This window comes from Neovison vison, chromosome 9 (genome assembly GCF_020171115.1).
Source record: "Neovison vison isolate M4711 chromosome 9, ASM_NN_V1, whole genome shotgun sequence".
NCBI lineage: Eukaryota > Metazoa > Chordata > Mammalia > Carnivora > Mustelidae > Neogale > Neogale vison.
The window spans coordinates 12,094,796-12,166,884 of record NC_058099.1 but is presented as its reverse complement, the minus strand read 5'-3'; the positions used below and the strand labels follow the sequence as shown (position 1 = coordinate 12,166,884).

The following is a 72,089-nucleotide window of genomic DNA, read 5'->3' as shown; positions in this document are numbered from 1 at the left end:
CTGGAAGCTCCTAGTTATATCTGCCTGCAATGTTCACATATGGGCTTTGAGTCTCTCTTCAAAAGATACTGAGAATAATTCTAAGTACTTACAATAAATCTTTCCCTGAGAAGCAGACAGACTTCAGAGTGGTAGGAATGGTAGAAATTGAGGGATCTCTAAGGGGAGTTGAAGGTAAGAAAGGTCAGAAGGGTAGTGATTGCCTGTGAAGGATAAGCACCAGATGACCAGGGTAAGGACCCGGAAGCAACTCTGGCCCTTGCACACTGGCCTGTTCATAGGTTCAGTTGTGTGTTGATCTTCTAAGTTATTTAGCTAATCAGGTGTAAGGCTGGGCTTGTGTTCACTACAGACCCCAGAATATTTTCCTATCAGTGATAGAGAAGAAAGAAGAGGCATGATCTGTATAAACTGACAGGCCAGACATATTCTTTGCTTTTGTGGAAGTTTCATACAGGAAACTCTCAATCTCTGTCTCTCTGTATCTCTTTCTCTTCCTAAATTACTGTAATGACCTTGAAAAGGCTAGCAAAACTGATTAAAAAGTTCATCAAAGTAAGAAGGATACTAAGGGAATCAAAGTCATTGAATAGATATGAATTAGTTCCACCAATTTTTGTGGAAAACAGAGGTTTCAACAGCCCTTGGGGGAATGAAAAAGATGTGGTTTCCTGGAGAAGAAGAGAGAGGTAGAAATGTGGAAACTGGAACCCAGGAACTTGGCTGACCTTGAGCCATTTGCTGAATTATAATAGGCTCAGTGGTTGATGGTTGCAAATGTAAAGACATGGATACAACCCAACATTCATGACAGATATGATTATGCCTGCTGACCAGCAGAAACAGGGTCCAGGGGAGAAGAGACTCTCATGAACATGCTCCCAGAGGTTCTGGCTAGGACTTCCTCCTGGCCATCAGCTTCCTCAGGCCCCTTTCCATGTCTCTGTTTCTCAGAGTGTAGATAAAAGGATTTAGCATGGAGGACAAAACTGTGTAGGCAAGTGTTGCCACACGATCTCTAACAGCGTATGTGGACAAGGGTTGTAAATAAACATAGAAGATGCTTCCATAAAAGAGAGTTACCACAGTGAGGTGAGAGCCACAGGTGGAGAAAGCTTTGCGTTTTCCAGCAGCTGAGGGAATCTTGAGAACTGTGATGAAAATTCGTATGTAAGAGAAAGTAATGCACAGAAAGGGGGTCACCAAAACAATGGAACCTTCTGATGTTATCATGATTTCATTGACAAACGTGGAAGAGCAGGACAATTTTAGCAAAGGCTTGATGTCACAGAAGAAATGGTAGATAACATTGGAGTCACAGAAGATGAGGCGATTCAGTAGTAGGGTGTGTAAGAGTGAGTGAAAGTGAGGAAGTGAGAAGGAAAAGGCCACCAGCAGGACACAGCGACGGTGGTTCATGGTGGTGACATAGTGGAAGGGGTCACAGATGGCCACATAGCGGTCAAAGGCCATGACCACCAGAAGGCAGCTGTCAGTGTTGGCCAGAGCATAAATGAAATACATCTGTGTCAGACACCCAGCATAGGAGATGGTCTTCTCTGACAGGAAGTTCACTAGCATCCTAGGGACAACGGTTGTTGTAAAGCAAATGTCAGTGAAGGACAGGAAACTCAAGAAGAAATACATGGGGGTCTGGAGCTGGGGGTCAGAGTGGATGGCCACAATGATGAGTAGGTTCCCGATTATGGTGACCAGGTACATGGTGAGGAAGAGGATAAAGAGGGGTGTCTGGTCTTCAGGCCGGGAGGAGAGTCCCAGGAGAATGAACTCAGAGACACTGCTGGTTTGGTTGACTTTTTCCATGGTCACATCGCCAACTAAACAGAGAAGATCTTACCCCTTAACACACAAACATTTCTTTCACAACCGTAACCACAAAAAAGGCAGTAAGTATGTTTCTACCTACTATTACTTTCCACCCATAAAGCTTTCCTTTACTTTCCACCCATTAGCTACTATGTAGACAACTTGTTATATTTGTGGTCCTTGATGCTGCCCTGTCTCAGCTTGCTGACTTCACATGCTACTGGTGTTGGTAGCATGGACTTTCAGAAGAAGAATTTTCCTTCAGAAACAGAGCTTAACTATTTCAGCTTAGTATCAAATCTTAAAAATAATTGTTAACTGACTACCTACTTTGTGAAAAATACTCTCTGGGAGTAGGGGCACCACTGTGAAAAAGACAGAGACAAGCCTGGCATGGAGGATCTATATCTACCTACCTACCTATTGATCTACCTATCTATCATCCATCTATCATCAGATAGTTCTATGGTGTATAAGGAAATATAAACCCCATAAGAGGATAGAGACTTATAAAAGTAGGGTTGAGAATTTATTTTAGATTAGATGGTTTCATTTTTCTTTGTCTATATCATAACAAATTTTCAGTTATGTCATGCTGAGCTTTATCTTTGAATCTCCTTGCCAAAAAGAAGGATTTGATGAAATATTCAATGAGGAAATCAGAGGAATAATGAACCCAGGTCAGCAAAGTTTTACTGTCATGCTTGGTTTATCTTTAGAGGTACTTATTTAAAAGTTCATATTCCTTAGTGAATGTTAACCTATCAGTAACAGTCCATATAAATCCTTGTTTTAAATTTACTTTCTCTTTTTCCTCTCGTTTCCTAAGTCAGATCATGTTTTCACATCTTGGATATCCAACCACTAAGCAAGCATATGTTTTTCCATGCCAGCAGCCATTTGTTTATTTAGTTTATATATATTATTGAAAAATATATATTATTGCTTTGTTTAGGTATGTTTTTCTTCCATTTACTTCAATAATTACTTAAAAAATACTATGGCATATATTTCATTTTGTTTTTTTTTCTCTCTGTATATAATTTTTTGGATATCTATCAATGTTCTGGTTCTCTTTCCATTGTATCTTGTGGCTCACCTGACTTACTATGTCCTCTAACTCTTTGCTACCATGAACAACATATATTCAGATATCCTCGTGTCTACAGAGTGTTTTAAATTATTCATCCAGACCTTGAGAATGGGCACATTGGATAGACTTGTTTTGGTTTGCTTTGTTTGCTTGTTTGTTTTTTGGCTTCATTAATAGTAGGAGACTTCAACACTGTACTCATAGCAATGGACAGATCATCTAAGCAGAAGATCAACATGGATAGGCATGATTTTAATAGCAATTCAAAGAATGGCTATTTATTCATTTGTTCATACAACAATTAAATGTCTAGTTTCCAGCTGGCTAATAGCAGGCAAGTAATTGAATATCTTTAAATTTCAGTGTTCTTATCTGTGAATAGCTATATTAATATTTTCTCCATAATATTTTTATGAGATTTTCATGACATAATGTGCCCAAAGCACTTAGAATAGTTCCAGAGAGAGAGAGAAAGTAAGTATTTGATAACACTGTCTTCTCTTTCTCATCACCATTGGTGCCAATGACTTTTTCCCCAGCTAGGTATCTGTACATGTTCTCAAAAGTAATGAATCAGAATACTAAAATAATCCTAGCCCACACTTTAATGCTCTAATGGTCATACTGACCTTAATATGAATCTACAAAGCCTTTTTAGAAGGTGCATTTGTCTATGCTTTGACTAATCTGTGAGTAAATCAACAATTAAGCTCTTATCACATATTAGTGGAACTTTGTTCACTTATGATACATAAACTATTATTATTCCCACTTTTTTTTCTGATGAGGAAACAGATATAGAGAGTAACAATAATTTGCTAAACTCACATATCAAGTAAATAGCAGAAATATGTTTCAAACTCAGGACTAATTGTGGATTTCAAGATTTAACCACTGTGTGCCTTCTCATGTTTTTGTAAAGCTATAAAATATATCTGAAATAGCCATGCACAGGATCTAGTTTCTTTTTCAACTTGATCATTTTCTATTTTTTTAAATCATTTTCTATTTTTATTTTCTATTTTAAAACACACATATGTCCCACCATTTTGTCCTAAAATTTTTTTTGTCCCACATTAAAACAGACCTTTGCTTTTACAATGGGAAATCTAGTTTTTCTGTGTTCAACAGAATGCAGAGTTTGAAAATTCTAATACACGTGATTAATTGGCAACAGGAGGAATTTGGTCTTGGATGGCTGGTGCATTACATGTGTATTGAGTCGAGAGTGTGGTAGAAAGTGCACTGGACCTGGAAGCACAAGGTGGAGGTTTATACTAACACCTGTGCCCTGTGTGATTTTAGGTATTTTAAAGAGCTAATGAAACTTAACATATAAGTACAGCTTGTAAAATATTTACATAAAAATAAGTTATTTGTGAAGGGGATGACTGAGGAGTATGAGATAAGATTTAAAGTGGTTTAAAAGTTTTTTTCAGCTGAGGTCATCCCCCAAAGACTGCTTAAGGCTGAGGACTATCTTACAAGTCCCTGTGTCTTATCTGGGTTGAGTACTTGATAAAATGGAAGGAAGTTTTGGAAGTGAGAATCCTAGGGAATCATTCTAAAAACCTGGGATGTGTCAGGGAAGGGGACACGTGTGTGTGTGTGTGTGTGTGTGTGTGTGTGTGTGTGTGTATCTTTTCTACTAAACTCCTCTTCTGCACCTATTGAGAATCTGGTTCTGGTTCCTGGAAACCATGGGATAATGATACACACTGGAACACAGATCAAATAGGGTGGCCACAAAATACAAAGCCAGACTTAAATTATGAGGCTGAACTCTGATATATTGTGTCCATATGATTTTTGGAGCCAGAGGAGCCAAATAGAGGCCGAAATAAATATACAGGTGAGGTGGATGGTCAGTGAGTATGATGATGTTCACTTCGCATATCCAGATGTCTTCTCACTTTTCCCAGTTTTAAAAAAATATTTTCTCTCTCCTGAGCCACTTTTCAAAATTGGTTACATTTACCTCTCAGTCAAAGCTGCCCTTTTGATTTTTCTAGCCAGCAATGAGCAAGAGGGGTTGGGAAGAAGGAAGAGAGAGAAGATAGATTCCTCTGGATTCCAGAGGGAAAAAGTATTTTCCTGATTCTGGATCCCATCCCTGTCTATTCCTCATCCTCTGTCTCTCAGCATCATTCAGTTTTTTTCTGCTCCCCACTGTAGAAGGCTGAGATACCCAGACTCACTGTAGCAGGAACTCTCCTGGTTGGTGAAACCCTATGGTCTTCTCATGGGCTTGTCTCTGCTCTCCTGGACACCTTTGGGTCCTTCTTGTGCTGAGAGAGCTTTGGAGTGCTCATTCCAACCTGACTCCTCAAGAGAATTTGCTCTGTGAACTCTCTCTTGATACAGAAATCACAATGGCCACAGAATTGAGTGGAGTTGCCCTCAGGGGGACAATTAACTCCTGAGGCCACCTTCTAAAGATTGAGGCTATTTCCAGAGCCATTTAAACTTACCATAACATCTCCAGGGCATGCTTTAGTGTCCTCAGTGTAGGGTAATCAAAGGTGATAGGATCTGCACACCTCTGTGTGTGTGTGTGTGTGTGTGTTCAGTGAGTAGGGAGTGTTACCATTTGGGTTCTCCAGGAAGCAGTCTTTCGGATGGAGATTAGCCTGCAAGGTGTTCATTACAGAGTGCTCTAGGAATCCCCATCTGTGGGAGGGAGAGAAAGGAAGCAGAGCTGGACAAAGGGAAAAGGTGGGTTGTGATACAGTCCTCATGAAGGTCTCAGCTGACCTTACTGGAAGCTCTGGAGCTAGGATGTCAAAGAGGACAATTCTTTATATCCCCATGTTGATTCTTGGGAGTAGGGTGCTTCTGGAAGAAAGGATACTCAGATGTAGCAGTTTCTTTCAGCTGAGGTCATCCCCAAAGAGAGCTTAAAGCTGAGGACTATCTTACAAGGCCACCCTTGATGAGCTATAGTGCACTCATTATCCATTTTTGACCTGCATTTACACAGTGAGCTGACCCACTTGTGAACCATGCTCAAGCATTTCCCTCCTCTGTCAGCTGGTTATAAGGGAATATTCTATGCAGCCATTGCTTTCCAAACCCTCTTCTAGATCACTTGGATCTTTACAGTGCTTCTTTATATCCCCTGCATCTTTACAGTGCTTATCTTCTACCCTCAAGACTGGATCTTGTTAAAGTTCCAACTTGCTAGCAACTTCTTGGTTATCTGGTCCAATTACCATGGTATCTTTGATACAATGGAGTAGTGTGATGTCCTATGGGATATGCAAACAGTCTGCATGTTTTTGGACTCTACTATGACAAAATTCAGAAGAGTTAACAGAGTCCTGAGGAAAACATATACCATTTCCATTCCAAGTGCATGCAAACTGTTTCTGATCCTTTTATGTGTGAGGGGTGGACAATAACGCATCCACAAGATCAGTGGCTGCAAATCATGCACCTGAGGCCAAATACTAGTCTTTGATAGCAAATATACCACATCTGAAGGATGGCTAAGATTGCAGCTACTACTTGGTTGACTTTGCAATGGTCCACTGTCACCTTCCAGGCTCTGTTTTTCATAGGAACTCAAATGGTGAATCAAGGGAAGAAATAATGGACATTCATCCTGGCATGCTTTCTGTGCCATTTCCCTGGGATATATTATTTTTGATTTATTACCCTGACTTGGGGCTGGGCAGTTTCAGGAGCTTCTCACAGGCCAGGGATTGAATGTTGAGGATGTGCCAACTGCCATGCATATCTTTGTAGTTATATATTAGGAAACTAGTGAAATCACATAGTGGGTCTGTAGATTAAGCGGACCCACTATGTAGTATAAGCGATTTGGGTCAGTACTCCATTTAGTACCTTGTCCCCATACTCCTTCTCTCTAACAGTGAAATCTTGATGACATTTTCCCATTTAAAGTTGCCAAGTAAATGCTATATGTACCCTTGGGGAAGACATGGGTATACCCCTGTGTTGTTATATGGCTCTTCCTCCTTGGGATGTGGGCTCTCCATCAGTCAGTGGATTCCGGGACTAAAAAGTGACTCAGGTCTAAAAACCAAGCAAGGGACTAGAATGTTTTATTCAGTACACTCAGTCTCCTCATAATGGAGCAGTACCCCTTATTGGTTGCTGATCTAGCCACTCCATCTCCATAATTCTTCCCTGGTGTGGTTTCCTTGACAGACATTTTGACCTCACCACTTGTAAAGATTAATTTTCTGTGTCAAGATGGCTGGGTTATGGTGCCTACTTATTTAATTTATAATAATTTCTAATTTATATTTTGCTGTGGAGGTATTTTGTAGATATGACTGACATCTACAATCGGTTGACTTTAAGTAAAGGAATGTAATTTAAGTAAATAAAGTAAAATGTTTTACTTAAGGCCTTAAGAATATAAGCAAAAACCGAGGCTTCCTGGAGAAGAGACTCTGCCTCAAGACTTCCTGAGTTTCCAGCCTGCAGAGCTGTCTGCAGCTGTGGATTTTGGACTTCCCAGCTCCCACAATTGCATAAGTCAACTCTTTATTTTATTTATTTTATGTGTGTTTTTATTAGTTTTAGAGGTAGAATTTAGTGATTCATCAGTTGCATATAACACCCAATGCTCATTATATAAAGTGCCCTCCTTAATTCACATCATCCAATTATCCCTCCCCTGACCCCCCACTACCTCTCCAGCAACCCTCAGTTTGTTTCCTAGAGTTCAGCATCTCTTAAGGTTTGTCTCCCTCTCAGGGAGCCTGCTTTCCTTCCCCTCTCTGCCTACCTCTCTTGCCTACTTGTGATCTCTCTCTCTCTGTCAAATAAATAAATAAAATATTTAAAAAAAGAAGTAATAAGCTAGGATGGTAGCAGGGAAAGTAGTAAAAAATTGGTGAATACTGTTTTTTTGTTGTGATTTGGAACTGACAAGAGTTGCTGATGAATTGAGAGTGTGAGAAAAAGGTAGGAATCAAGGATTCCTACATTAAAAAAAAGTTTTTATCTAAATTCCAGTTAGTTAAAATACAGCATAATATTAGTTTCAGGTGTACAATATAGCGATTCAATGCATCCCTACAACATCTGGTTCTCATCACAACAAAGGTGCTCCTTAATCCCCATCACCTACGGAACCTGTCCCCCAACCCAGCTCTCCTCTGGTGGCTAACAGGTTCCTACATTTTGGTTTGAACAACATGGAGTTATCAGTAACTAAGATGTTAATGAAACAAATATGTGTACATGTGAGCAGCTGAAGGTAATGGGTCTGTAAACCATGGCAACAAAATAGTCAAAGTTTATTCAGGACTTACAGACAATGTTCTAAGTTCACCATGTGTTTTAACTCCTTTAATATCTTAGGGCAGGAATAAATTCTTACTATTAGATTGGAAGAATTAATTAATCAGTTAATTCAATTATTCATTTAATAGCAATCCCATGGCAATAACAAAGATTCTAGATATCCTTTTCTTTTTTGGGAAGATACAAAGATAATGATCACAAGAGCTGATATATGTTGTGCATTTATTATGTGTCTTAGCATGAAACATCTAATTTAATTTCAAGAATAACTTCTGCAGACAATATATTTTTATCTACAATTTACAGCTGATGTAACAGGTCTTGGGGGATTACCTTATGTGCTCAGGGCCAAAAATTAATGTGTGGTATAGACCAGACTCAATTCTTCTGAGAACTGAGCCCAAAGACTCAATCTCCCCGCTGTACACTCTCTTGGAAGAGGCGAACTTCCATGCCCTGAAGTCTCTCCCTAGGGGGAGAAGGGACCTGCAAGATGTGAAGTTAAAGCTAGATTTGAGTGCTCATGGTAGCAAGTGGTGTGGGAGTTCGCAGGAGCCAGACTTACTCTTCTTGGACCATAATGTGCTGTTTGGAGAGGCTGACCCAGTGCACCGGCAACTCTGGTGATCGAGGCTGAATAAGACTTTCCTACTTCCCCTCTGGAACTATGTATGAGCAAGGAGGAGCCAAGAGTGTCCCTGAGATCTGGGTCACCCTCTCAGGTGGCTCTAGCATCTCAGTCCCTCTAGCCCCTAAACATGTTCCTCCCCAAGGTCTGATAGGAATTGGTGGCCATTAGTCTGCTTTGATTCTTTCCTTAACCAGGAGCTTAGGGACTTCCCATGAGTCCTCTCTGAGGTTTGTAAAATGGTTATCTCCTGCCTGTTGCCCTGGAGCTCAAGGACAGTCACAGAGAGCTCTTGAGGTCATGGGCTCACAAAGGCTTTCTTCTTACTTTTTGTTCCTGGTGTTCTAAACAGAAGCTGAGGACTCAAGAAACTGTATTAGAAGGTACCTTAGCTCACTAAGAAGTGGCACAGGTCAGAGAGAGCTGGGAATTCTAGGTGGGTAAAGTGCGTCTCTGTGTCTAGAGTTCTACATATGTGCGGGTCTGTGTGGTGTTTCCTTGCTTGTACGATGCAGATATAGGTATGTTTTGTTCATGAATTGTGTGTGTGTGTGTGTGTGTGTGTGTGTGTGTGTGATTGACTGCTGGTCTTATCCTTTTCTTCTCTTAGACAAGGGCACAGAAGTCTAAATAAGTGTTGCTCCTTTAAACAAGTGCAGGGCATCTGTGTCTGTGATCTTGGGTCTCCTCAGTCCCTTTGAGATCAAGTATTTGCCCCCTCTCTTTCTATTACTCCCATATTTTCATCCTTGGACAGACATCATAGTTAAATGAGATTGTGTAGTCTGAAGAGAAATGCATGTGCTCCCCAACCTGGGGGAGAAGTTTCATGAATTTACTCATGACCAGCAATAGGTGAGAGGTCTTAAAATGTCACCTCAGTGTTCGATTATGTGTAATACCACATTTTGTTTATAAGTCATATTTTATATGGTTCCAAATGTTTAGAGTGTGTTATTGTTATTGTATGTTTCATGTACTTATCTTAGGGTCCTCTGGTTCTTTTCTATGAACTCAACTACTTTTTTAACTGTGTTTCAACAGTGGTCATATGTATATTACTGCATTAAGCGTGTGGGTTCACATGCATTTCCAGTCCTGGACACGTGTTATATACCAATGGGTATAAGCTCAGTGTCCTCAGTGCCTGAGGCCCAAACTTCAGTCTGGTTCTTCCATATTTTGTGATCTTAGGAAGTGACTTCATCTCTCTGAGCCTCAGATTCTTCGCTGGCAAGGGAAAGGTAACTATTCTTACTTCATTATGCTATTTTAAGGATAAATGAGGCAATGCACACAAATCATTCAGCACCATGCCTGTAACATAATAGGCAGAATGGAAGGAATTTTTATTAGCTTTCCCTGAATCTGATGTTTGTGTCACGAAGGTTCCTATTTCACTATTGTCTAGAGTAGAACACGTAGAATTCTGAGAAAACAGATCCATTTAAAGGCTCCCTCTCATACTTCAAGGTCACAGTATGACTTCCTTTCCATGGCTATAGGCCCAGCTGTCTCCATCTAAAGGTCCTGCCTGAATCAAAGTTCATGGTTGGTCCTAGCCCTCTTGTTTTCTTCTGATTTCTCAGTAAGGACTGACACAGGTTATGGCAGTGAACAGGCATGCCTCCACATAAAAGTCAAGTCACTTTTGGTAGCCCGAACCAAGATACCTGTGTCCCTGAGCAAGGTTGTGGTCCTTAAGGAGGACTCACTGTCTTGCTCCTACACTTGAGTGAGAATGCAGTCTTGATTCTTTCTTTGAGGTTATGTGTTTTATCCTAACCTTTAGTCTAATGTCCAAATAGATAATAAATCTAGAATCTACCACCAAAGAGTAGAGTCAATGTGAATAAGTCAGTAATCTTTTTGTTTCAGTTGTTATATCTATAAATTGAGGACATGAAGTTTGCCTTGTGTACTAAACAGTCCCTAAATATACACTTGTTGTTTTCAGAGAAATCAAAGCATGTGAAAATCCTTTGTAAATTATATAAACATGAGTGCTAAATTTTTCTTAGAGGGAGTTAAGGACATTTTGGACAAAGGTACTTGACACATAACTTCTCTGGACATTCTAATGAGAGTATGATTTCTATGCAGAGTGGTTAAAAGTATGCACTCTGTCAGACATATGTTGTGATTCTATCTATTGCACTTATTGTGTGTACTTTTGCACATTTAAATAATGTACATATTTGTTGTCTCATAGTTAAAATGACTATAATGACACCATTTGTAAGGACTATGGTGAGGTTCTGTTTGAAGGTATATGTAAAACACTTGAAATAGTGCTCAGTGCTGTTCTTAATGTTGCTTTGGAAAAACTGGATGGACATTTTTGGTAATAGGGAATTTAAAATAACTTAAAACAGGCAGAATCCAGCCAATTGTACTGAAAGACTATGATAAAGCTTCAGTAATTCTGTTCCAACTTAGGGATCTTTGCTTTTTTTTTTTTACTATTTTTATTTTATTTTTTTTTCAGTGTACCAGAATTCATTGTTTATGTACCACACCCAGTGCTCCATGCAATGCATGCCCTCCATAATACCCACCAACCTCCCACCCTCCGCCCCTTCAAAATCCTCAGTTTGTTTCTCAGAGTTCACATTCTCTCATGGTTCATCTCCCCTTCCAATTTCCCCTAACTCCCTTCTCCCCTCCATTTCCCCATGTCCTCCATGTTATTTATTATGCTCCACAAATAAGTGAAATCATATGATAATTGACTCTCTCTGCTTGACTGATTTCACTCAGCATAATCTCTTCCAGTCCCATCCATGTTGCTACAAAAGTTGGGTATTCATCCTTTCTGATGGGGGCATAATACTCCATAGTGTATATGGACCACATCTTCCGTATCCATTCATCCATTGAAGGGCATCTTGGTTCTTTCCACAGTTTGGTGACTGTGGCCATTGCTCTTCACATCCTTTTTTTTTTTTTTTAATTTTTTATTTATTTTCAGCGTAACAGTATTCATTGTTTTTGTACCACATCCAGTGCTCCATGCAATCCATGCCCTCTCTAATACCCACCACCTGGTTCCCCACCTCCCCATCCCCCTCCACTTCAAAATTCTGATTGTTTTTCAGAGTCCATAGTCTCTCATGGTTCACCTCCCTTTCCAATTTCCCTCAACTCCCTTCTCCTCTTCACATCCTTTTTTCCCCCCAATTTATTTATTTTCAGAAAAACATTATTCATTATTTTTTCAGCACACACAGTGCTCCATGCAAGCCGTGCGCTCTATAATACCCACCACCTGGTACCCCAACCTCCCACCCCCCCCGCCACTGCAAACCCCTCAGATTGTTTTTCAGAGTCCACAGTCTCTCATGGTTCACCTCCCCTTCCAATTTACCCAAATTCCCTACTCCTCTCTAACGCCCCTTGTCCTCCATGCTATTTGTTATGCTCCACAAATAAGTGAAACCATATGATAATGGACTCTCTCTGCTTGACTTATTTCACTCAGCATAATCTCTTCCAGTCCCATCCATGTTGCTACAAAAGTTGGGTATTCATCCTTTCTGATGGAGGCATAATACTCCATAGTGTATATGGACCACATCTTCCTTATCCATTCATCCGTTGAAGGGCATCTTGGTTCTTTCCATAGTTTGGTGACTGTGGCCATTGCTGCTATAAACATTGGGGTACAGATGGCCCTTCTTTTCACGACATCTGTGTCTTTGGGGTAAATACCCAGGAGTCTTCACATCCTTTTAAAAAGGAAATGACGCGTAATTTTTTTCCTGGTGCCCATTTCACATTTTGATCTTAGTAAATTATTGGGGTTTGAACCTGGCTTGATATAAAGATATAGACTTCTTGCACATAGGGGTTTCCTATTTCTTGTTCACTACTGTGTACTCAATATGGGACAAAGCTTTTTTTCAATAAATATTTGTTGAGTAAAGAACAATTGTCCTTTAGCTGTTTTCAAAAAAAAACTGGTAAATGTGCAATTTCATGTATCATTAGAGCTAGAGATGGACGAATTATCTCATGCACCAACAGTTGTGAAAAATAAACAGAAAGGTAGTTAAAATTAAGAATTTTCATAGAAGGGAACTAATTAAAACGTTATGACATGTTGACTGACGTTCCTTATTTTCCCCACTTGCCAGAAGAGATAAGAACAGCATGAGGAGGGAGAACAAGAGCAGCGTGTCTGAGTTCCTCCTCCTGGGGTTCCCCATCCAGCCAGAGCAGCAGGGAGTGTTCTTCACCCTGTTCCTGGGCATGTACCTGACTACGGTGCTGGGGAACCTGCTCATCATCCTGCTCATCAGGCTGGACTCCCGCCTCCACACCCCTATGTACTTCTTCCTCAGCCAGTTGGCCCTCTCTGATATTTCCCTTTCATCTATTATAGTTCCAAAGATGCTCATGAACATGCAGACTCAGCAACAATCCATTCACTATGTGGGATGCATTTCTCAGATGTATTTTTTCATACTTTTTGCTTGTCTTGACAACGTCCTTCTTGCAGTGATGGCATATGACAGATACGTGGCCATCTGTCAGCCACTCCACTACACCACTGTCATGAGGCAGGAACTGTGTATCTCATTAATAGCTGGATCCTGGTTCTTCTCTTGCATTCATGCCCTATTGCACACCCTGCTCTTGGTCCAATTATCCTTCTGTGCTGATAATACCATCCCCCACTTCTTCTGCGACATCACTGTGCTCCTGAAGATGAGCTGCTCAGACATCTCTCTCAATGAGCTGGTCATCTTTACTGAAGGAGGAGTTATTTTCATCCTGCCCTTGAGTAGTATCTTGGGCTCATATGTCCACATAGGGACAACTGTCCTGAGGATCCCCTCTACCAAGGGACTCTTTAAAGCCTTTTCTACCTGTGGCTCCCATCTTTTTGTGGTGTCTTTATATTATGGGACACTTGCAGGTGTTTACTTTTTCTCCACATCATGGGACTTCAGTGACAAAGATATAATTGCTTCAGTCATGTATACAGTAGTTACCCCTATGCTGAACCCCTTTATCTATAGCCTGAGGAACAAAGATATAAAACAGGCCCTAGAAATCTTTGTCAAGAGGGCTAACTTTTAAGTGACAATCACTAAATCTGGTTACTGCAGTCATGCAATGGAGATGTATCTCCTCAAACTATAGTATGATTGGCAACTCTATGTAACTTAAAACAAATATACATTCTGCTCATAGTGTTGTTAATATGTCCACCATGTCAAGTTTGTTACTTGGTTTGTTAAATATCCCTTATCCTTAATTTTTTCCTCCTTGTTCATCATCTCTTATATGTGCAAAATCTTATGTGAAACATTCTGCACAATTGTAATTGTGGATTTATTTTTCCCCTTTTAGATATGCCCAGTTATTGCTTGTGTATTTTATAAGCTGCCATTGAAGACATGCAGATTTAACATCATGATCTGCTTCTGTGTACTGGTTCTTTAATGCAGTGGTGTGCTGAAGCTGGCTTGCATTGGCTTCAAGCTGAATGTGAACATCTCTTTCAACTCCACATTTAATGACATCACTTTGGTAGATTGAAATCAGCCATACTGGAAATAATTACACTATGGTAATTGTCAAATGCTACAAAGCAAGGCTCCTCTGATTTTTATTCATTTAACATCACACTACTGCATTTATAAATAGGAGATATTTCTCTTTATCTCTAGCAGCAGCTTCTGGCTTAACATCTCATCTACTTCTTCTGATTTTTAGTATAGATGTGTCAGCTTTCTTTTGGTTAGCATTTACATGGTATATTTTTTTCTTGTTATGTTCAGTTAGCCATCATATAGTACATCATTAGTTTTTTTTTTACATCATTAGTTTTTGATATAGTGTTCAACACTTCATTAGTTGTGTATAATACCCAGTGCTCATCACAACATGAACCCTCCTTAATACCCTCACCTGGCTACTTATGTGGTATTTCTTTTCCATCAATTTCCTTTAAACTGTTCTATGTCCTTATATCTATGAGACATTCCTTGTTAGCACTGTGAAGTTAGGTTTCATTTCATTTCATTTCATTTTTTCAGTGTTCCAAGATTCATTGTTTATGCACCACACCCAGTGCTCCATGCAATACATGCCCTCCTTAATACCCACCACCAGACTCACCTAATGCCACACCCCTCCCCTCCAAAACCTTCAGTTTGTTTCTCAGACTCCACAGTAGATCATGGTTCATTTCCCCCTCCGATTTCCTCCAATTCACTTTTCCTTTCCTTCTCCTAATGTCCTCCATGTTATTCCTTATGATCCACAAGTAAGTGAAACCATATGATAATTGACTTTCTCTGCTTGACTTATTGTACTCAGCATAATCTCCTCTAGTCCCGTCCATGTTGATACAAAAGTTGGGTATTCATCCTTTCTGATGGAGGCATAATATTCCATTGAATATATGGACCATATCTTTTTTATCCAGTCATCTGTTGAAGGGCATCTTGGCTCATCTTGGCAATTGTGGCCATTGCGACTATGAACATTGGGGTACATATGGCCCTTCTTTTCACTACATCTGTATCTTTGGGGTAAATACCCAGTAGTGCAATTGCAGGGTCATAGGGAAGTTCTATTTTTAGTTTCTTAAGGAATCTCCACACTGTTTCCCAAAGTGGTTGCACCAACTTGCATTCCCATCAGCAGTATAAGAGGCTTCCCCTTTTTCCACATCCTCCCCAACACTTGTTGTTTCTTGTCTTGTCAATTTTGGCCATTCTAACTGGTGTAAGGTGGTATCTCAATGTGGTTTTGATTTGAATTTCTTTGATGGCTAATGATGATGAACATATTTCCACGTGTCTGTCAGCTATTTGTATGTCTTCTTTGGAGAAGTGTCTGTTGAAGTCTTCTGCCCACTTTTTGACTTGACTATCTGTTTTGTGTGTGTTGAATTTGAGGGGTTCTTTATAGATCCTGGATATCAGCCCTTTGTCTGTAGTATCATTTGTGAATATATTCTCCCATTCTGTGGGTTGCCTCTTTGTTTTCTTGACTGTTTCCTTTGTTTTGCAGAAGCTTTTGATCTTGATAAAGTCCCAAAAGTTCATTTTCTTTTATTTCCTTTGCCTTTGGAGACATGTTTTGAAAGAGGTTGCTGTGGCTGATGTTGAAAAGGTTACTCTTTATGTTCTCCTCTAGAATTTTGATAAATTCCTGCCTCACATTGAGGTCTTTTATCCACTTAGAGTTTATCTTTGTGTATGCTGTAAGAGAATGGTCAAGTTTCATTCTTCTATACATAGCTGTCTAATTTTCCCAGCACGATTTATTGAAGAGATGTCTTTTTTTCCACTGGATACTTTTTCCTGCTTTGTTGAAGATTATTTGACCATCAAGTTGAGGGTCCATATCTGGGCTCTCTACTCTGTTCCACTGGTCTATGTGTCTGTTTTTGTGCCAGTACAATGCTGTCTTGATGATCACAGCTTTGTAGTAAAACTTGAAATCAGGCAACGTGATGCCCCCAGTTTTGTTTTTCTTTTTCAACAATTCCTTAACAATTTGGTTTTTTTTCTGGTTCCATATGAATTTTTTTTCCCAATTTATTTATTTTCAGAAAAACAGTATTCATTATTTTTTCACCACACCCAGTGCTCCATGCAAGCTGTGCCCTCTATAATACCCACCACCTGGTACCCCAACCTCCCACCCCCCCGTCACTTCAAACCCCTCAGACTGTTTTTCAGAGTCCATAGTCTCTCATGGTTCACCTCCCCTTCCAATTTACCCAAATTCCCTACTACTCTCTAACGCCCCTTGTCCTCCATGCTATTGGTTATGCTCCACAAATGAGTGAAACCATATGATAATTGACTCTCTCTGCTTGACTGATTTCACTCAGCATAATCTCTTCCAGTCCCATCCATGTTGCTACAAAAGTTGGATATTCGTCCTTTCTGATGGAGGCATAATACTCCATAGTGTATATGGACCACATCTTCCTTATCCATTCATCCGTTGAAGGGCATCTTGGTTCTTTCCATAGTTTTAGGATTGTTTGTTCCAGCACTTTGAAAAATGCTGGTGGAATTTTGATTGGGATGACATTGAAAGTATAGATTGCTCTGGGGAGTATAGACATTTTAACAAAGTTTATTATTCCAATCCATGAGCATGGAATGCTTTTCCTCTGATCCATGAGCATGGAATACTTTTCCATCTTTTTGTATCTTCTTCAATTTCTTTCATGAGTGTTCTGTAGTTCCTCGAGTAGGATACAACAGTACATTAAAAAGTTTATCTGCCATGACCAGGTGGGATTTATCTCTGTGATGCAAGGGTAGTTCAACATTCGCAAATCAATCAGTGTGATAGAACAAATCAATAAGAGAAGAGAAAAGAACCACATGGCCCTCTCAATTGATGCAGAAAAAGCATTTGATGAAATACAGTATCTGCTCCTGATTAAAACTCTTCAACACATAGGGATAGAGGGAACATTCCTCGCCTTCATAAAATCTATCTATGAAAAACCCACAGCAAATATCATCCTCAATGGGGAAAAGCTGACAGCCTTCCCTTTGAGATCAGGAACACGACAAGGATGCCCACACTCACCACCATTGTTCAACATAGTATTAGAAGTCCTAGGAACAGCAATTAGACAACAAAGAGAAATAAAAGTCATCCAAATTGGCAAAGAAGTCAAACTATCTCTCTTTGCAGATGACATGATTCTTTATATGGAAAACCCAAAAGACTCCACCCCCAAACTACTAGAACTCATACAGCAGTTTAGTAACATGGCAGGATACAAAGTCAATATGCAGAAATCAGTGGCTTTCTTATACACTAACAATGAAAATACAGAAAGGGAAATTAGAGATTCGATTCCATTTACTATAGCACCAAGAATCATAAGATACCTGGGAATAAAACTAACCAAAGAGGTAAAGGATCTGTACTTGAGGAACTACAGAACACTCATGAAAGAAACTGAAGAAGACACAAAAGGATGGAAGACCATTCCATGCTCTTGGATCGGAAGAATAAACATTGTTAAAATGTCTATACTGCCTAGAGCAATCTATACTTTTAATGCCATTCTGATCAAAATTCCACCGGCATTCTAAGAGTTTAAGAGAATGGTCGAGATTCATTCTTCTACATATAGCTGTCCAGTTTTCCCAGCACCATTTATTGAAGAGACTGTCTTTTTTCCACTGTATATTTTTTCCTGTTTTGTCAAAGATTATTTGACCATAGAGTTGAGGGTCCATATCTGGGCTCTCTACTCTGTTCTTCTGGTCTATGTGTCTGTTTTTATGCCAGTGCCATGCTGTCTTGGTGATCACAGCTTTGTAGTAAAGCTTGAAATCAGGTAACGTGATGCCCCCCATTTTATTTTTGTTTTTCAATATTTCCTTAGCGATTTGGGGTCTCTTCTGACTCCATGCAAATTTTTGGATTATTTGCTCCAGCCCTTTGAAGAATACCAGTGGAATTTTGATAGGAATGGCATTAAAAGGACCCTGGGATCAGGACCCGAGTGGAATGCAGACACTTAACCAACTGAGCCACGCAGGTGCCCCTCAACATAATAAAATTTATATATAAGCCCACAACTAGTATCATACTTAACAGTGAAAAGCTGAAAGATTTTCTTTTAAGACCAGTAACAAGAGAGGAATGCCCATTCTTGCCACTGCTATTTAACATAGTACTGGAATATCTAGTCAGAGCAATTAGAGGTGGTGTTTATAACTACAGAGGTGTGTTAGGTAACTGAAAGGAGAACAAAGTCGGAGGTATTTCACGCCCTGATTTAAAAACTTACGGTAAAGCTACAATCATCAAGAAAGTGTAGCATTGGCATAATGATAGACATATAGAACAAATACAGAATTGAGGGGCCAGAAATAAACCTCACAAGGAACAAACCTTACTTTCGTGATCAACTGGTTTTTGACATAGGTGTGAATGCAGTTCAAGGCAATTCAGTGGGGGAGGGACAATCTTTTCAACAAACGGTGCTAGAGAAATCAGATATCCTAATGCAAAACCTTCAACTTAGACCTTTACTTCATACTATATATTAAGTTAACTAAAAAATGGGCCATATACCAAAATATTAAGAGCTATAAGGCATTTTATTTATTTATTTATTTTTAATTTATTAAATTTATTTATTTTTGAGAGAGAAAATGAGGGAGAAAGAGAGCAGGAGAAGGGGGAGTATCAGAGGGAGAAGCAGACTCTCCATTGAGCAGGGAGCCTGTGATGCAGGACTCGATCCTGGGACTCTAGGATCATGACATGAGCTGAAGGCAGAGGCTTAACCCACTGAACCACCCACGTGCCCCTTTTTTGTCTCCAAAGGCAAAGGAAACAAAAGCGACTTCATTAAGATCAAAAGCTTCTGCAAAACAAAGGAAACAGTCAAGAAAACAAAGAGGCAACCCACAGAATGGGAGAAGATATTTGCAAATGTCAGTACAGACAAAGGGCTGATATCCAAGATCTATAAAGAACTCCTCAAACACAACACACACAAAACAGATAATCATATATTAAAAAAAAAGGCCAGGTGGTGGGTATTATGGAGGGCATGTATTACATGGAGCACTGGGTGTGGTGCATAAACAATGAATTCTGTTGCACTGAAAATAAATAAATAAATAAATAAAATGGGCAGAGACATGAACAGACACTTCTCAAATGAAGACATACAAATGGCTAACAGGCACATGAAAAATGTTCATCATCACTAGGAGAAAGTATTTGAAAATTATATGTATTTTTAAAAGGGTCTAGTCTCCACTTGGAATAGATAGAAAACTTCATACACAAATATCCTATGATCTAGTGCGTGTGCTGTCAAGGCAGGGAGAAGAGCAGTGCACACACAGAGAGACTTGCTATCAGATAACAGGTTGTGAGTAAATAAAGAGTTCACATAGCTTCCATGCTTTACTGGGTACCAGACAACTCTAGGCCAACTTCTCCCCTACCTTTTCCTCAAACTCACCCTTCTGTTTGATCCTGGCATCCTGGTACTGTTTGCACTCGGAAACCAGGTCATTCATGCTGCTCTTGGCCTTGGTGAGCTCCATTTCATCCATGCCCTTGCCTGTGTACCAGTGCAGGAAAGCCTTGCACTTGAACATGGCCATGAACTTCTCTGAAACATGCCCTTGAACAGCTCCTGGATGGTGCTTCTGCTGCCCATGAAGGTTGCAGACATTTTTGGCTCCTGGTGCTGAATGTCACAGACCTCTATTTTCACATTTTTGGGATTCATATTCATTCTGTTGCATATGGATATCCTATTTCTCAACACCATTTACTGAAGACTATCCTTTACTCATTGTGTATACACTTGGTTCCCTTGTCAAGGCTTAGTTGATGGCCTATGCATGGTTTTATCTCTGGGCTTTGTATTCTGTTCCATGGTCTATATGTTTTCATGCCAATAACATATTGTGTTGATTACTATAGGTGTGTATTCTAGTTTGAAGTCAAAAGTGTGATGCCTCAGGGCACCTGGGTGGTTCATTCAGTTAACTGTCTGCCTTCAGCTCAGGTCATGATCTCGGTCCTGAGATAAAGCCCCCTCTTGGGCTCCCTACTGACAGGGAGCCTGCTTCTCCCCCTCCTCTCTGCTCGTGCTCTTTCTTTCTGTCTCTCTCTCAAATAAATAAGTAAATAAATAAAAATCTTTTTTAGAAAAGGTGTGATGCCTCTAACTTTGTTCAATTTTTTCAAGATTACTTTGGCTTTTGTGGATCTGTGGTTCTCTAAGAATGGAAAGAATGGTGGTAGTGTATGCGCTCTAATACATTTGGGGGGTGGAATCAGTGGTGTGGGAGTCTATAAGGGCAGTACTACTCTGTCTGGGCCTTTCTATGATGTATGGAGAGACAGAATCCATTGCTGTATTCTTCAAGTCAAGGGTGCTCATGGCCTCTCCATCTTCTCATGACCAGGCAGAGGGGAGGCTAATATGTCACTGACATTAGGGACACTTTTCTCCTGGGACTCTTGTGGTTCACCCACTTTTGGTCCCTGCACAGGATCCATCTCAAGAGGGAGGCAAGAAATTGGGCAATTATTTCTGTTGGCTTCTTCTCTAAAGAAGCTTGGGGTTGTGTTCCCCTGGGTCTTTGTCTTATTGGTAAATGTGAATCTTCCTGCTCATTGTTCTAGTGCTTGTGAACAGGCATGAAAGGTGCTAAAGACCCTCAGCCCAGGGAGGCATAAGAGAGAAGTATTCAGGCAGCAGCCTGGACCAGCAAGAATTGGCATAGTTTGGAACAAGGTGGGGAAACATCACTAGACCTAGATATGTGCATTTGAGGACTAGGAGACAATGTATTTACGTTGCTTGTGTTTTTAGAGGCTGACTTCCACACTGACTCTATGATGCTATTAGCCACATGTGGCCATAAAATTAAAATTAACTGAAATTAATTGAAATCAAAATGTTGTTCCTCAGTTGCAGTAGCTCTATTTCAAGTCCTCAGTAGTCACAGGGGGCTAGTGCTGCTATAGTGGACAACATAGATATAGAGCATTTCCATTACTGTAGACCATCCTATTGAATAGTGCTGATAATAGATCATGGAAAGCTGGAAATCTCCTGGCAATGCATATATGTGTGCTTGTGTGTGCTTGTGTGGGTGTGTATATGTTGTTTCTTTTTAGGTTAATTGTATGTTGTGTTAGACTACAAGTGATTCTTATTGTGTGTAGTGAGGTTCTGTGTGTTGTATGTGTGTGGTTTGTGAGTTGCCTGGATGACTGGATGTGGTGTTTGCATGATTTTTTAAACATTTCTAGTGAGGTGCAATTGTTAGAAAAACTACAAAATTAACATACACAATTTAATGAGTTTGGACATATGCATATATATTTGAAGCTATCACCACGATCAAGTAACAGACATATCCATCACCTCCAAAAATTTCCTTGAATCCCTGTTTTTTCTGGATTAAAAAAACTTAAAACAAGATCTACTTTTTAAATGAATTTTTAAGTGCATAATAAAGTACTGTGGACTACAGGCACCATGCCATAGAGCAGGCCTCTAGAACTAATTCATTCAGGTACTGAAACTTGATATCATTTGAAAAACAGCTATACCTTTTCCCCTCCTCCCCTTAGTAACTACTATTTATTCTGTTTCTATGAGTTTGACTCTTTTAGATACCTCATAAAAGTGAAATCATAGAGTATTTGTCCTTATGGAACTGGCTTATTTCACTTAGCATAATGTCCTCTGGGTTCGTCCATGTTATCACAAATGGAAGGATTTCCTTCTTTTCTAAGGTGGAATAATATGCCATTGTGTGTTTATACCACATTTTCTTTACCCGCTCTTCCGTTGATGGACATTTGGGTTGTTTCCATAACTTCACTATTGTGAATAGTACTGCAATGAGCATGGACGTGCTTTTGAAATTGCTTTCAGATCTTGATTTCAATCCTTTCTAAAGGTATATACCTAGGAGTGGGATGCAAGATCATGTGGTAGTTCTATTTTCAATGTTTTGGGGAAACACCATACTGTCTTCCATGGCAGCTGACCATTTTACATCCCCACCAACAGCATTAGCACGGTCGCCAAACTGGAAAGAACCAAGAAGCCCTTCAACGGACGAATGGATAAGGAAAATGTGGTCCATATACATTATGGAGTATTATGCCTCCATCAGAAAGGGTGAATACCCAACTTTTGTACATGGACGGGACTGGAAGAGATTATGCTGAGTGAAATAAGTCAAGCAGAGAGAGTCAATTATCATATGGTTTCACTTATTTGTGGAGCATAACAAATAGCATGGAGGACATGGGGAGTTAGAGAGGAGAAGGGAGTTGGGGTAAATTGGAAGGGGAGGTGAATCATGAGAGACTATGGACTCTGAAAAACAATCTGAGGGGTTTGAAGTGGCGGGGGGGGTGGGAGGTTGGGGTACCAGGTGATAGGTATTAGAGAGGCCACGGATTGCATGGAGCACTGGGTGTGGTGAAAAAATAATGAATACTGTTAGGCTGAAAATAAATTAATTAATTAAAAAAAAGAAGAAGGGTTCCTTCTGTTTTTTTTTTAAGTTTTGTGTGACAAAATGTTTCATTTTAAAAATGAAAATAAGAAAAAAAAATGAATATAAGTTCTATACTTTCAACTGGAGATGAGTATAGGTCAGAGAGGGCCAAAGCACAGCACCTTGGGTTTGTTTCTGTGTTACTCTACGTGTCTGTTTTGTGTGTGTGATGTGTATGCACTTGACCTGGGGAAATGGCTCTACAGCCTGACTCCTCTCTTGTCTCAGCTCTAGACACAACGGGAACCTCCAAGGAAAGTCCTCTTTAGGCAAAGTTGATGGAAATTTGTCCATGTGGTTTGAAGGCTACTGTGAAATTCTCCCCCCCCAAATTTCTTCATTGCCCTTCAGTGATTTCCATATTTCTACTTTGGGTAGCATGGTGTAGTTAATACTGGAACCTTGTCTAGTTACTCAGATGACTATGAATTCTGGTATAGCTCCTTAGGCCAATGACATCCATAATATATTGTTCTCTGGGGCCACATCATTGGGCAGATTCTCATGTCACTCACATTGCATGTATACTCAGAACTTAGCCATTATGAAGTGCAGGCATGAAGGGGAGAGAAAGAATGGCAGATATGAAGGAAGTTATTTATTGGCAAATTTGTTAAAAATGTGGTGAATTAAGTGCTGTGGATGTTCTAATTACCAGGGATCATGGTCTGTGCCTTCACTATTTCCCTGGATATGGGAAAGATCACAGAAGTAAAGACATGTTATCAGGAAGCTGGTTGATCTTACCTGATGGCCTATATATACCTCTGTTTTCTTTAATTCCTGACCTATGATCTTGGTCATTCATGCTGCCAAAACAGTGAGTTTATTTAATTATTTAATTATTTATTGTTGTTGTTTTATTTAAATTCAATTAGCAAAGGTATAGTGCATCATTAGTTTGTTTGTTTTTTTTAATAAATTACATGGCCTTTTTACACATTTAAATTGAGGACTTTTGAGCATTTATTAATTTTTTTCTTCTGTTTATCTTACATTTCTTTTTTAAAAATTTTTAATTTTTATTTTTATTTCTTTTTTAAAATTTTTTAATTTATTTTCAGCATAACAGTATTCATTGTTTTTGTACCACACCCAGTGCTCCATGCAATCCGTGCCTTCTATAATACCCACCTTTTCAGTATAACAGAATTCATTGTTTTTGCACTACACCCAGTGCTCCATGCAATGCATGCCCTCCATAATACCCACCACCTGGCTCCCCCAACCTCCCACCCCCCACCCTTTTTGATATAATATTCAATGATTCATTAGTTGAATATAACACTCAGTACTCATCACATCATGTGCCCTATTTAGTCACCTTCCTTTTGAATGTGCCCTTTACTCATTTATTTTTTAAAGAATTTTTTTTGGAGTACTGAGGTGACTCAGTCATTTAAGCAACTGCCTTTGGCTCCGGTCATGATTCCAGTGTCCTGGGATCCAGTTCTGCATCAGCTTCCCTGCTCAGCAGGAAGCTGGCTTCTCCCTTTCCCTTTGCCTGCCACTCCCACTGCTTGTGTTCTCTTTTTCTTTGTGTCAAATAAATAAAAGAAGATATACAAATGGCTAAGAGACACATGAAAAAATATTCATCATAATTAGCCACCAGCGAAATTAAAATCTAAGCCACATTGAGATACCACCTTACAGCAGTTAGAATGGTAAAAACTGACAAAGCAAGAAACAACAAATGTTGGAGAGGATGTGGGGAAAGGTGAACCATCTTCTACAGTTGGTGGGAATGCAAGCTGTTACAGCCACTTTGAAAAACAGTGTGGAGGTTCCTTAAAAAATTAAAACTTGATCTACCCTATGACTCAGCAATTGCACTACTGGGTATTTACCCTGAAGATACAGATGTAGTGAAAAGAAGGGCCATATGCACCCAATGTTCATTGCAGTAAAGGCCACAGTAGCCAAACTGTGGAAAGAGCCAAGATACCCTTTAATGGATGAATGGATAAAGATGTGGTCCATATATACAATGGAATATTACTCAGACATCAGAAAGGATGAATACTCAACATTTGCATCAACATGGATGGGACTGGAGGAGATTATGCTGAGTGAAATAAGTCAAGCAGAGAAAGTTAATTATCATATGGTTTCACTTGTTTGTGGAACATAAGGAATAGCATGGAGGATGTTAGGAGAAGGAAGGGAAAAATGAAGGGGGTGGGGAATCAAAGGGGGAGATGAACCATGAGAAACTACGGACTCTGGGAAACAAACGGAGGGTTTTAGAGGGGAGGAGGTGGGGGAATGGGTTAGCCTGGTGATGGGTTTTAATGAGGGCAAGTATTGCATGGAGCACTGGGTGTTATTATGCAAACAATGAATCATAAAGCGCTACATCAAAAACTAACGATGCACTGTATGGTGACTAACATAACACAATTTAAAAAAGCAAGAATAAAATTTTTAAAATTTTATTAGGATTTTTAAGAAGACTTGTTTATTTATTTTGGAGAGACAGGTGCAGGGGGTAGAGAATACAAGCTGGGAGAAAGACAGAGGGAGAGGGAGAGAGGGAATCCCAAGCATACTCCTTGCTGAGCTCAGAGCCTGATGCAGGGCTCCATCCCAGGACCCTGAGATCATGACTTGAGCTGAAACCAAGAGTCAGATGCTTAACTGAGTGTGCCACCCAGATGCTCCAAAAGATTTTATTTTTAAGTGATGTCTATACCCAGCATAGGGTTTGACTGAGATCAAGAGAGGCATGTTCCACCAACGGAGCCAGCCAGATACCCCTAGAGTCAATAATTTATTAATTAGTATTTATATATCTTCTAACTTAAAACATTTTTATTGTGGTGAAATATATAACATAAAAATTGCCATTTAAATCATTTTTAATTATATAGTTCTGTGCCATTAAGTACATTCACACCATCGCCACCATCTACTTCCAGAACTTTTATTATTTTCCCAATCTGAAACTGTATACATTGAACAATAACTTCTCATTTCCCTTCCCTGGGAAGGGAACTGCTGGTCACTGCCATTCTACTTTTTGTCTCTATGAATTTGACTATTCTAGGATCTCATGTGTGTGGAGTCATACAGTATTTATAATTTGGTAACTGGCTTATTTTACTCAGCATGTCTTCAAGGTTCATCCACATTGAGGCATGTGCCAGGACTTCCTTCTTTCCATTCCATTGTGTGTATATACCACATTATGTTTATCCATTCATTTGTCAATAGACACAGGTTGTTTCCATCTTTTGGTTGTTATGAATAATGCTGCTTTGAACATGGGTGTTAAAATATCTGTTTAAGAACTGATTTCAATTATTTTGGATATATACCCAGAAGTGGAACTTCTGGGTTATATGGTAATTCTATTTTTAATTTTTTTGAGGAACTGCCATAATGTTTTTCATTGTGACTGCACCATTTTACATTCCCACCAGCAAGTGTTCCAATTTCTTCACATCCTCATCAACACTTGTTTTCTTCCTTCCTTCCCACTTTCCCTTCCCTTCTCTTTCCTTTCCTTTCCTCTCCTTTTCTTTTTCGTTCTTTTTTTTTGATAATAGTTATCCTAATGGTGTGAAGTGAGTTTATGTATTGAAGACTTATTTTGTACATGTAACATTTCTTTAATCTTCTCAGTGCTGTAAGTAGCAAGCATGCATATGTGTGAGGGAAAGACAGACAGATGGACCGGGTGAGCAGCAATCAGGAGAAGCAAGAACAAGACACAAGCTCATAAGCAGTCTGGCTGCAGAGCCAGGTTCTTCATCAGGGCTGTGAGGCTGCTCACTGGAATGTGGACTCCCCAGAGGAAGGGACTGTGTCTTATCTATGACTCTCCCTGGTGTCTACCACAGTGTCTCTATGTGTGTAAAAAAACAACAGCAAAAAAGAATGATCTGCTTATACCCACTGAAGAGTTTGATGTTGCATTCTTTCCCCAAGTGATTATGTCAGGATACAGACAAATCTCATTGTATCCCTCCCTCCAGACTGGATGAGTGTGAGGCGATACTTGTCTGAACGCTGACAGTCACTTGGAGAAATGTGACCACACAGTAATTGCTATGCTTAGTATTTCTAAGTGCCTGACATTTCCCATTTCTTTTTATTCCCCCAGGGGAGAAAAGCAGCATGAATAGGGAGAACCAGAGCAGCGTGTCCGAGTTCCTCCTCCTGGGACTCCCCATCCGGCCAGAGCAGCAGGGAGTGTTCTTTGCCCTGTTCCTGGGCATGTACCTGACCACGGTGCTGGGGAACCTGCTCATCATCCTGCTCATCAGGCTGGACTCTCACCTCCACACTCCCATGTACTTCTTCCTCAGCAACTTGGCTTTCACTGACGTCTGTTTCTCATCTGTCACTGTCCCAAAGATGCTGAGAAATATGCAGACTCAGCACTTGTCCATTTCCTATCCAGGATGTATTTCACAGATGTATTTTTATCTACTCTTTGGTTGTGTTGATAATATCCTTCTTGCAGTGATGGCATATGACAGGTATGTGGCCATTTGTCACCCTCTACACTATACCACCATCATGAAGGAGGACCTGTGTGTGCAGCTGGTGGCCAGCTCCTGGATTCTCTCCTGTGGCAGTGCCCTCTTGCACACCCTGCTCCTGACTCAGGTGTCTTTCTGTGCTGACAACATCATTCCCCACTTTTTCTGTAGCCTCCGCATCCTACTCAAGTTGTCCTGCTCCAACACCTCTCTTAATGAGCTGGCCATATTTACTGCAGGGGCTGTGGTTGTCATTTTTCCATTGAGTGGTATCTTGGTCTCTTATGGCCACATTGGGGCCTCTATTCTGAAGGTCCCCTCTACCAAAGGTATCTGCAAAGCCTTGTCCACCTGTGGCTCCCACCTCTCTGTGGTATCTCTATTCTATGGAACAATTATGGCACTGTACTTTTCCACCTCATCAGGTAGCTCTAATGACAAAGACATGATTGCCTCACTGATGTATACAGTGGTCACTCCCATGTTGAATCCCTTCATCTACAGCCTAAGGAACAAAGACATGAAATTGGCTCTGGGGATTCTTTTCAGAAACAAAATACTTTTCACCTAGTGAGAATCACCTAATTGTGTTATTTCACCCACTGACCTTGTCAGAGATCTTGAAAAATTGTGTGTTGACTCTCCATGTCTCCTATATCCTCCCAACTGCCCTTTAAATTAGCAGTTATGTTATAGGACCCAACCCATTTCAGTTTCGTCATGTTTAGCTTTTAATTATAACCCACAGTTTTTTTCTATTGAAGTAAATGAAATATAAATCAGCTCCTTATTTCCTGTTTCTTGTCTATTATTTTCCAAAACTACAAATACTCAGTAAAGTTTCTAATGTTTAGTTTTGGAAAGCCCAGAAGGCCTACCTTCTTAATGCAGTAGCTAGAATAAAGTGTTTTTGATGGTTTGCTAAAACTTAAATAAACTTACATTTGATTTTGCCTATGAAAAGAAATTAATAGGGGAGCCAAGTGGAGTCCATCAAGTTACCTCATTTCTCCATTCTAGGAAGATTTTAATTTTCCACTGTAAGTTGGATTTTTGTGGAGAGAATAGCCACTATCTGCCTGATTCGTTTTAATTTGGGAAAATGAGTGTTGTCTTGTTCCTAAACTGAAAGCTTCCACTTCTAAGAAGGAAAAAGATAAATACATGAATTCATAACTCATGCTCACAAAATTATTTACCATGACTACTATAAGCTAGGTAATTTTCTAAGCTCTGTGCTTGCAATTTAAAAAAGGAGAAGACCCCCAAGTTTATCCCCATGTAGTCATGGGGATGATTAACTTTTTTAAAAGATGATTTATTGTTTTTCAGATTGTTTTTCAGAGTCCATAGTCTCTCATGGTTCACCTCCCCTTCCAATTTACCCAAATTCCCTACTCCTCTCTAATGCCCCTTGTCCTCCATGCTATTTGTTATGCTCCACAAATCTGAAAAACAATCTGAGGGGTTTGAAGTGGCGGGGTGGGGGTGGGGGTGGGGGGGTGGGGTGGGAGGTTGGGGTACCAGGTGGTGGGTATTATGGAGGGCACGGCTTGCATGGAGCACTGGGTGTGGTGAAAAAATAATGAATAATGTTTTTCTGAAAATAAATAAATTAAAAAAAAAAGATGATTTATTTAATTTTTTGAGAGAGAGGAGAGAGAAAGAGCGTGTGAGTAGGGGGGAGGGGCAATGTGAGAGGGAGAGGAACAATCAGACTCCCTGCTGAGCAGGGAGCCCTAGGCAGGGCTCAATCCTAATACCCTGAAATCATGATCTGAAGGCAGGCACTTAAACTGACTGAGTCACCCAGGTGCCCCACATTCTGGCATTCCTGACCCCACTCCTCACGCTCCTTTTTTTCATAGCAGTTTTCTTTCTTTCTTTCTTTCTTTCTTTCTTTCTTTCTTTCTTTCTCTCTTTCTTTTCTTTTTTTTTGGTTGCTGATGTCACCGCTCTGTCTCCAGAGCATATATCAGGGTCTTCCTTTTTTAAGAGCCTTAATGATTTATTTGTTAAGCGATTGAGTGAATGAGTAAATGAAGTCATTCAGCAGTTACCAATTACCTATTGTGTGCTGTGGCTGATCTCTAGTGATACAAGGACATTGACAATAAACCCTAACATTTATTAAGCTTCCACAATGTGCTCTTTTAACTATCCCTCAAACTCACACAAAAAGTACTATTATTATTTCCACTTTGAAGAACCTTTTGGTAATTTGCTCAGGTATGCCCTATTAGTAAGAAAAAGAGCCCAGAATCTTTTTTTTTCCCCCTGAATACATAGACTCAACCCCCCTACTCTTGAACGAGGGACAGACCTTACCCTGGACAGACCCTACCCTACAGAACCTCACAGAGCGGTGGGGAGACCTGTACGTTTTAAGAGCCTTTGTGCTCTAATAGAGGCCTCTGTAGGTGCTGTGGAGCCTGCAGAAGCCTGCTGAGATCCCACTACTGCCTGGGCCATGTACTACTGTCCAGAGAATCTGAACTCATGAGGCACAGGCCATGGGCAACTGAGGAAGCTTGTGCCTCCCATCTGGAGACCTGCTCTGCCACAAATATCACTGACATTATGGACACTTTCTCCTGTGACTTCACTTGTATGTATCTCAGCCCCCTGGAACCTATACGTGCTCCTTCCCAAGGGGCCAGGAGGAAGTTGAACAATTAGTCCAAGATGATGGCTTCTCTAGTCAGGAAGTTGGGCCTGTTTCCTCGGGGTTCCTTTGTTTTCTTTTCTTCTTTCTTTCTTTCTTTTTCTTTTTTTAACTTTCTGATGTATAAAAGGAGATCTTCTTGCACACCGTTTTGAGGCTGGTAAACAGATACGAATGTCTGTAAAAGTCCGTGGGCCACCAAGGTTTGCTGTTTTTCCTTGGATCCTGGGTCTTTTGGACAGAAAGTAAGGATTCAGGTAATAGTACAAAGCAGATCAGAATAGATCAGAAGGGGCATAGATCAGAAGGGGCCCTGAAATCTCCACAGTTCTCTGTGTGTGTGTTGTATGACTTCATGTGTGTATAACTGACTTTCACATGAATGTCTTCACCTAGGATATATATAAGTCAGAGAATGCTGGAAATTTACTCTTAGCCACATGAATGCCTATTTTATTTGCATTTATGTTACTTGTATGTAAGACCTTGTATATTGCTTATAATTTGAATATATGTGACTGCCTGTGACTACAATGGGTGGGCTATTGGGTGCTTGATAGTCCTGTGTGTGCAGTTGTTCATACATGTAAGGGTGTATTTTGTTTGTGAATTTTGCATAGATGTGTATGGAGCTGACTCATGAAAGACTCCGCATATAGACACCCCCCCCCCCAGCCATTGATTAACTAACTGCTTCTTGGCTTTTCTGTAATCGCTGGCCCTTCCCCTGTTAGACCCCTCCCCCAGTTAATTGTTTAACCACTCCCTTGCCTTTCTGTAACCACTTGGCTTTTAGGGGGTGATACTGGTCTCCTGTTTCAACAGGATACCTTATGCGCATAGTCACATAGGCAAGGGGGTCGCCTAGGTACGTGGGCCTAGTCACGTAGGCAGGATGTTTCTCTGCTGAGTAATAAGGCCCAACTCCCCCTCCTCACTCCCCCTCCCCACCTTTCTCTTCGTGCGCCGGGGTCCTTCAAAGCCAATCTACAAACACCGAGTATGCCTTACCTTCAAACCAGCCAATAAGAACCTTGTAACTATGTTTCTGCTTCTGTACGTATGCTTTTGCTTCCCCAAACCCCATAAAAAGGCCCTGAACAAAGGGCTGGCGCGCGAGTCTTCCTAAGACTTGATCGCCCGCAGGTACCTGTGTCAACTCAATAAACCTCGTGCTGTTTGCATCTGATCAGTGGACTCGGCTTGGTTTTTGGGTCCGGGGGTCTCCTCCTGAGAAGGGGTCCATTCCGGGGTGCTTGGAGCCCCGGGGGGATCTTTCATTTGGGGGCTCGTCCGGGATATGAGACCCCCCACCCAAGGACCACCGACCCACTGTCAGGAGGTAAGCTGGCCAGCACTTTATTCGTTGTGTCTGTTCGTTGCGTCTGTGGCTGCGTCTGAACCTGTTACTTATGAATTTGCGCATGCGTTTGGTTTGGGGTTCGATCGGATCCATTTGTATTTGGCGGGGGCCAGAAGGAGCTGACGGGCTCGGACTTCTCCCTCGCAGCCCTGGAAGACGTTCCAGAGGCGTTTGTAGTCCCGCCGGGCGGGACATTTGAGTATTTGCGCATGCGTTTGGTTTGGGGTTCGATCGGATCCATTTGTATTTGGCGGGGGCCAGAAGGAGCTGACGGGCTCGGACTTCTCCCTCGCAGCCCTGGAAGACGTTCCAGAGGCGTTTGTAGTCCTCCCGGGCGGGACATTTGAGTCCTTCGGGACATTTGGGCCCCGGTGCAGCGGGGCATTTGGAGCTCAGCCTGTATCAGAGAGATACATGGCCTTGGTTGGAGAGGGGGAATCCGGACCCCCGGGATCTCCGCTTGAGTTTTTGCTTTCGGTTTTGTACCGAAATCGCGCAGCGTCCTTCTTGTTAACTGTTTTGTGTGTCTTACTTATTGTCCTTGGTGTTTTCTTTGACTCTAAAATGGGGCAAACACTTACCACCCCCTTAAGTCTCACTTTAGGTCACTGGAGAGATTCTGAGTTTCTCCTAATAGATGTGGGGGTTTCTCCCTCACTCACTTCCCATGTTAATGGCTATAACTGGAACCAACTGGGGTTGGTCTAACTCGAGACAGAGACCATAAGGAATATTCCCAAGCAGCTGCCGAAACTCTCTTTGTTTCGGGGAAGTTTCCCTATGTTCTCTGGCCCGACTTGGACTGCTTAACCCCTCCCCCCTTGCTGGTGGGAAAGCATGGCATCTGCTCCTCTGTTGGGGCTTATGAGCTCCAAAACCGGGAATCCTTTCTCTGCCTCCTGGCAGCACTTTGTTTTCCTCTGTTTCCCCCTTATCATGTTTCTGCACCAACGTGCGTGCAGCCTGCATGACTAGCCTCTAGATCATGCACCATGGCTCCTCTCTCCACTGTCAAGGAGCAAAAAGAGCACCCCCTGGACCTAAAACCCCCCACTCCAGATCTTCCCATGCATGTCTCAGGTAAACATTCAAAGTGGAGTGGGCCCAGGTGGAATGTAAATCACTATTGGAACTAAGTTAAGTTTGTTGGTTTAATTAAGATAAGACCTGTCTTTTAAGTTAACAGTAGTAAATATGAAACTTGGAAGTTTACTGAAGGTCAAATAAGCTTGTGTTACTTGTTAAAATATGTTAGCAAAGAGATGACTAAACTGATGGTTAATTGTCTGTCTCAAAGTTCTAATGGGTAATTGCTGAAGTAGCTTTCAAAGTCTTTGGTAACCTGAAAGTTTTAAAGTTTTGCTTGGGTGACAAATGGAATTAAATTGTGGACATCTAGGTCTTAAAGGATAAAATGCTAAGTCGTTAATTACTGGATATAGGTTTATGCTTTTGACTTCTTACTGCAAAGAAACTAAGAGTATTTAAATCTGTTGGTAAACGTGTTTTGCACTTAACTGTTTCATAAATTTGACATCTGAAGAATTCTGTTGTAACAGTTCACAGTTGGTTAATACTTAGTCTTAACTAGAGATTAAGGGGTTTCTAAGACTATCAAATTCTGCTTAGTGTAACTAAAACTGATGGAAATAAGGAAAACTCTATAAAAAAGTAAATGATATGTAAAAAAAGATTTAAGGAATGGGAATACATTTTGTTGAAGGTTAGGGAAGATAATTTTGTCCTCAATAAAATGGTTGTTTGAAAGAAAATGGCTTGGGACAAAACCTGAATGCAAAGGAAAGTTATAAAAGGTTTGTGAAGGGAAATCTTCAGAAAAGGAATTTTAGATATGGTCAGGACAGACAAAAAAAAGAGAAAAACAGCCTCCAAGGTGATTTAATACTCTCCTGACCTGCCTCCACATAGATTATACTTCCAAGTAAAGTATAAGGGCCATTTGGCCTTGAGAGATTAAGGAAGCAGCCCAACCTTGAGAGACTGCGAAAACACCCGGTTGCCATCCTCCATTGCCTGTAACCATAGAAATTCACTCTAATCTGTAAAGAGTAAAAAGGGAGATTGATCACCTCCCATTAGCCAGAGATACCCAAAAGGGAGGGTATCCAACCTGTTTGAATCTGAAGAGTGCCTGACTGTGTAAATCTGTCTGTACGGCTTCACTGCTTCGGCTACGGAGTCTGAGTGGGCTGCACCCTGAGTCTCGCAGGGCGTCATATGGCAGAACGGTCATCTACTCCACGGAGTAGCCTGGTCTCGGGTTTATTCGGACAGGCCTTAGCTAAAACACTCCTAAGTTCCTGTGAGGAATGCGAGCAGGACAGCAGGGGAAAGATCCCCCTCCCTTGTCTGCGACATCATTCATGATGGGAGAAAAACCCAGAAAACTCCTATCTTAAGACTGCACACTTAGAAATAAAATTAAAAAGGGAAAGACACTGGTATAAAAAAAAAAGGCTGGTTTTCTTTGTTTAAAAGGACAAAGTTTTCTTAGATTAATTGATCAGATAAGAAAATGTAAATGGTTTTCTCTTTGCCAGCCCAGAAAACCCAGTCTCTATGTTTTGTTTTATCACGTGTTTAACATCCCTAATTATATTTAGGCATGTGCTTTAAAACTTTCTAAGATTTTAGCAATTGTTGACAAGATTTAAACCAATGATAAACCTTGGGTTACATTTGGGAAAATGCTATAATTATTCTAGAGATTCTATACATTTCCTAAAGTTTTAAATGTTTTAAAAGATCATCGCTTGATATTATAATTACAGAAATGCTATGTGTCACAAAAATAACCTGATTTCCTTGCCAGCTAAATTGTAAACTCTTGTCTCATCAGCTCTAACCATATCCATTCTGAGTTTTTGTCATTTATAATTGTTTTAATTCTCTTCTAAATGAGTTTTATCTTCAAGGAGATTCATATAAAGGACATTCAAGACAAATAGATATTTGATATACTTAAAAACCCTAAAACTGAAATGGGTAAGAATTTCCAAAACTAACTAAAGGTGCATTCACCAGATTTAGTAACATGGGACTAAATGGACTACAAGATTATAGTGTTATGTCTCTTAATGTTTTGTCTTGTTTTAGACATTGCAGCTTCTCTAATGTTTGCTCTTCCAGACTTGGGATACTTTTTCTTAAGTTATCTATAACTCACAGAGATGTAAAAGTGCTCAAGGCATTCAACTTTTCTCTCTATCTGAACCCTCTGAAACCAAAAGGTCTCAGTAAGTATTCTTTCTTCCATGGCAATCAGTCATTTGCATAAGTTCAATAAGAATCTGTTCTCCTTGTAACAGGACAGCATTGGAAACTGGTTATTTTACCAAGGCTTTGACTGGAATGTCATATTTGAAAAGACTCGGATATGACCAGACAGTTTAAAGGAACTAAGGTTGACTTTATGAAACCTGGAGCCATAAAGCCCCTTGGGACTATTGGCCTGATACCTTGTTTACAGAGTTCCCAGAAGCCTCACCAGGTGAGTAAAGAATGTCACTCCTTGGTAGGTGCAGAATCTCATGAAGAGGCATATGCCCAAATCGACAGGTATTGCAGGCATGCCTGATGGCAAGTACGTGGCTTGGCTTCTGGCCTGGAGAGGCTACTAGAAGTTCAACCTAGAGATTCCTTATAAGAAGTTCCAGCAAAGCAGATTCTAAAAGATCTATATGATCACACTCAACTGTTCTTGCTGAGCTTATGTAAATAATGGGCCAAGTTTGTTAAAACTGAACTTGTTTCACAAGTGACTTAGTCCTGATTTGGCTATCTCTGTAAATGAGGGTTATTTTAGAGAAAAAAATTATATTTTAATAAATATAAAATATTTTATATTTTAAATATATTAAAAAATATTTTAATATATTTTATGGATATTAAATTCTAGATTCGATTGTCTTTAAATGTTTGTTTACCTAAGCTAAACAATTTGAGGTAAACTTCAGAGAAGTTGTACAATAGCTCCTTTAGTCGATCTTATTTTGTGGGGATATTAGCAGACCCCACGGCACATGATTAAACAACTGGAAAATGGGATTGATTCCCCTGCAATTGTATAACTTAACTAACACCTTGTGTGTGGCTAGAATAATGAAATTGCCTAAAAGCCAGCATACCACACCCCATAGGATTAACTATGGACTTATGGAGATAATGGATGACCCCACTTTCTTTATGAATGGATTGAATGATGCATGGGGAACTCCCCTTATCTCTTGACAAGTTTTCTCACTTGCCAGTGATCCTCTGTAGTCAGGATATTGTTAAGCCTGGACCACTCAAAGGTTTTCTTATTGGTTTCATCCCTTAGTCATATTTATCCTGGAGGCCACCTCTGTTGAGGTGCAATTGCAAATAGAAGCTTTAGCTAAGTATAGAACAGCCCTCCTCATAAAAGAGCCTCAAAGCTCACTATGGGACAGTCCCTGACTGTAATGACTTCACATCAGGTCCAGAGTTGTCTTAGAAGCCAAAGGCCACCAAAGAATGATGAAGGCCGACTAATTAAATACTGGGCTATACTTACAGATATGCCGGATGAATGACAGTTTACTGATGACAATAGTTTTCATAAAAAATATATATATAAGAAAAGCTAGGTATACTGTAGTGTTCACTAGCACTTTGCAATTGCCAAAGCCTAAGAATAAACATTAACATTGACTCCAAATATGCCTTCCTGGTACTACATGCCCATGGAGCTATTTGGAAGGAAAGGGGATTGCTATCAAGCCATAACTCCCCAATCAAATATGAGCCTAAGTTACAGAACCCTCCTTATCGCTATACTAAGGATGGTATATATCAAATCTGGGATACATATCTGTGGCTTACACCCACGATTGGACGACTCAGTCAGAAGGCAGTTTTATGCTGGGAACAAAAGAATCATACGAGTGATACTTGGGCAAAGAACGCACGATATCTGGATGGCTATCACTAGAAATGTGTTCCCAAGTAATAGTACTCCAGGCCACTGACTGGTTTGCTACTGACTGGGCAAGGCGACCTGGCATTAGATGGCCAGCTCCAAACGGAACCCACTGGATATGTGGAACCAACCTGTGGCCCTGGCTTCCTCCAGGATGAATAGGTCGCTGTACTTTAGGATTTGCCTGGATTCATGGGCGCATTACTAAAACCATTACAACTCCAGCTAATCTCCCCAACTTGAAACAAAGATGGACGCGATCTTTTAAATGGGATGATCACTTAGCATCCATTTTTGTTCCATCTGCGGGACTAGAGGATGTCATGTGGCATGTAGAAGCCCTTAATAAATATACTACAAAGGCACTCAATGATTCACTAAACAGCATCTCCCTACTTAATACTGAAGTTTCACAGATACGTAAGGCAGTCCTACAGAATAGGATGGCCTTAGATGTCCTGACAGCAGCACAGGGTGGCACATGTGCAATTATCAAGACAGAATGTTGTGTGTACATCCCAGACTATCACAAAAATGTCACAGGATTAATAAAGGATAAGAATGCCCAGATTAAGGCTCTACAAGATCCTTCTCTCTCTCTCAGCAATTGGTTAGCTTACTGGTTTGGAGGAGGACTGCGGCCAAATCTCCTTTTCGGGCTTCTCATTCTTATTGCCTTATTAACCTTAATATGTTGCTTTGTTCGCTATTTCTCTACTTGGTGCCGAGACTCCATCGCTGCAATGACTTCACCACGACAGATGATCCTTACCATGCGCAAAGATACTTTTTCACTGTCAGCACTGGATTCAGCTGCCTCCGCCTTTCGTAACTCCCCTATACATTCCTCCACAGATCAATGTTGACCTGAGTAGGTAGGGACAGCTCTACGCCCCTATTCAGCAGGAAGAAGTTACAGAAGATAAGACCTTCCACCTTCAACCACCTTAAAGATTTAAGGGTCAAAATTGTTCAGGAGGCTGGCTGAAGAGGGAGCAAGGGCTGGCGCCTTGCACCCCCTCTCCACCCACTCCCCTTGGTAATATATATGACATTTCACAGGCACCCCTGACTGCCCTGAAAAAAGAACAAATGTTTATATTGCAGAGATCACAGTCTTGTAAGGCAGGAGTCTCCCTTTGTTTGCAAATGTCCTTGAGATTTACAACAAAGAAGTTACCTTATCAATAGCCCAATTTCCAAAGACACATAACTCAGTTCCTCAAGCCCATCTGCAAGCCCTGCAGCTAGTACACCCTAACATCTGCAAGCTAGCAATGGGAACTCCAGCCAATTAGGACGTAGAAAATTACTTTGACCTACAAAAGCCGCCTTCACAACCATTCCCCCCCCCCGGGGGCGACTTGGGTTAAATCCTTGGGGAAGCTATGGGGACTGAAGTCAACAAAGTATGTTAAGAACACTTACCTTCTATGTATGCCCCGGGTTTCACAGACCCAGAGAGTGGACCTACTGTAGTGGGACATCCCACTTTTATTGTCGCTATTGGGGCTGCAAAACCACTGGTGACACAGCAATATCAGCTAATTCGACAGACCGGATCCCAAACTGACCTGGTACAGGACCAGAGCGAATGGATATAAGATTCTATCCATGATAAAGAAAAAGGGGGGAATGAAAGACTCCGCATATAGACACCCCCCCCCCAGCCATTGATTAACTAACTGCTTCTTGGCTTTTCTGTAATCGCTGGCCCTTCCCCTGTTAGACCCCTCCCCCAGTTAATTGTTTAACCACTCCCTTGCCTTTCTGTAACCACTTGGCTTTTAGGGGGTGATACTGGTCTCCTGTTTCAACAGGATACCTTATGCGCATAGTCACATAGGCAAGGGGGTCGCCTAGGTACGTGGGCCTAGTCACGTAGGCAGGATGTTTCTCTGCTGAGTAATAAGGCCCAACTCCCCCTCCTCACTCCCCCTCCCCACCTTTCTCTTCGTGCGCCGGGGTCCTTCAAAGCCAATCTACAAACACCGAGTATGCCTTACATTCAAACCAGCCAATAAGAACCTTGTAACTATGTTTCTGCTTCTGTACGTATGCTTTTGCTTCCCCAAACCCCATAAAAAGGCCCTGAACAAAGGGCTGGCGCGCGAGTCTTCCTAAGACTTGATCGCCCGCAGGTACCTGTGTCAACTCAATAAACCTCGTGCTGTTTGCATCTGATCAGTGGACTCGGCTTGGTTTTTGGGTCCGGGGGTCTCCTCCTGAGAAGGGGTCCATTCCGGGGTGCTTGGAGCCCCGGGGGGATCTTTCACTCACACCCTGACTGTATTTACCTAGTTTGAGTATAAGCTGGAAAAGGCTATAAATCTCCCTTCGGCAAGTATGTGTCTGTGATAGTGTGTGAGTACTTTTGTGTACAACACACTCACCCCATAACTTCCTTTACATAGAAGATGTGTAGAATAGAGACTTAAAACCAAGATACAAACATTTATGTGTCTGTGTTTAACATTCTCATATTCTGACTTTTCACTTGCCTGTGGCCAGAACCAACCCAGGAAACCCACTTTGAATAACTGGTAGGGGCCAGTTATTTCCACACAGTAGGATTTCCATAGAGTAGGTGGGCCCCTGCAAGTGCAATATTTTTGACACTCTTCTTCAATTTTGGTAACACAGTTCAGAAACTAAATGCTCATTTCTGGTATCCCAAAAATTCACACCCAAATCTTTGTCTTTTTCCCACTTAATAGTTTTGTGGTCTTGGGTGTGGCCTCTCTGATGCTGTCAAATGGGAATAATGTTCATTGCTGTAAGGTTCTGTCTGTAAGCTGCTCAACAAGTACTAGGCACATCATAAACACGTAAATTATAGGCTCATGGGGCTGAGACACCTGACTTTCTACTTCCTGACTGTTCAGGAGACACCATCTGGTAAGAGGACAGGAAAGTTAGGCCCATCCATAGGCTCTCTCCCAAGTTCCAGGCAGAAGCTTCCCCTCTTCAATACTGAGCATTTCCCATCCACCTCTTTCATGCATTGTGCTGTTTAAGCCAAAGCACCTTATCTTATCTTATCTGTTCCCTTCTTCCCTATCTTATCTGTTCCCTTCCCTTCGAATTGTAGCTCTGTGGTTTCTTTAGATGCTGGGTCTCCTGCAGGAGATATTTGAGATCCTGGGTTAAGTCTGACCTGGAAGCTTTCAGTGAGAAGCCAGACTTCGGCAGAAGGGTGAAGTACCTGTCCCCTCCTCATGGCCCCTGAACCAGGCCAGCCAGTGGCACCCAGCAACTTCCTGGTCTGGAATAAGCATTTACTGTCAGACATACAACAATGTGAATGTTAAGTTCCTCTACCAACCATATGGGTATTTTAACATTTGACTGTAGCTTCACTCCTGTTTTGTACCAGTTTCAGCCTATCAATACCCAAGTGTTGTGGTTGGACTGGCCCTTGTGGGTTTTGTTTTGCTTGAAAGATGGTTTTTAGCAGCAACCATCAGGAATATTTTGAAAATTGGGCTTTATTATTTACAAGACCTGGAAATCACATAGCACATGGGAGGCTACACAGTGAGGTCATAGTAGAGAGAAAGAGTGCAGGCCTGGGGTTCTACTTTTATTGTGGCTGAGAGTGGGAGTCTCGAGTTTTAATGGCCTGTGCGTTATTGGTGAATTTAAAGCATAAGAGTGTAACAAACTATAGAAATGGTCCCTGAAAGTATGGGAGGTTGGGGTACCAGGTGGTGGGTATTATAGAGGGCACGGATTGCATGGAGCACTGGGTGTGGTGAAAAAAATAATGAATACTGTTATGCTGAAAATAAATAAATTTAATTAAAAAAATTACCCTGAGATATAGGGCTGGAGTCCTGCTGACAGCTAAGGCTGGGGTTTACAAATGTAAATTGACTTCAAAAGATGCATGATGATATCAATGACGATGACAACAACAGCATGACTTTCTAATAAAGCAGATAATTGATTAAGTAAAAAAAATTAAATATAAGGGCACTTGGGTGGCTCAGTTGGTTAAACATTTGCCTTCAGCTCAGGTCATGAGCTCAGGGTCCTGGGATCAAGACCCGTATCAGGCTCCCTGCTCCACAGAGAGCATGCTTCTTTCTCTTCCTCTGCTGTTCCCCTGGCTTATGTGCTGTCTTTAGCAAATAAATAAATAAAATATTTTTAAAAGAATTAAATACAAAAAAAATAAAGCATAAGAGTGTAAATATGAAGTACAGGAAAGAGAAGAGACAAGTTGTCCAAATGGTCCATTATAGAAATCAAGCAAGATGTTGAAATCAAAGAAACCTCCAGGGGGGGAAGTGACTTAGCTATTTATCTGGTCATGTATTGGCCAACTACTTATTCAAGGTAGTCTATGCCTCTGAGATGGATGCTTCAACAAAGCTTAAGCCAGGCACTTGTATTACAACAAACAAAACACAGAAAGCAAACAACTGTCAGGGCTTATATTCCAGCCCCTCCAGTAAATTCTCTCTCTAGCAAAAAGATTTTGTGAAAATCTACTCTTAAGAGCAGTCTTTACTATGGAATATCTATGTGACATTGTGCAAGCGATTTCCCTACTCCTGTTAATAAAATGAAAGGGAAAAAAACCCTCACAGTCTTCTCTATTTCTTAGACACAAAATAAACACTGATGGATTGAGAGAAATTGAAGAAACATGAAAGTATTTTACAAACTAAAGGGCTGAAGGAATCATTGGCCACAGTTATCTGAGCAGGACTCCTTCAAATCCTGAAGTAATATTTTTTTAAGATCTTGAATCTTTTGTCTAATTAAAGAGAGAAAGGAAGAGTATGGTTATAGGAACAGAGATTCCAATAAATTGGGTGGGAGGTTGGGGTACCAGGTGGTGGGTATTATAGAGGGCACGGCTTGCATGGAGCACTGGGTGTGGTGAAAAAATAATGAATACTGTTTTTCTGAAAATAAATAAATTGGAAAAAAAAAACACATGAGACTATAGCAATTACTAACTATGTGATCATGCTGGTTTCTCACTCCTCCTGAGTATGTGTGTGGTAAAGTTATGATAACACCTACCTTGTAGGACTGTGAAAAAATATTTAGTAAGGCAATAGTGCAAAAACATATTTGTCTGACACAGTGTTCTTTAAGTGTCAATTATTCTAAGTGTGAAGATCTAGGAAGATACTAGGAAACGGTGATGGTAAATCACATAACTGTGAAATCTGACAGACACCTCCAGTCCTTCAGTATTTCTCACATCCCAGATCCTGGGTCTCGTGTCTCAGGTATCTTCCTGCCCATGAAAACTGAGACCTGAATCAGCTTCAAGCACCAGACACAGATGGAGAGAGATGGAGAACTAAAGTAAGATTTATTTTTCACAAAAAAATTGAACGTGCATTAAGTCAAGTTCCACCAGGGAATTTACCCCCAGTGATAGGATATGAACTCAGGGACTCCTCGGAGGGTATGCGCACTCAGACAAGTTAACACAGGTTTTAGATCAGCTACTTGGTTCTTCGTGTTGACCATCTCATAATGTTATTTCATGAAATCTTTGAATTTAATCCTGGTTTTATTTGGATACTTATCTTGTCATAAGAATAATCTATAAAACTTCATGTGTTTATTTTATATAGGACTGTACTTGGAGGCTAATATGTACAGAATTAGAGTTCTCTTATTAACCTTTATGAATGTGTAATATTGGTATCTTTACATTACAGAAGCATCACATGTGGCCAAGAGAGATGTAGCTCCATAAGTCATATAGCCAGCAAGTGGTGGAGCTGGGTTCTCAACATGAACCATCTGGCTATAAACCCATACCTTCAGTCTGGCCTCTGTCAGGTGTTCTGTTGAGGATCAGTATCCTGGGGAAAGATGACCCGTGTGACCTATTTATTTTTGTATCTCCAGCTGGTAGCACAGTGCTGGGGACATGGTTGGTTAAAAACAAATAAGAATGATTTTACCCTTGGTGGGCCTGGGTGGCTCTGTCAGTTAAGCATCTGATTGTTGATTTCAGCTCAGGTCATGATCTCAGGATTGTGGGATGGAGCCCTGTGTCAGATTCCTTTCTGGACATGGAGCCTTCTTGAGATTCTATCTCCCTCTCTCTCTGTCCCTCTCCTTCCTCCCTCTCTAAAAAAAAATAATAATAATTTTGTTTTCGTTTCCACCAAAAGGAATCATTTGGGGTATTGAGGATCAGTCTTGTGCTTTGGCGACACTAGTGTATGACAGAAATCCAGGCAGGTTTTTTTTTTGTTTTAGTTTTTGTTTTGTTTTCAGGAGAAAATAAGAAACCCCATTGTGGATATTATCAACTTCCAAAGTCTCTGACATTTCCCTATCCCTTCACCCCCCAATAGACAGAAGAGGGGAATGAGGAGGGAGAACCAGAGCGGCGTGTCCGAGTTCCTCCTTCTGGGCTCCCCATCCAGCCAGAGCAGCAGGGAGTGTTCTTCGTCCTGTTCCTGGGCATGTACCTGACCATGGTGCTGGGGAACCTGCTCATCATCCTGCTCATCAGGCTGGACTCTCGCCTCCACACTCCCATGTACTTCTTCCTCAGCCATCTGGCCTTCACTGACGTCTCCTTCTTATCTGTCACTGCCCCAAAGATGCTGATAACATGCATACTCAGGATCAATCCATTCCCTATGCAGGGTATGTAACACAGACATATTTTTTTCATATTTTTTGGCTGCATTGATAATCTGCTTCTCACAGTGATGGCATATGACAGGTATGTGGCCATCTGCCATCCTCTACACTACACCACCGTCATGTGAGAAAACCTGTGAATCTCAACCAGGCTGTGTCCTGGTTATTCTCATGTAGCAGTGCAGTGTCTCACATTGTCCCACAATGTCAGCCTGGCCTGGTTGTCCTTCTGTACTGATAACACTATCCACCATTTTCTCTGTGACCTTGCTCTCCTCAAATTGTCCTGCTCTGACACTTTCATCAATGAGCTGGTCAACTTCACTGTGGGGGCACTGGGAATCATCATACCACTGGCTGGCATCCTGGTCTCATGTCCACATTGGGGTCTCCATCGTGAGGGTTCCCCTTACTAATGTGTCTGTAAAGCCTTGTCCATCTGTGGCTCCCACCTCTCTGTGGTATTTCTATTCTATGGGACAATCATGGTTATGCATTTTCCCATCATCAAACAACTCCCATGACAAAGACATAATTGCTTCAGTGATGTACACAGTGGTGTACATCATGCTAAATCCCTTCATCTACAGCCCGAGGAACAGGAACATGAAAGAGGCTCTGGGGAGGCTTTTTAGGAGGGAAATATTTTTCTCCAAGTGACGATCACCTCCCCTTCTCAGTTCTTAGTTCACCAAATGGCACTGCCAGACATTCCTCTTCAGATTACTATGCAGAGGACCATCCTTGTTGCTGGTACCCACTCCACTTTCCTGTTTCCAGGTGACCTGCTTTGACAGTTCTTCCTGCTGACTCTTCCTCAACCCAGTGAGTTCATTTAAACCACCAAGCACAGACACATTGAGTGGTATTTGCTGTAACCATCTGTGTTCTGTAAACCAACTTCTTTTTTACCTTTATTTTATGCCTCTTTAGGTTTCCTTAAGCCTTGGGACTTGGCACATACAGAAGCACCATTATCTCAATTGTCTTCAGAGCACGAAACTCATAAATCTGGAGTGGGAATTATCCTTAACAGTTACAGTATTGTCTTATATTTGAGACTACACACACACACGAAATTTCATGCTTTCCTCTTTAAGGGAAAAGACATTTGACTTCAAATTTATTTGCTATTTGGATCTGTTAGGCATTTTTATAAGCTGTCTTCTCATTCTTTACCTTTCTCAGGCCTTTGTTGAAGAATTTTGGGAACTGTCAAATGTGCTGTGGTTTGGAAATGTCAGGTCTTTATGTGGACCTCATATGAACTTGTTTCAGATGTTTATGAATCTTAGTGGTGCAGATAATTAGAATACTCTTAAAATAGTTGTATAAAAATTAATGATAATCCATATTTTAGCAATTTGCTCCTTAGTTTCACTCTCAATTCTTAAAACATTTTTTTCTAGAGTTACAAAAACTCAAGTTAGATACAAAGTTTAAGATAGGGACATGCAGAATTCTGGCTTACTTAATTGAGTAGATGACTGGTTAAATACTTCTCACAGTTTCTCAAAATCTAAATATACTTCAAAACTTCTGCAGGTGATTCTAATGTGCAGCCGAGGTTGAGAACACTTGGATTAACTGATTCAGGGCAACAAATGTAGCTGAGTCAACTGAAACTAAACAACTATACCGATGCTGGGAATTGTTATAGGTAATCAATATGATATGACCCAGGAAGTATATCCTGCCAAAATTTTCCAACACAGATGAAAGAACCTATTCTCCTTAAAAGCCTTGTAGATAATGAAACATGGATCAGCTATAAAGAATCATCCCTTCTGGACACATTGGAATAGAACAGATGTCACCCTGGTCTCCCATCCTTTAGACTGTGACTGGGTGGAAAAAGCTTATTCTTCTGAAGGAAAATGCTCTGAAAAATGAAGATGAAGAAAATTAGTCTTTCCATGTTAAATTTTGCTGTGAAATAGACTTGTGTGGGAAGTTTTCTCTGGTGTGAAGTTTATTTCAATTAAGATAATTAGGGAAAGATCTCAATGGAAATATCTCTGTTGTTCAAAGGCACTCTTGCTTCTTTCTTATTTCTTTGCTTTCACTTGCAGTTTTATTGGGATGTAACTAACATACAGTTGGTTTTTTAAAAATTAATTAATTAATTATTTTTTAAAAATTTCTTTTCAGCGTAGCAGTATTCATTGTTTTTGCACCACACCCAGTGCTCCATGAAATACGTGCCCTCCCTAATACCCACCACCTTGTTCCCCCAAGCTCCCAGCCCCCGCCCCTTTAGACCCTCAGGTTGTTTTTCAGAGTCCATAGTCTCTCATGGTTCACCTCCCCTTCCAATATCCCTCAACTCCCTTCTCCTCTCCATCTCCCCATGTCCTCCATGTTATTTGTTATGCTCCACAAGTAAGTGAAACTATATGATAATTGACTCTCTGCTTGACTTATTTCACTCAGCATAATCTCTTCCAGTTCCATCCATGTTGCTACAAAAGTTGGGTATTCGACCTTTCTGATGGAGGCATAATACTCCATAGCGAATATGGACCACATCTTCCTTATCCATTCATCCATTGAAGGACATCAGATACACTGTTTGCAAATATATTCTCTCATTGTATAGGTTGCCTTTTAGTTTTGTTGATTGTTTTCTTCACTGTGAAGAAGCTTTTTATTCTGATATGGTCCCAATAGCTTACCTTTGCTTTTGTTTCCTTTGCCTCAGGATACATATCTAGTAAGAAGTTGCTAAGGCTGCTGTCAAAGAGGTTACTGACTGCTCTTCTCTAGAATTTTGATGCCTTCCTGTCTCACAGTTATATCTTTCATTCATTTTTAATTTATTTTTCTGTATGATGTAAGTAAGTAATCCAGTTTCATTTTTTTGCATGTTGCTGTCTGGTTTTCCTAGTACCATTTGTGAAGAGACCATCTCCCCCCCCCCCGCCATCGGATATTCTTTCCTGCTTTGTCAAAACCCACATATTTGTGGGTCCACTTTTGGATTTTCTATTCTGTTCTATTGATCTATGTGTCTATTTCTGTGTCAGTATCATACTGTCTTAATCACAAATCCATTCTACACAAAATATTAGCAAAGTGAATTCAACAATACATGAAATGGATCATAAACCGTGATCAAAGTGGCATTTATTCCAAGGAGACAAGAATGATTCAACCTTCAAAAATCAATCAATGTGACATACCACATTAATAGAATAAAGTATAAAATCATTTGATCATGTCAATAGATGCAGAAAAGGCATTTGACAAGATTCAACATTAATTTTTTGGATGATATTATTATTTTTTATATTATTTATTTATATTTTTTCCAATTTATTTATTTCAGAAAATAGTATTTATTTATTTATTTTCAGCATAACAGTATCATTATTTTTTCACCACACCCAGTGCTCCATGCAATCCGTGCCCTCTATAATACCCACCACCTGGTACCCCGACCTCCCACCCCCCGCCACTTCAAACCCCTCAGATTGTTCAACATTAATTTATGATTTAAAAAAATCTCTTTATAAAGCGGGTGTAGAGAAAACACACCTCAACATAATAAAGGCCATATATACTAACCCACAGCTAACATCGTACTCAATAGGAAAAAGCTGAAAACTTCCTTTAGGACTAGGAATAAGACAAGTATGCTAACTCTCACCACTTATATAGTATTGGAAGTCCCAACCAGAGCAATTAGGCAAGAAAAAGGCATCCAGACTGCAAGAGAAAAAGTAAAACTGTCACTATTGACAGATAACATGATATATATATATATATATATATATCTCCCTAATGATGTATTTTATGGTGACTAACATAACACAATTTAAAAAAACAACCCTAAGGACTCTACCCAAAAGGTGTTAGAACCAATAAATTAATTTGGTAAGGGTGCATAATACAAAATCAAAATACAAAAACTATATTGTGTTTCTATGCACTAATAGCAAGTTATTGGAAAGAGAAAATTGTTAAAAACCCCATTTATAATTGCATCAAAAAGAATAAAATACCTAGGAATAAATTTAAGCAAAAAGGTGAAAGATCTGTACACTGAAAACTGTAAGACACTGATGTAAGAAATTTAAGCAGGCACAAATAAATGGAAAGATATTTTCTGCTCATGGATTGGAAGAATCAATATTGCTAAAATGTCCATGCTTGGCAAAGCAATACATTTTTTGTTTTGTTTTTTGAATATATATATTTTTAAATTTTTATTTATTTATTTATTTGAGAGAGAGAGAGAGCGCAGGAGGGAGAGGGAGAGAGAATCTGAAGCAGAAGCAATGTATAGATTTAATGCAATCCCAATAGCTTTTTCACAGACTAGAAGAAAGAATCTTAAAAATTAGTATAGAACCACAAAAGATCTTGAATAGCCAAAGAAATCTGAGAAAGAACAAACCTGGAGGCCTCACATTTCATGATATCAAACTGTTACAAAGCTATGATTGGCATAAAAACAGACACAGGTCAATGGAACAGAATAGAAAGTCTGGAAACTAACCCATGTATATATGACCAGTTAATTTATGATGAAGGAGCCAAGACCAAAAGATGGGGAAGGGACAGTCTCTTCAATATACAGTGTTGGGAACACTGGGAAGCTACATGCAAAAGAATGAAACTGGATCACTATCTTACACCATATGCAAAAATTAACTCAAATAAGACTTAGACATAAGACATGAATCCACAAAACTCCTGGTGATAAGCTCTTGGACATTGGTCTTTGTGATAAATTTTTTGGATTTGACACCAAAAGAAAAGGCAATGAAAATAAGAACATACATCAAGCTAAAAAACATCTGCACAACAAAGGAAACCATCAACACAATGAAAGGCAAGCTACTGAATGGGAAAAATATTTGCAAATCATATGTCTGATAAGGTGTTAATTCCAAAAATATGTGAAGAACCCATAAAACTCAATAGCAAAAAAAATACATTCCATGTATTATGTTTTATGAGTCCAACATAACCTTGGCAAAGGAAAATTATAGATAAACTTGTCTCTTGAACATGAATGCAAATGTCATAACAAAGTATTAGAAAAATCTAGCAATACATAAAAAGAGTAATATAACATGATCAAGTGGGATGCATTCTAAATATGTAAGAATGACTAAATATTAGGGAAAAATCAATGTAATTCATCATAATAACACAAAACTATTGTGATTATATAATTACCTCAACAAGTGCAAAAATCTGTCCAATATATTCAGCACCTGCTTGTAAAAAAATGCTCATAAAATGGAACCAAATCTGGTAAATAACATCTACTTTAAAAAATCTAAGGAAACCACCACATCATGGTAACATGAAATAACTTAAAAACCTTTCTTCCAAGATTTTTATGAGGTAAGAATTAATATTCTTCACAACCAATGCCTTTATATTAGTGTGAGAAAACTGGGGGTGTCAGCATTTAATTCATATTTTAACATGACAATCCTTTACAATGTGCTTTTTTTTCCAATTTATTTATTTTCAGAAAAACTTTATTCATTATTTTTTCACCACACCCAGTGCTCCATGCAAGCCGTGCCCTCTATAATACCCACCACCTGGTACCCCAACCTCCCACCCCCCCGCCACTTTAAACCCCTCAGACTGTTTTTCAGAGTCCATAGTCTCTCATGGTTCACCTCCCCTTCCAATTGCTTTTGGCCTGATTCTCAGCCACAGCCACCCTGAGAAAGGTTTCTATTTATGGTGATCTAGATGCCCTCTGATGCTTGTCCTTATTTAAAGCCTTAGGTTTTTTGCTTGTTTGGTCACACTGTTTGGACAGAAGAATCAGCTATCCCACCCTATAAACACTAAACACTGTGATGATTGTTATTGTCTTAGTATCTTTATGCCATGGTCACTTGATTTTCTGATGCTTTGCCTTCCATCTCTTTTTTTCCATTTCCAGCCACAACCAGTGATAATTTGAAGATATGGAATGTTATTATATCCCAAAGATTAGCAGTCTTCAATTGTCCCTCTTGTCATGAAAGTGATATAATGTTTTTCAAAGATATGAGCAACTACATCCCAGGATTCTATTTTGAGAGTCTGTATTAAGAGCAATGCCTGGTATCAATTATTTTATTACTTAGAGTTCTGAGTGCCTATAGAACTTGTAGAGTTCTGAATGCTCAGATGGTGAGAAGCAGTTACTAACCACAGTTCTGAACAAAACTATAAAGAAGCAAAAGCACGGTTAGACATGCCATGAGTGTTCTAGCTGTGAGCAAGGGTCCACTTGAATGAGCTAGTCAACATACAGAGAAGAATGTAGGCAAATCAAGCCCTAACCTGAGGGAGGAGAGAATCATGATCTCAGGTTTCACATGGCTTAACCTACCAAAAAACCAGAATCCAGAAGTCTCTCTCTCTCTCTTTTTTTTTTCAATTTATTTATTTTCAGAAAAACAGTATTCATTATTTTTTCACCACACCCAGTGCTCCATGCAAGCCATGCCCTCTATAATACCCACCACCTGGTACCCCAACCTCCCACCCCCCCGCCACTTCAAACCCCTCAGATTGTTTTTCAGAGTCCATAGTCTCTTGTGATTCACCTCCCCTTCCAATTTACCCCAACTCCCTTCTCCTCTCTAACACCCCTTGTCCTCCATGATATTTGTTATGCTCCACAAATAAGTGAAACCATATGATAATTGATTCTCTCTGCTTGACTTATTTCACTCCAAGATGCCCTTCAACGGCCAAATGGATAAGCAAGATGTGGTCCATATACACTATGGAGTATTATGCCTCCATCAGAAAGGATGAATACCCAACTTTTGTAGCAACATGGACGGGACAGGAAGAGATGATCCAGAAGTCTTAGAAACAAAAAAACTTAAGGTTGAAATAGCTGAGAAAGAAGTGAAAGGACTCTAAAGTTTCTTATTTTGAAAAAAAAATTGTAGAAAATAGCCTTTAAAAATTAAAAAAAATACACCCAAAAATTCAGAGAAAAGGAAAACTAGATAAGTCATCTTGGTAGCAGTATTACCTAGTTTAACATGAAATGGGAAACCATTCAAAACAACTGAAATAATGTGAAATGCTCAGAAGAAATTGTTCTAATCTGCTGCTTAATTAATACATGCTATAGACTGAATGTGTCCTCCAAAATTGATATGTTGAAACCTAGTCACCAATGTGATGGTATTTGGGGATGGAGCCTTTGGGAGGTGATCGGGTCATGATGTTTCCTCATGAGTGGGATTATAAAAGTGATCCCAGAGAGTACCCTTCCTTCCATCACGTAAGGACACAACCAGAAGATGGTTGTCTCTGAAATAGGGAACAGGTCCAAACTACACACCCAATCTGCCAATGACCCAAGTGTGACAAATAAATTTCTGTTGTTCCTAAGTCACTCAGTCTGTGGTATTCTGTTATAACAGCCAGGAAAGACCAAGATAGGCACTCGGTGAATCTCCATTCAGATGCCCCAAGGCATTCATTCACCTGCTGAACGGCATCTTGTTTGCTTCCAAGTTTGGGCAATTATGAATAAAGTTATTGTACACATCTGTTCAGGGTTTTGTGTGGATATAAGTTTTTAATTCACTTGGGTAAATACCAAGGAGTGTAACTGCTGGACCTTACAAAAGAATTTTTTTTAAAGATTTTATTTATTTATTTGTCAGAGACAGAGGGAGAGAGAGTGAACGAGCACAGGCAGACAGAAAGGCAGGCAGAGGCAGAAGCAGGCTCCCCGTCGAGCAAGGAGTCCGACGCGGGACTTGATCCCAGGACCCTGGGATCATGACCCAAGCTGAAGGCAGCCGCCCAACCAACTGAGCCACCCAGGCATCCCACAAAAGTATATTTTTTTTTAAGAAAGAGCCAAACTGTCTTCCTAAATGACCATACCATTTTGCATTCCCACCAGCCATGAATGAGACTTCCTATTGCTCCACAATCTTGCCAGCATTTGGTGTTGCCAGTGTTGGACTCTGGCTAAATGTTTTTCCCCTCTTTTCTGTAGGAAGGGAGCTGATCTACTGATTTCAATGATTATTGAGTCCCTTCTTTGTGTCCAGATCTATGCCAGACAATTGGGCAAAGAGAAAAGTCAACTTTTGAGGGTAGAGTGAATGAGCCTTATCATATCTGGGGGCAGATGTATGTGTTTAAAGATTGATGATTTAGGAAGCTTCTGGACTGAGAGTCTTGAGCGGGACCTAGAAAATTGTGCATTTTGAGAGAAAGAGAATATCTGAGGCAGCCATCTTAGCAATTACAGTGCTGGCAAATTTATAAATGTGAGTTGACATTGAGAATAGTAGGGCAAAATGTGGATTTTGCATTATTAGTCAATTTTCTATAGAATTAATAAATTCTTTGCTGATGTGTGAGGTTTCTTCATCAGATAATGGAAGGTTAATGGAAACATTACCATTCTAATAAACTATTTTTAAAATCATATTTCACCTTTCCTGGACACCAACTTTGACACACTATGTAAATCTGAGCTAGTATACCTGGCTGGTTCAGTCAGAGAGCAGGTGACTCTTGATCTTGGGGTGTGAGTTTGAGCCCCACTTGGGTTTAGAGATTACTAAAATACATAGATAGATAGATAGGTAGATAGATAGATGATAGATAGATAGATAAATCCAAACTGCTCCATGCCCCTTCTTCCCTTTGTTGTACTCCATGACGCTTTCTACCAATTACCATGTCATGGATTTTACCATTTTGATTTTTGTTTTGTTGTGCACCAATTTGTTTTGGGTTTTGTTTGCTTCCTCTCCTTAAAATGTAAGCCCTGCTAGATGATGTATTCCTATTTTATTTATTGCTGTGTTCCATAGACTAGATTGTCACCTTTATGAAGTCTTTAATAAATATTTAAAAAAAGAACAAATGAATGAATGAATGTATTGATTTAATAATCTGATGCTCAAGTGCTCTGAAATTTAAAAAGTTATGGACTCTGAAAAACAATCTGAGGGTTTTGAAGGGGCGGGGGGTGAGAGGTCGAGGGGACCAGGTGGTGGGTATTGGAGAGGGCACGAATTGCATGGGGCACTGGGTGTGGTGCAAAAATAATGAATACTGTTACGCTGGGGAAAAAAAAGGCACATACAAAAAAAAAGTTATTGGTGACAAACCCTTACATATATTGAACATTTTCATGTATCAACAAGTGATAAGAACTCTAAGCAGATTGCCTCATTTCATCCTCACAGCAACCTCATGAGGAAGGTACTATTCCAATCCCACTATTCCCACTTTACACTTACAGACTGAATGTTGTAGAACAGAATTGTTCAGGAGCTCACAAGTAATTGGTAGAGTCCAAACTCGTTTCTAGGATTCTTTGTCAAGACCCCATGGGGTCCATCTTTCCATTCCACCTTCTGAGCAAGGCACAGCCATTGCCCAACAGAGCTTCTCCAGGTAGTGGGGGGATCTGTGAGCTTCAGAGGAGGCTTGCATGAGAGCCTTGCTCTGTGATATAGGGACAGACTTCCCCTATCTCTGTTTATACCTAAGAGGCCCAGAATGACTTCAGCCCTCCTGCCAAAGAGAACCACTAGATCAGACAGAAGGGAGCCTACAGTGTCACTGACATCTGAGACATTGTTCCCAGTGCTCCAGGGGCTCAGCCCCTCTGGCCCCTGCGCAGGCTTCTCCCCAGGAGGCCAGCAAGAATTTTTTCAATTAGCTCATGATGACTGTTTGTTTATTGAAGATATTGAGTGTCTTTCCCCCTGTGTTTTCTTTCTGCTCTAAAATAATAACCTTCTGCCCATGGTTCTGTTGCTGGTAAATAGACAGTCTGTAAAGGTCCTCAGGCCTGGGAGGCAATATCTCGTCCTTTGGCTCCTGGATCTCTTGGACAGAAAGCAAGGACTAACCTAATAGCCCAGAAGAGAAGGTATTTGAGCTTAGGGAGGGCTGGCATTTGGACAGAAGGGGCCAGGATTCTGCCCGTGTGTGTGTGTTTGTGTGTGTGTGTGTGTGTGTGTAATATAAGACTAGGTGCATGTGTTCTGTATATTTCTATTCCTGTGTGTCACTGACACGCACAGAAAATTTCTACCTGGATGTGCATCCATCAGGCAAGACTAGAAATCTTTGAGCAATGTGTGTGCTTTAGGGATTACATCTATATTGTCTGTGTATTTTTTGTGTGATTCTGTGTGTTCTGATTTGAATATCTGTGACTGTCTGAAAGTACCTGTATGTCTGCATTTCTATTATATGTTGTTTGTCAGTGCTTTGAATGATTCTGCGCATTGTGAGTGCTTTGTATATATGACAGTGTGTTTATTTGAGAACTTTGTGTGACATGGATTTGCATCGTGACAATCTACATCTAGGGCATGTAAGAGAGAAGAGCAAATCATCCAACAATACGTGTGTAGTAGTGTGTATGTGTGTGTGCATGTGCGCACACACATGTGCACACCTTTGAATGAACAGTCTCGCTTTCTGATGTTCCTCTTGACTCAGACCAGAACCCAGTCACTCGCTTTAAGTTTGAGCTTCCTTACGTGCCACTGGGGCCACTGGACTAGGTGAGAGGAGCGTTCTGATAATGCACCCAGAGCCCTAAATATTTCTCTCTCCGGCCTTCCACATTGTCCATCTTTATACTTTGGGAGTGGGGTGGTCTGGTTAAGTGTTCAGGTGCAGGTGTCCTCAGAATCTGGTGGTTGCCATGCGAGAGTTCCGCAGCCTTACATTTGATCTGAGTCCAGCAGCCTTAAATGTGAAAGAGGGTTATAATAGCATTTGTAAGACACTGTTTACAGTTTTATCTGTTTCAGACACATAGTAAGAACCCAGTAAATAGCAGCCTGCTGTGTAATTATCCCCCAGTGGATGCTGACTTAAACTGACTCTCCATTCAGGTAACTCTAAATGCGAGGGTATGTTGTGTCAGCTGTAACAGCAAGCCCAGGCATGGATTCTGTCTCAAACCTTAGGTTAAAGCTTCACTGTTGGGTATAGGTTACAATGCCACTTAAACACAAGGTGAAGGTACTCATCCTGGTGGCTTGCCCCTGATGCTGCAGCACTGCGCCCACATCATTCCCCCTACAGCTCACTAGAGAAGCCAGAGGTCTTGGCTGAAGTCCCACTCAGCAACTGTCAATGATCAGCAGGCCTCAGTAGGGGAGTGAGATCACCTCTGTCCTCCCAATGTCCTAGTGGCCCTGAGAAACCCCCTGGTCTAGAATAAGAATCTACTCCCCATGGGGTCTGTGACAAGAGCATCTGAAGACTTGGTCTGAGATCAAGTTCCCCCACCACATACTCAGCTGAAATGACTTCACTTCTCATATTAGGACAATGAAAGGAAAAAGTCTTCTCTCCTTTTTAGGTACAGTAATATTGGTTGCCTATAATTGAAAATATGTGATGGTCATCTGCAAACTGTAGGCTGTAGGAAGGAGTGATGGCGGATATCTGAGCTGATGGCTAAGGAGATACTGAGCACAGATCCTCTTTCAAACACTGAAACATGTCTCGAAGAACTGACTCTTCTGCTCAATTACAGAAGGGGGAGGAAGAGTGTTCAATAGGAGCAGAGAATTAAAGAAATGAGCAAAGAATGGTGGCTCTGGCAGTTACTGGCTGTGTGACCCTGGGCTGGTTTTTTAACATCTCTTAATCTCAGCACACACGCTCATGCACACACACACACTGGATGCAGTGTATGCAATGTATATGTGCAAAAATCCCTTCATTTTGTGTGTACCTATTAGGATGCTTGTTCAATAATCTCAATTCTATTAAGACCACAAATGGAATATAGTCATGTCAACCAGGTAAATATTATTTCTAATAGGCATCACCAATCTTACACCATCTACCAGTTTTCAGATCCCAGGGCAAATGCTCAGGTGCTTCGCTGCCAGTTTGATTCACTAAAGAGAAAAGCAGAGAAATGAACAAAACTAGAGATGAGTGAGGTGTAATTTATTTTTTCCAAAATAAATAACATACATCAAGCTACGTTCCATCAGGAAGTTGATCCCAGGCTCTGGGGTGTGTGTCTCTGTACTTCCCTTGAGAACACGAGAGCCCACACAGTTAACACAACTTTCAGAGCAGCTACCTGCTTCTTGCTAATGCCAACCTCACATTGCTGGTATATTGGATTTCTAAAGATTAACCCAGGGTTTATCTGGACTCTTACACTGGCATGAAGACATCAGATGACAGATTTGTGTGTTTACTATATGAAGAACTCTGTTCTAATATCTCCCACTGAATCACTTAATTCCGCAGACTCGATGGGCAGGCATTGCTATGCTTACCCTGCAGAAGAACAAACCAAGGCTAAGACAGAGTATGCTGGGGGGACTAGCTAGAAAGTGGGGTCAGAACCTACCAGAAGTCTAGTCATGGATACACTGCTCTGAACCAGGGTTTGAATGGGCTACTCCTTAATGTGTGAGCTCTCTGAAGGAAAGGCCCATATTTCTTGTTTCTCCAGGAAAGAATATGGTGTCCAACACATTGTTCAGTAAATAAAGAGATTTCGTCTGCTTTACATTGTAGGGGATTTTCCTGGTCATTGGAGCTTTGGTGGGGGGTGAGAATTCAGGCCACAGCAGGTGAGAATACCCTGAGGAATTCCTCAGTAGGAAGTAGATAACCATACCGTGATTGCCACTCTTCCTATTTATCCTCTGGAACATTCCCAATATTCCTTCAATCTAAGCAGAGAGAAAAGCAGCATGAGAAGGGAGAACCAGAGCAGTGTGTCCGAGTTCCTCCTCCTGGGGCTCCCCATCCGGCCACAGCAGCAGGGAGTGTTCTTCATCCTGTTCCTGGGCATGTACCTGACCACGGTGCTGGGGAACCTGCTCATCATCCTGCTCATCAGGCTGGACCCTCGCCTCCACACCCCCATGTACTTCTTCCTCAGCCAGTTGGCCTTCACGGACATCTCTTTCTCATCTGTCACTGTCCCTAAGATGCTGATAAACATGCATACTCAGGATCAATCCATTCCCTATGCAGGGTGTGTAACACAGATGTATTTTTTCATATTTTTTGGCTGCATTGATAACCTGCTTCTCACAGTGATGGCATATGACAGGTATGTGGCCATTTGTCACCCTTTACATTACACCACCACCATGAGGGAGGAGCTGTGCATATTTCTTTTGGCTGGATCCTGGTTCCTCTCTTGTGCAAGTGCCCTGTCCCACACCATCCTCCTGGCTCAACTGTTCTTCTGTGCTAACAACACTATACCCCACTTCTTCTGTGACCTTGCTGCCCTGCTTAAACTCTCCTGCTCAGACACCTCCCTCAATGAGATTTTTATCTTCATTGTTGGGGGATTAATCATTATTCTTTCATTTATTGGGGTTCTAGTCTCTTATGGCCGCATTGGGGCCACCATCCTGAGGTTTCCCTCAATCAAGGGGATATATAAAGCCTTGTCCACCTGTGGCTCCCACCTCTCTGTGGTATTTCTCTTCTATGGGACAATCATGGATCTGTACTTTTTCCCATCATCGAGCAACTCCAATGACAAAGACATAATTGCTTCAGTGATGTACACAGTGGTCACCCCCATGCTGAACCCCTTCATCTATAGCCTGAGGAACAGAGATATGAAAGAGGCCATGGGGAAACTTCTCAGAAGGGAGATCCTGTTCTCCAAGTGACAGTCCCCTACTCTTCTGTTTTGTTTTGTTTTAAGATTTTATTTATTTATCTGACAAAGACATAGCAAGAGAGGGAACACAAGCAGGGGGAGTGGGAGAGGGAGAAGCAGACCTCCCGCTGAGTGGGGAGCCTGATGCAGGGCTCAATCCCAGGACCCTGGGACCATGACCTGAGCCAAAGGCAGATGCCTAAAGGACAGTCCCCTACTCTTGATCTTATCCAACCTACTGACCTATTGACCCAGAGATCTTCTCAAAAACTGTACTCAGGTGACCAACCTCACTTTTTGCTCCATACGCTCTCTTTTGAATAGTCCCTCCTATTTGTGATCCCTATACTCCCAGGCGTTAAAAGTGTGCAATATAATTTCAAAAGGTTCTCCTCATTCTTTAAACTCTTAACTCCCAAGTTGAACACTGGAACTGTCAAATGTGTTGTGAGATGATACTTTTTAAACCAAGAGTGAAATGTGCATTTAAGCTCTTACTTGAGTTAGTTTCAATGTTTATAAAATCGAGTTGCTTTAGAAACTAAGGTGTCATGGGGTACGTGGATGGCATAGTTGGTTAACTGTCCAACTCTTCGTTTTGTCTCAGGTCATGATCTCAGGTTCGTGAGATCAAGTCACACTTAATGTGGAGTCTGCTCCAGAGTCTCTCTCTCCCTCTTACTCTGCTCCTCCCCCTTCTCTCTCTCTGAAATAAATAAAATTTTGAAAGAAGAAATTAAGGTGCCATAAAATAGTTGTATACAAATTAGTAATTTATATTTTAATTTATTTTTCCCCCAGAGCTATAAATACATAGTGTAATTTCTAGTTTTCAGAGAAAGGACGTTTAAATGTTTGTCTTCTGAATGAGGTAACTGATTAATAAAGTATTTTATTACAGATTCCTAAAACCTCGGTAAAATGCAAAACTTTTGACCTCTTCAGTTAATTTTATTGTACTCATGGTAGAAAGAACCCAACAGAGATGCGTAGGGCAATCATTGATCTTAACACATTTCTTCATTCTAAGTCTTTTCCCTCTACAGGACTTTTCTTATTGGGATTGTCTTTATTCTTCTTCCTTCTTGTTTGGAAAAATGTGTATTTTCTCTACCCAGACTGAGACAACCCATTTCTAGTTGAAGCACAGATAAATGTATGCATGGGATATCATTCATTAAATATATTTGTGTTCTATAACTACTATGTGCCAGGTACTTTTACATACAAATGAGTCAAACATTCTCCCTTTGAGGAGTGGACATTATAGAAGGGAGACACTGTCATTAAAAAAATAAATATGTAAAGCATATAGTACATTATAAGATAATTATTTTTATATTATTTAATTATATTAAATTATACATAAATTTCTATTTATATTATAAGCAAGGTGGTGGGTACAAAGGGTGCTGAGGATTTCATGCAATTACAAGTGGTCTCGTGGTCAGAGTAGGCTTCAGTAAAAAGAAGTAATTTACATAAACAGCTTAAGGGGGATAGGAAAAGAAGTTAATGTTTTTATCTGAGGGGAAGAACATTTCATACAGAAGGTGTAGAAACTTCCAAGGGTCTGAGATGGGAGAGTGGTTGGCATGTTGGAGAAACTGAAAGGAGGCTAAACTGACTTCAGGGAGTGAGCAGTATGGTGGGGACTGGTAGGAGATAAAGGTTAGAAGTAACAAGGGATCTCTTTGGGTAAAGCCTTATAGGCAAGTATGACCTTTGATTTGACTATACGTGATCTGAGAAACCAACAGAAGGTCATCAACAGAGAGGTGATTTGATCCGTTTCAATTTCAAGATCATGTCTTGAGTTTGAAAAGCATCCTTCTAGCTCTTTTGTTGAGACTAGCCTGGAAGAAGACAAGTGTAAAAGTAGGGAAGTTATAAGGTAATTGGAATAATATATACAAGAGATTTAGTCCTTTCATGTCAGCATGGTAGTATTAGAGGCCATGGTGAATGGACTCTGAGCAACCTAACAAGTCTCAATGAATTTAGATGAATTTAAATCACACAAAGAGTTCTCTGACCACAATGGAGTTAAATTAAAAATCAATAACAAAAAATGTCTGGGAATTCTCCATATATTTGGAGACTCAGTAACACAGTTAAAAATATTCCATAAATTGAAGAGGAAATAAAAAGTGAAACTATATTAGAATGGCCAAAATTAGCAAGACAGGAAACAACATGTGTTGGAGGGGATGTGGAGAAAGGGGAACCCTCTTCCACTGTTGGTGGGAATGCAAGTTGGTGCAGCTTCTTTGGAGAACAGTGTAGAGATTCCTCAAGAAATTAAAAACAGAACTTCCCTATGACCCTGTCATTGCACTCCTGGGTATTTACCCCAAAGATACAGATGTAGTGAAAAGAAGGGCTATCTGTACCCCAATGCTTAGAGCAGCAATGGCCACGGTCGCCAAACTGTGGAAAGAACCAAGATGCCCTTCAACGGACGAATGGATAAGGAAGATGTGGTCCATATACACTATGGAGTATTATGCCTCCTTCAGAAAGGACGGATACACAACTTTTGTAGCAACATGGACGGGATTGGAAGAGATTATGCTGAGTGAAATAAGTCAAGCAGAAAGAGTCAATTATCACATGGTTTCACTTAATTGTGGAGCATAACAAATAGCATGGAGGACATGGGGAATTAGAGAGGAGAAGGGAGTTGGGGGAAATTGGAAGGGAAGGTGAACCATGAGAGACTATGGACTCTGAAAAACAATCTGAGGTTTTTGAAGGGGCGGGGGGTGGGAGGTTGGGGTACCAGGTGGTGGGTATTATAGAGGGCACGGATTGCATGGAGCACTGGGTGTGGTGCAAAAATAATGAATACTGTTACGCTGAAAATAAATAAAAAATAAATTTAAAAAAGTGAAACTATAAAGCTTTTAGAATGGAATTAACAGAAAAACAAAACATACCAAGCCTGTGCCATGCAGCCAAAGTGGTAAAGGAAGGTGAAAAAGAAAGAAAACACACAGACTCATAAATACAGACAAGAAGCCAGTAGCATAGGGAATATAGTCAATAATATAATACTGTGATAACATTGTATGGTGACAGTTGGTAACTATACTTATCATGGTGAACACTGAGTAATGCATAAAATTATCACATCATTATGTTGTACATCTGAAACTAATACAACATTATGTATCATTATACTTCAATAATTAAAATTTTGGAAATTACAGACTAGTTAAAAAATAAGTAAATAAAGCAAATAAATTAGTGGTTGTTTCTGGAGGATACTAACTGGGAAGCAATTCAAAAGAACTCTCTAAAGTGATGTCTATGCTTTGAATATTGTTATGGATTTGTCAAAATGGATTGACAAGTTCAATAATATTTAGCATATCACTACATGCAAAGCATATAATAAAAATACAAAAAGAATACAGACTGTTTTTAATTTCCTCTCAGCTTTATGTGGTAAAAAATAGCCAAGATTAATATATGGTGATACAAATAAGAATATGATTTACTTTTAGAGGAAATGATTAGGGGGAACATGGTAGGAGTATTATTTCTTTATCTGGCAGATAATTTCATAGATATGTCAATTTATCAAACTGTACACTTAATGTATGCTGATTTTCTCTGTATGTCATACTTCTATTAGTAAATATTTCATTTTTAAAAAAACATCACTTGAGGGGTGCCTGGGTAGCTCAGTGGGTTAAAGCCTCTGCCTTCAGCTTAGGGTCCTAGGGTTCTGGGATCAAGCCCCACAGTGGGTTCTCTGCTCAGCAGGGATCCTGCTTCCTCCTCCTCTCTCTCTCTGCCTGCCTCTCTGCCTACTTGTGATCTCTGTCTTTCAAATAAATAAATAAATAAAATTTTTAAAAAATCACTTGAGAAGGGGAAACGCTCTTACACTGCTGGTGGGAATGCAAGCTGGTACAACCACTTTGGAAAACAGTATGGAGGTTCCTCAAAAATTTAAAAACATAGTTACCCTATGACCCAGCAATTGCACTACTGGGTATTTATCCCAAAGATATAGATGTAGCACTGAGCACCTGGGTGGCTCATTCAGTGAAGCATCTGCCTTCAGATCAGGTTATGATCCCAGATCCTGGAATTGAGCCCCACATTGGGCTCCCTGCTTAGCAAAGTCTGCTTCTCCTTCTCCCTCTGCAACTTCCCCTGTTTGCACTCTCTTGCTCTCTGTGTCTCTCTGTGTCTCTCTCGTTGTCAAATAAATTAATAAAGGTATTTACCCCAAAGATACAGATGTAGTGAAAAGAAGGGCCATCTGTACCCCAATGTTTATAGCAGCAACGGCCAAGGTCGCCAAACTGTGGAAAGAACCAAGATGCCCTTCAACGGATGAATGGATAAGGGAGATGTGGTCCATATACACTATGGAGTATTATGCCTACATCAGAAAGGACGGATACCCAACTTTTGTAGCAACATGGACGGGACTGGAAGAGATTATGCTGAGTGAAATAAGTCAAGCAGAGAGAGTCAATTATCATATGGTTTCACTTATTTGTGGAGCATAACAAGAAGCATGGAGGACATGCGGTGTTAGAGAGAAGGGTGTTGGGGTAAATTGAAAGGGGAGGTGAATCATGAGAGACTATGGACTCTGAAAAACAATCTGAGGGGTTTGAAGTGGCAGGGCGGTGGGAGGTTGGGGTACCAGGTGGTGGGTATTATAGAGGGCACATGGATTGCATGGGGCACTGGGTGTGGTGAAAAAATAATGATACTGTTATGCTGAAAGTAAATAAATGAAAAAAAAATAAAATCTTTTTTTAAAAACACCAAAGATACAGATTTAGTGAAAAGGGGGGGGGCACATGCACTTCAATGTTAATAGCAGCAATGTCCACAAAAGCCAAACTGTGGAAAGAGCCAAGATGTCCTTCAACAGATAAACGGATAAAGAAGATGTGGTTCTTCTTTATAGTATAGTTTATCCTTTATAGTATAGTTCCACTATACAATGGAATATTATTCATCCATCAGAAAGGATGAATACCCACCATTTACACCGACAAGGATGGAACTGGAGGGGATTATGCTCAGTGAAATAAGTCAATCAGAGAAAGACAATTATCATATGGTTTCACTCAGATGTAGGACATAAGCAATAGCATGGAGAACAGTAGGGGAAGGAAGGGAAAACTGAAGGGGGAGAAAACAGAGAGGGAGACAAACCATGAGAGACTATGGACTCCAAGAAACAAACTGAGGGTGAGGGGATGGGTTGGCCCAGTGACGGGTATTAAGGAGGGCACATGTTGTAAGGAGCACTGGGTGTTTATACACAACTAATGAATCACTGAACACTACATCAAAAACTAATGATGACCACATTGAGATATCACCTTACACCAGTTAGAATGGCCAAAATTAGCAAGATAGGAAACAACATGTGTTGGAGGGGATGTGGAGAAAGGGGAACCCTCTTCCACTGTTGGTGGGAATGCAAGTTGGTGCAGTCTCTTTGGAGAACAGTGTGGAGATTCCTCAAGAAATTAAAAATAGAACTTCCCTATGACCCTGTCATTGCACTACCGGGTATTTACCCCAAAGATACAGATGTAGTGAAAAGAAGGGCCATCTGTACACCAATGTTTATAGCAGCAACGGCCACGGTCGCCAAACTGTGGAAAGAACCAAGATGCCCTTCAACGGACGAATGGATAAGGAGGATGTGGTCCATATACACTATGGAGCATTATGCCTCCATCAGAAAGGACAGATACTCAACTTTTGTAGCACTGTTCTCCAAAGTGACTGCATCAACCTGCATTCCCACCAACAGTATAAGAGGGTTCCCCTTTCTCCACATCCTCTCCAACACATGTTGTTTCCTGTCTTGTTAATTTTGGCCATTCTAACTAGTGTAAGGTGATATCTCAATGTGGTTTTTTTTTTTCCCAATTTATTTATTTTCAGAAAAACAGTATTCATTATTTTTTCACCACACCCAGTGCTCCATGCAAGCTGTGCCCTCTATAATACCCACCACCTGGTACCCCAACCTCAATGTGGTTTTAATTTGAATCTCCCCGAGGGCTAGTGACGATGAACATTTTTTCATGTGTCTGATAGCCATTTGTATGTCTTCATTGGAGAAGTCTCTGTTCATATCTTCTGCCCATTTTTTTTATATGATTGCCTGTTTTGTGTGTGTTGAGTTTGAGGAGTTCATTATAGATCCTGGATATCAACCTTTTGTCTGTACTGTTATTTGCAAATATCTTCTCCCATTCCGTGGGTTGCCTCTTTGTTTTTTTGACTGTTTCCTTTGCTGTGCAGAAGCTTTTGATTTTGGTGAAGTCCCAAAAGTTTATTTTCACTTTTGCTTCCTTTGCTTTTGGAGACATATCTTGAAAGAAGTTGCTGTGGCTGATATCGAAGAGATTACTGCCTATGTTCTCCTCTAGGATTCTGATGGATTCCTGTCTCATGTTGAGGTCTTTTATCCATTTTGAGTTAATCTTTGTGTATGGTGTAAGAGAATGGTCGAGTTTCACTCTTGTTCAACATAGTATTAAAAGTCCTAGCAACAGCAACCAGACAACAAAGAGAAATAAAAGGTACCCAAATTGGCAACGAAGAAGTCAAACTCTCTCTCTTCGCAGATGACATGATTCTTTATGTGGAAAACCCAAAAGACTCCACCCCCAAACTACTAGAACTCATAAAGCAATTCAGCAACGTGGCAGGATACAAAGTCAATGTGCAGAAATCAGTGGCTCTCTTATACACTAACGATGAAAATACAGAAAGGGAAATTAGAGATTCGATTCCATTTACTATAGCACCAAGAACCATAAGATACCTGGGAATAAACTAACCAAAGAGGTAAAGGATCTGTACTTGAGGAACTACAGAACACTCATGAAGGAAATTGAAGAAGACACAAAAAGATGGAAGACCATTCCATGCTCTTGGATCAGAAGAATAAACATTGTTAAAATGTCTATACTGTCTAGAGCAATCTATACTTTTAATGCCATCCTGATCGAAATTCCACCAGTATTCTTCAAAGAGCTGGAGCAAATAATCCAGAAATTTGTATGGAATCAGAAGAGACCCTGAATCGCTAAGGAAATGTTGAAAAACAAAAATAAAACTGGGGGCATCACGTTACCTGATTTTAAGCTTTATTACAAAGCTGTGTTCACCAAGACAGCATGGTATTGGCATAAAAACAGACACATAGACCAGTGGAACAGAGTAGAGAGCCCAGATATGGACCCTCAACTCTGTGGGCAAATAATCTTTGACAAAACACGAAAAAATATACAGTGGAAAAAAGACAGTCTCCTCAATAAATGGTGCTGGGAAAACTGGACAGCTATATGTAGAAGAATGAAACAGTCATGGATTTTATTTTTAACTCCATGCACATAAGGAAACAGGGAGGTGCCCATGCAATATTATCAACCATGATCCATAGGACCTAGAAACCATTCTGAAGTCTAACAAGACTTCTTCATTCAAATAGTTATCCCAAACAAGATGGGATAGGGAGGGAGACAAACCATAAGTGACTCTTAATCTCACAAAACAAACTGTGGGTTGCTGGGGGGAGGGGGGTTGGGAGAAGGGGGGTGGGGTTATGGACACCAAGTACAGATTGATTTTTAATGCAAAACAGAACAAATAATAACACTCACAATTACTCACATATCTTCACCTCAGATAACAAGCATATGATATTCATTTTCTTTTTTTAATTTATTTTTTATTTTCAGCATAACAGTATTCATTATTTTTGCACCACACCCAGTGCTCCATGCAATCCGTACCCTCTATAATACCCACCATGTGGTACCCCGACCTCCCACCCCCCGCCCCTTCAAAATCCTCAGATTGTTTTTCAGAGTCCATAGTCTCTCATGGTTCACCTCCTATCTGGCTTCAAATAAGTGGAGTTGGAGATGTGTAAAATACAATTGGAATCAGTTTTTTTTTTTTAAATAGAATTTTTTAAAAAAGATTTTATTTATTTATTTGACAGACAGAGATCACAAGTAGCAGAGAGGCAGGCAGAGAGAGAGGGGAAAGCAGGCTCCCTGCTGAGCAGAGAGCCTGATGCAGGGCTTGATCCCAGGACCCTGGGATCATGACCTGAGCTGAAGGCAGAGGCTTTAACCCACTGAGCCACCCAGGCGCCCCTTGGAATCAGTTTTGTAACAGAGTTAGTGGAAACCATTTCTTGAATGATTTATTCTATGGTACTATAAGAAACTTGCACCAAGAGAAGGCTGACTCCACAGCTTTTGGTCACATCAAGATTTATAGAAACTGCATTCCATTCCTCAGAGTCCAGTTTTGGCAATAGGATACAAAGTCCCTTGATCTTTTGTTCCGAGAGTGAAAGTATTAGTGTTTCCAGTGTTCTTAGAATAACATGGAAATCAGAAACAAGAGACTTTGATTAATACACTCAAGCACCAGTTTGGTTTGTTATGGACTTGGAATTACATTTTTCCCAATATAACTGGAGAAGGCAAAAAGCTTTGTGAGTCACCAAGTTCCTAGCTTTGTGCTTATTATCGTCATTCCTCCAATGTGAACTCTCCTATTCCCTGATAGCAACAGTTCTTCCCTCCTGGGAATCAAAGGCAATGAAGCAATTATATCCTGTTTGTCTCTAACTTGGAGCTGGGAGTGGGGAGTTACCCCCTCCCATACTCCCTGGGTCCTCTCTGTGATTTGTAAAGCTATAACCCATTCCCATTGCTCAGGGATTGTGAATAAGTGTATATCACTATATATATTTGATTTGGTTTTGAACTGATAATTCTTCTCCACATTGCAATGCATCTTTGAGACCCTCAGAGACTCCACCTGCTTCATTGTATTCTGTGTCTTATGAGAGAAAAGAAAGAACCTTCTGACTGAAGGTATATGTGCTCACCAATTAAGAGGCAATGTCAGAGCAGGAGTAGAATTTATATTCAGTTGCACAATTGCGTGTGTGTGTGTGTGTGTGTGTGTGTGTATCCAGTGTGTGCTACTGATCCCCAACATTGCCCTACCCCCTCACACCAGAGTGTAACAGACAGCCCATGTAGAATAATTTATCTCTGATGATCCTCCACCCAATTTTGAGAGGATAGTGAAATACATACCTCCTCCTGCTTATACTTTATTTCCCCATTAAGTCTTACTGGTTTTTCCTCCAAATTTTATCCCAATTAACTTCATCTCCTCTGCCATGATTCAGGTGTAAGTAGGTGTTATTTTGTACCTGAACTATGCCAATAGCCTCCTGTTACATTCTTGCTGACAATATTGCCTTGCCATAATCTGTTCTCTATGTAATAGCAGCATACTATTTTAAATTTTTCTTTCACTTCCTTACTTTAACTTTTCCATGGGTGTTCTGTTGCTCTGAGGATAGAATCAAAACTTTCCATTATACAGAAAAGGACTTATACAATCAGGTTCCTAGATAATTCTCCAACCCCTTAATTTTCCCATGCTGACCATGCTCCTGAATTTTCTCTGTTCCTCAAATACCATAGCCCTGTCCTCTCCAAATATTTAAAGATTCTTTCTTTATTTATTTGCCAAATATTTAAACAGAATGTCCATTTTGGTAATGTCCCCATGACAAGCTCTTATAATTCAGGGATCCCTTCAAAGAACCCATGAAAACAGGCTTCCTCACCAATTTAGCCTCTTGTAACTCAATGGCATCTATTAAAATGGTGAAACAATTAATGATGTACTATAGTTGGCTAACTGAACATAATAATTAAAAAATGGTGAAAAATATATGTCCTCCAAATCCATTTCTGTTTTAGATATGTATGTGAAATGTGAAAATAATGTGAAAAATGACATATGAACAATGTTATTATTAAAACATTGATGGAAATAGAAAAATGTTAGAAACAACCAAAATGTCCAGCAGACAACTAATTAGCGCTTTCATTGTGATAAACTGATTTATTATTAACATGGTAATGACTATACTGAATGTGTGCTTCATCTCAGGTAACATATTAAATTAACAGGACTTTTAATGTAGTGGACTGAAGAATGTAGAAATTTTTGAGATAATTTCAGCCACACTGGGAGAATTGGTACATAATGTAAACTTCAGTTAAGCCCTACAATGAATGTGGGTCCTATATTGAGACACTTTCTTAGCTCTCAGAAAAAAAGAACTTTAAATTGAATAAGTCTTTATGTAGTATGTGAGTTCTATTTTAGTAGACAGACCATCATTTTCCCTTCCCCTTTCATTCTGTGAATGTTCACATGGGCAGGTCTAAGACCGGCCTGAAGAAGAAAGAGGGAGAAATGACAGTGTTAGCAAAGGGTAAGAAGTGCTAGCACATGACAAGAAAAAATTGGTAAGGAATCACTGGCCTAAAACCTAGGTTAGGAACTGTGAAAAAGAAAAGGTTATTTGGTAACCTCTGTTGGACAAACACTTACAAAAAGCTTATTCTTTGGTAGATCCAGGATATGATTGGAAAAGCCAAAGTATTTCCTGGCATTCTGAGAACTGGCATAAAAGCGATCTGGTTAGAACTCAGGGAATAGGTGAGACTTTGGAAGAGAAATGGACTCCTAACCCTTCACATTGCATGAAAAAAAATTTTTTTTGTTAATTTTTTAAAATTATGTTCAGTTAGCCACTGTATATATCATTAGTTTTTGATGTAGTGTTTCATGATTTATTAGTTAGGAGTAACACCCAGTGCATATCACAACATGAGCCCTCCTTAATACCCATCACCCTTTTACCCCCTCCCCTCATGCCTCTCTTTTCCGAGACCCTCAGTTCATTTCCCATACATAGCCTCTCATGGTTCATCTCCCTCTCTGATTTCTCCCCCTTTAGATTTCCCTACCTTCCCTTATGGTCCTCTGTGTTATTGCTTATGTTCCACATACGAGTAAAACCATATGATAACTGTCTTTCTCTGCTTTATTTATTTCAGTTAGTTTAATCCCGTCCAGTTCCATCCATGTCGATGCAAATAGTGGGTATTCACCCATTCTGATGGCTGAGTAATATTCCATTGTGTAAGTGGACCACATCTTCTTTACCCATTCATCTGCTGAAGGCTCCTTCCACAGTTTGGCTATTGTGGACATTGCTGCATGAACATTTCTTTAGCAAAAGAGATGGTAGACAGAAAATGTTGAGGAACAAGAAGGAATTTTTTTTTAAAGAAAGGACTAGTGGCTAGAAGATATGTCATAGATCTTCTATGTTATTGACAAAGATTCTTGTCCTTAATGTCCTTGCCTTGAAGAGATTATGTTTCCACCAAGCCTCCAGATCTTGGTATCAGGAGATCCAGAGTAGCCCATAGGGTTGTCTTGTCTTGATCTAATCCATGGAGATAAAATATTAGCCAAAGCACATATGAGAGGCATGGGAATGGTTAAGAAAGGCCAAGAGACCAGTTGGAGAGCCTCTACTTGCCTTTCCAATAACTGTTTACTGACCTAGACTTGCACCCTAATTTCTTTTTTTTTAATTTAATTTCTTTTCAGTGTAACAGAATTCATTGTTTATGCACCACACCCAGTGCTCCATGCAATACATGCCTTCCCTAATACCCACCACCAGGCTCCCCCAACCTCCTACCTCCCGTCCCTTCAAAACCCTCAGATTGCTTTTCAGAGTCCATAGTCTCTCGTGATTCACCTCCCCTTCCAATTTCCCTCAACTCCCTTCACCCTAATTTCTTAATCTCAAATTTCTGTCATGAACTGGAATCCTCAAGTTTGAGCCTGATCTGGTCTGATTACCATTTGGATGTTGAAGTTTCCTACAAAAGAAACTGTGTTGGTTTCTAGGTGGACATATAATAGCCTGAAGTCAGACCATTACTAGCCCATTAGTGAGGCGAAAAGCAGGAACTATTCAGGTTAAAATTCATGTACTGGTTAATTCAAAACCATGTTTCCATAATGTGACAATTACAATGATTTCTTATTCTTTCACATATCCATCTCCCCACCCCCATTTCCAGCAAAAGAGAAGAAGAGCATGAAGACGGATAATCAGAGCAGTGTGTCTGAGTTTCTCCTCCTGGGGCTCCCCATCCAGCCAGAGCAGCAGGGCATATACTACACTCTTTTCCTGATCATATACATGACCACGGTGCTGGGGAACCTGCTCATCATCCTGCTCATCAGGCTGGACCCTCGCCTCCACACCCCCATGTACTTCTTCCTCAGCCACTTGGCCTTCACTGACATCTCTTTCTCATCAGTCACAGCTCCAAAGATGCTCATAAACATGCAGACACAGACTCAATCCATCTCATATGGTGGATGCATTTCCCAGGTGTATTTCTTCTTATTTTGGGGGGATCTTGACAGCTTCCTTCTCACATCAATGGCCTATGACAGGTACGTGGCCATCTGTCACCCCCTCCTCTATACCGCCATCATGAGTCAGAGTCTGTGTTTCTGGCTAGTAATTGTGTCCTGGGTCCTATCTTGTGCTAGTGCCCTTTTGCATACCCTCCTCCTGGCTCGTCTCTCTTTCTGTGGAGACAACACTCTCCCCCACTTCTTCTGTGACCTTTCTGCCTTGCTTAAGCTCTCCAGCTCAGATACCACAGTCAATGATCTGGTTATCATCACTGTAGGGGGAGTGGTCATTACCCTGCCATTCATATGCATCCTGGTCTCTTATGGCCGCATTGGGGCCACTATCCTGAGGGTTCCCTCGACCAAAGGAATCTGCAAAGCTTTGTCTACTTGTGGCTCTCACCTCTCTGTTGTGTCTCTGTACTATGGGGCAATTATTGGACTGTACTTCTTCCCCTCATCCAAAAACTCCAATGACAAGGATGTCATTGTGGCCGTATTGTACACTCTGGTCACCCCCATGCTAAATCCCTTTATCTACAGTCTGAGGAATCGGGATATGAAAGGAGCTCTGGGACACCTACTCAGAAGAGGAATATTTTCACCATATTGAACACTGTTTTCCCTACTAATTAGATACAAGACCTGTTCCATTCTGCACATGCAATGTGAGCATCCTTTCCTCTCTGAATAGCTCCTTTTTAATAAATTTGATGTGGTGTTCTTCAGTCTCTGTTTTAGCTTGGGCTTAGGTTTCTTCTCTATTTAGTTTCCTTGTTAATTTTAGAGTCATAGGGAAAAAGCATACCTGTCCGATCATCTTTTCTTGAAGGAAGAACATCAGGAAGAACCTAGACCTGAAGTGAACTTAGGCAGCACTTCAGTCTAGTTTAATCCAAATATATCTGATTTTTTAAAAAACCACAACTATAATTCTAGGAACACTATTATTAAATTGTTTCTTTTGTCTTAAAAAAATAAAATATTCATTAATTCTAAAAAAAGCACATCCCTGTCCCACGTATGTAAATAGAGTGTCCTATTTTTCATCTGAAACGCTCATTTTGCTTTCAGTCCTAGAGAAACTACCTCTACTCAAGTCAGATATAACTAAGAAATTTCACTGCTATAAACTGATAACTGTGACAAATATTTCCATATTCATTATTTAATTTAATCCTAGTAATCGATACAAAGGAGGAAATTCATATTAAGAGACGCTTAGTAGGTAGCCCAGTGACACAAACTAGGAATGTTTAGTAGAGGTGGTACTTACAATGCTGTATGTATGAGGTCAAATCCCGAGTTCTTTAAATCACTTGAATATTTTTCAATCTGGAATAGTATTTTTACCCATTTTACTGAAAATTTTATTTAAACTTTAAAAAATATTGAAATAGCATACAAAAAAGCATATATGGCATACATAGGTCTTAAATTTATGTGTATATGTACATGGTATGTTATACATGTGAATATGTGTGTATGTGTTTTACATATGTGACATATAATCACATTTTAGAGATTAATATTAAAAGAAATATTCATTTAACAATCTCTAGGCTTAAGTAGTAACAATATTGATGAACCCTTGGTACTTAGAGATTTCTTAATTTCTGTGACTCTGGTGAGTAGAAAATGACATCTCATTGTGGTTTTACTTCCAGGTTCTCTATTTATGAGGTTATTGGACATTTGTGACAGAGATGGCTGGCCATCCACCAGAAATTCATGACTTTCTTCTTAAGTGTGAAGTTTTCAGTGGGAGACAGCTGCCACATTTCCTAGTAATCTAAGTGTTGCTATGTGGCACATTCTCCCCAGAAGAAGAAAATGTCTATACTTTCCTGGCCAAAATTTTAAAGAAATGTCTGTGTTTTCTCCTCTATTGTCTGAGAAAAAAATAATTGCTGCCCTGATAGATAATTGAACCTGATTCTCAAATTACTGCATAGTGAAATGTCATCAACCCTTTAGAAGACCCACATTGGAGCATTAGAGCAACCATCATTATCCTTATTGGTACAACATTTCTTTTGTGAAATACATAATTGTGTATTTTCCCTGCTTTTCTATTTGATTGTTTCTCTTCTATTTATTGCATTGTCTGGAATAATCTGGAAATTAACCCTTTTTCAGTACTATATGTTGCAAATGTCTTCCATTATTGGAAGCTTGTTAGCTTTTTAAATGACCTATCAATGTCTTAATTTTAATGTGATTAAAGTCATTAATACCTTATTTTATGATTTATGTCCTTGACTTCAAGTGTTTCCTTGAGAACATCACCTTGAAAATGGCAATCTGTTTTTTTTCCAATTTATTTATTTTCAGAAAAACATTATTCATTATTTTTTCACCACACCCAGTGCTCCATGCAAGCCGTGCCCTCTATAATACCCACCACCTGGTACCCCAACCTCCCACCCCCCCGCCACTTCAAACCCCTCAGATTGTTTTTCAGAGTCCATAGTCTCTCATGATTCACCTCCCCTTCCAATTTACCCCAACTCCCTTCTCCTCTCTAACTCCCTATGTCCATCAATCAATCTGTTTTATAGACAATGAGAAAGGGATTTGGCATCAGGAAAAGTTCAGAGGCTGTGGAATAGTAGATTCAGATTTCTTGTCAAAGGGAACATCTTGGATTTACATAAATAGTAAGAATACCCCAGTGTACGAATCCCTTCTAGAACCATTTACTGCAGATAATTCAGTGTTAGGTGGGTTGACCTTTACTCTTGTTCAAAGGATAGATAGAGCTGTTTAACAAAATAAACTACAGACTGATAATGGTTCTATAGTATCAGTGTCAGAGTAAAAGTCCTTCAAACTCAAATAGATTATCATCATTACACACACACAACTTTATGACTGACAGCTAATATGTAAGGCATTGTTCAAAGTATGAGGGAAGTTTGTGACCTTGGGGGGAAAAAAAGAAGCCAGTTGAGTTCTAGAGGGAAACCCATACCCTTGACCTAATTAATTTAATACACAATTAATATTGTGTAAAAAGAAGCTGAGCTAAATGTCATCAGAACAGAAAAGCAGGCGTGCGTTAGAGAGGAGTAGGGAATTTGGGTAAATTGGAAGGGGAGGTGAA

The 72,089-nt window shown here is 40.2% G+C and overlaps 3 protein-coding genes and 1 pseudogene across 3 annotated transcripts in view; 3 read left to right on the top strand and 1 right to left on the bottom strand.

Annotated features, from left to right (window-relative positions):
- Positions 1-894: 894 nt before the first annotated feature.
- On the bottom strand, positions 895-1,824 carry LOC122917284 (olfactory receptor 1L8-like). Its single transcript, XM_044264970.1, has one exon. It carries the CDS (start codon positions 1,822-1,824, stop codon positions 895-897), a length of 930 nt encoding a protein of 309 aa, XP_044120905.1.
- Positions 1,825-12,980: 11,156 nt separating this feature from the next.
- On the top strand, positions 12,981-27,949 carry LOC122917282 (olfactory receptor 1J4-like). The gene is made up of 2 exons (XM_044264967.1): positions 12,981-13,469; positions 27,002-27,949. The coding sequence occupies exons 1-2, from the start codon at positions 12,981-12,983 to the stop codon at positions 27,947-27,949; spliced, it is 1,437 nt and encodes a 478-aa protein (XP_044120902.1).
- A 14,771-nt stretch (positions 27,950-42,720) lies between these two features.
- LOC122917279 lies at positions 42,721-56,651 on the top strand (annotated as a pseudogene).
- Positions 56,652-68,654: 12,003 nt separating this feature from the next.
- The window catches only part of LOC122917281 (olfactory receptor 1J2), a 25,781-nt gene continuing 22,346 nt past the window's right edge, over positions 68,655-72,089 (top strand). The window contains exon 1 of the mRNA XM_044264966.1: positions 68,655-69,147. Coding sequence (XP_044120901.1) covers positions 68,655-69,147 — 493 coding nt within the window. The remainder of the gene's footprint in view (positions 69,148-72,089) is intronic.

Bases quoted from the DNA above. Each gene is read 5' to 3' on its own strand.
- LOC122917284 (XM_044264970.1), bottom strand. From the start codon at position 1,824: ATGGAAAAAGTCAACCAAACCAGCAGTGTCTCTGAGTTCATTCTCCTG.
- LOC122917282 (XM_044264967.1), top strand. From the start codon at position 12,981: ATGAGGAGGGAGAACAAGAGCAGCGTGTCTGAGTTCCTCCTCCTGGGG. The intron at 13,470-27,001 runs GTCCAATTATCC...CCCCCAGGGGAG, and splicing joins TATTGCACACCCTGCTCTTG to AAAAGCAGCATGAATAGGGA.